This window comes from Podarcis muralis, chromosome 10, assembly GCF_964188315.1.
Source record: "Podarcis muralis chromosome 10, rPodMur119.hap1.1, whole genome shotgun sequence".
Taxonomy (NCBI): Eukaryota; Metazoa; Chordata; class Lepidosauria; order Squamata; family Lacertidae; genus Podarcis; species Podarcis muralis.
In genome coordinates this window covers 24,580,267-24,652,355 of record NC_135664.1, presented here as the reverse complement: position 1 = coordinate 24,652,355, position 72,089 = coordinate 24,580,267, and the positions used below count along the sequence as shown (strand labels likewise).

The window sequence follows — 72,089 nt, the reverse complement described above, 5'->3', positions numbered from 1 at the left end:
ATTTCCTTTGGAGGCCATTGTTTCCAAATTCTGGGGCACCGAGCTCTGGATTGCCTGAACTTGTTTATGGAAAATCCTTCCCATCCTTTTGCAACCTGTGATTGTTGATCACAGACACAGAGAACGGCAGTACTGTCCTAAGCCTAAGATGGCTGCCTAAACTTGATCCACATTTACGTTCTCCCCAGGCTCCACTGACAGACCATGTGCAGCCTAAGTGCCATGTCAAGATTCTGGGGGTAAGGAAAGATTTGGAGTGAGAGAAGGTTCACAGCAAGATTCAAAAGCCCCATATCCGCTATCTTTGCCTAAGAGTTAAACTTGCTTAAGCACATTGAAATCAATGGACTCAAGTGTGCCTAACTCTGTGTTGGATTTTCTCCATTCAGAATTCAGTTGCAAAAAAAAGCAGTGTGTTTCAAGCATGTAGTTATTTTTCTATACCTTCAAATAACTTGGGTTTGTAAAGTCCGAAACAAATCCATTAGAGCCAGTGGAGCACTGCCACACAAATTTGCCTGCCTTAAAAAAAACCCATTAACTTATTGACAACAACAAAGTGTAAACATAGCGAAAAGAAAAGAAACGGCCTGTTTTCTTATTTACAACATGTCAGGAGCTGGTTCTGCCTCTCATACTATTGGTCCCCCTGCCTTCTGATTTGCCAACAGGCACCAGCCACCACAGGGTTTGTGGGGGTATCTCCTTCCTGTTCTCACCCAAGGTCACCTCTGATATAGAGCCATGGAAGATCAGATGACTTCCTGAGACTGCAATCCCACTAAGCTGTGTGAGTAAGCTCCACCGAGCTCTATTGGACATCAATTCTGTGTCAACAAGTATAGACAGGACGGCGTGTTGTAATGTTGTTAGTATCACAATACAATTAGTACCAATGGGCTTTAAGAACATACAAAGAGCCATGTTGGATCAGTCCCACATTTGGCTCATCACAGTGGCCAAGGAGATACTCTTGAGAAGCCCACAGGCAAGACGTGAACACAATAGTTGTCTTTGCTGTTGTCCCCCAGCAAGTGGCTTACAGAGGAGTGCTGCAGCTGATTCTAGAAGTAGCGTATATTGTAGCAGTAGCAGCTGGTGGGGCACTGTCCTAGCACCTCAACACAATACGATACACTACGATAATCTTTATTGTCATTGTCCCATACAAAACAACAACATTGAAAAAAAAATCTACATCAGACATTCGAAAACCAACAAGCCTGCTATCCCAGCTATCCCAGTCTGGTTAGCCCCCTAAAAACTCTGATACCCCATAATTAAATACAATATATTCCCATAGAGACTACCTTACACTGCATTTAAAACCAAAATCGCATTTGGGTAGAAACTGTTTCTCAGGCGGCTAGTCCTAGTCTTTATAACCCTGTACTTTCTTCCAGAAGGCAGAAGCTGAAAGAGATCATTTCCGGGGTGCCTACTATCCAGCACTATCTCTGCCGCTTTCTTATGGCACCTGGAAGCAGAGATTTGATCCAAGGTGGGAAGAGTGCACCCAATTATTCTCTCCGCAGTCTTTACAACCCTGGACAGCATTGTTTTTCCCCTGACCATGCAGCTCCCAAACCACACACACAGACCATAAGTTAATACACTCTCAACAGTACAATGGTAAAATGCCATCAACAGGTCCTTTGAAATATTATTTTTCCGGAGGATTCTCAGAAAATATAACCTCTGCTGGTGCCAGAGGCAGTTTTAGTATAGTGGGTGGTGCTGTGGTCTAAACCACTGAGCCTTTTGGGCTTGCCGATCAGAAGATTGGTGGTTCAAAACCCTGCGACAGGGTGAGCTCCCATTGCTCTGTCCCAGCTCTTGTCAACCTAGCAGTTCGAAAGCACACCAGTGCAAGTAGATAAATAGGTACAGCTGCAGTGGGAAGGTAAGCGGCATTTCTGTGCACTCTGGCTTCCATCATGGTGTCCCATTGCATGAGAAGTGGTTTAGTCATGCTGGCCACATGACCCGGAAAGCTGTCTGTGGACAAACACTGGCTCTCTCGGTCTGAAAGCGAGATGAGTGCCGCAACCCCATAGTCGCCTTTGACTGGACTTAACTGTCCAGGGGTCCTTTATCTCTTTTTTTTAGTATAGTGTGACCGGTTTAACTGCACTGGGCACCAGCACCGCAGGGGACACCACAACACTGATTTAAAATGGATCATGAGAGGAGGGAGGGGGCACCAAATTTTAGCATGACACAGGGTACTGCTGAAATTTGAGAACCCAAAACCCACCACTGCTGTCGCTTACCAAGAAGGGAGGGGAGCTTGGCCTAGTGTGGGACATGGCGGTGGGGGTGTCAGACTGGGTCCACCACCATGCACCTCACTGGGCCAAGCTCTCTGTTTCTCTCCTCGCTCCTCTGCCTCTCAGAAAGCACCAGTAACGTGCTGTGTTGGGAAGCCGGAAGAACAACAGTCTCTCACCTGTGCAACCTCACCAGCTGCTACAGTATAGTATCCATTGTTAACCTTATCCCTTATCCTCCATTAATTTTATTGCTAGGTATAAATTGTTGTCAAAATGGCACACCCAGGTGGTACTACTGGCCACATTTGTTATGTTACTTTTGACGTGACTGGGGTTTGGTAATCCCCCAAAACTTTCTGTTTGGCATCTATAAGGGATTACTTTCTCAGGCTGTGGTTTGTCAATTCTGAGTGCCCTTCTTAATCCTCCTCAAGAAAGATTTTAGAGTTAAGGTAGCCCAAGACAATTTTTTTAAAAAATAAAAAGTAGGTGTTGAAGAAGATTGGAATGGATTTTTAAAATGGTGCAATATGCTGTTTCTTTTCCCATTCTTGACTGTCAGCTAAAGCCAGCTTATCAGTTTTCTGTTTCATAATAGTAAATTCATACATATTTTTAATTTATAAAATACCTCAGAAACTCTGAGGCTATCTAAGCTCCTAGTGCAACTTGGAAAATGTTCCTGTATCAAAATATACGGCATGTCAATCAACACAATCTACATGAAATGCTAAACAAAAACTTGTGTCATTTAATTTTACTGGGAAGGAAACCAAGCTGTTTAATGCTGTTACTGCCCTTACTGGATGGATAATCCTGTTTATGCTAAAAACACTCCATCCTAAATACCTGCCACACACACGGCTGACATAAAACTGATAAGACCTTTCAAGATGTCACTACAAAGAGCAGTAGGAATTTCTGTCACACAAAAAACGAAAAAGAAAACCTGAGGGTTCCAGATACTTTTAAGCAAACTACTGAATAAATAATATAGCACACTTTGTAAAGAAGTTGGTGAGGGCTGCTTTAAGTATCTGTCTTGATAAGGTCTTCATCTTACAATGAGCCACTAGATGGCACCTTATATTTGGCAAGCATATCTGTTTAGAAGGTTACATTCTTCAGCTTATTATAGCAGCTGATTGTCTCTGACTGATCCAAATTAATGTCACTTCATACTTTCCTCAGTCAGGTATCCTCGCTTATCATTAACAATTATTTCTAGCAAATTTAATTGCACCGAGAGGCCATGGTAATTGGACTCTGTTACCTCAGGTCACTGTTGTCGCTGGTACTTTCAGGAGTCTCCCCGGTGTACAAGGGTCTCACCTTTCTGGTTCTATAGGTTTCTACACTCCCTTGCCTATGCATTACTTCTCTATAAATGCAGATGGGTGCTGATACATTTGGGTAGGTGGACCCACCTTTCTGGATTGTGCTCACTTAGGCAGCCAGGTGAAAAAGAAGACAGGTCTCCAGCATCTTTTAATAGTTGTGTAGAAGAGGGGATTTCAGCAAGTGTTGCTATCAAAGGTGTATGCGCTCTGCCACCCTGTTTGTATCTGGCCAACCTACCTGCTTCGGGGTTCCCAAGAGTTATGCAGTTGGCGAATGGATAGAACAGAACAATAGGCCTAGGGTCTGATCTAGGGAAACTCCTCTTAGTACCTCACTAGGGCTATATGGCGGCAGAATGTAGAGTTGCTTACCAGGGCTGTTAATTCCAACAGATTTCTCTGCTTTTTTTTCAGGCTGGGTCTGCCCTTCATTTTGCTTGTGGTCATTCCACAGTTTAGAGGGCCTGCCCCAGATGCCCATGGACAATAGACAAATAAACTTGTTCCATCCTTTATATGATTCTAAAGCTCTCCCATTAGTTTTATGATTTTTTTTAAGCCTGAACTCAGGAAGTCTTAGCAGCAAACTTGTAGACCATTAGGGCATATATGGCTTGGCAGAATCTGTACGGCCCAATGTGACTATTCTCAAAATGCAATTTTATTGGACTGAAAACATTCCTTGGCTAAATGCATTGTTTCATATGTACTCCAAAAGGGCAGTCCAAAATAAGGAGCAGAATTAAATCAAAGTTCTCTCCCATTCCATCGCCACCACACATTAATAGCTTACCTTGGATCAAAATTAATAAATCCAACCTGCCCTGCAGTTTGATCTGAAATGTGAACCCAGATGAGCACCATCCATATTGGAAACCAACTTATATGTGACCAGACAATGGGTCAATCTGTCCTAGTATTTTCCTCTTGGGTTGGCAGCAGTTCTTAGGCAGACACTGATGCTGGGAAAGATGGAGGGCACAAGGAGAAGGGGGCGACAGAGGACGAGATGGTTGGATAGTGTTTTCGAGGTTACCAGCATGAGTTTGACCAAACTGCGGGAGGTAGTGGAGGACAGAGGTGCCTGGCGTGCTCTGGTCCATGGGGTCACGAAGAGTCGGACACGACTAAGCGACTAAACAACAACAACTTAGGCAGAGGGTCTTTCCCATCATCTGTTGCTACCAGATCCTTTTTATTGAGATGCCAGGAATGTTTTCCTTTCACCAACTTTTTAGCTAAATGTATACCTAGATTCCATGTCCTCACCCCCAAATCCCTGCTGTGCACCTGGCTTTGCCCACATGTCTGCAATGGGCTCTGCTGCCTCAGCCCAGAACGGTGCTCCCCCAAACCCCACCTAGCTACTAAAATACTTCCTTTCACAAGCTGGCAGCCCTAGCGATGATACCCTTTGTGTTTAGCTGAGCAAGCCTCCTGCTGCCACCTCCATGATTGCTCCCACATTCCTCACAGGAACATATCAAAACTTTTACTTGTGTATTTCAGTTTCTTTGCATATTTTCAAAACATGGTGATAACAAGCAAGAAAGATTTAATGAACCCCTCTCTCGAAATGAGTCAATTTTTTTAGCCTGTTCCTTCCTCTGAAACCACGTGGTTTGGTTTCTCCTGCCCAACTTAGTGGAAGCAGGCAGAGGGCAGAGAGTGCAAATTGCTTCCCACTGAAGTCACCTGCAGAGGAGCCATTGACTTTAATGAAATCAGATTGCATCCAGACTATGCCGATGCCTTTGTTTGCCTGCTAGGAGTCGATCAACAGGTTCTGTAGGCATTAAACCAAGTCCCTCCACATATTGCTCATGAACTTGATAATGTATCTTGTGTATTAAACTTGTTTATTGTTTAATGCGCCTCTCTAGCTGCCTTTTAGCTAGTTTTGGGCTTTTGTGTGTAGCGAAACCACCTATCGCAAAACAAATGATTGATTTCATGCACTCAGATGCAGAAGTTGGTAGCATAGGGCTCCTTTCACAAGTGACACTGTAAGTACCTTTTTTTTTTTTTTTTACTGTTCCAGTGTGTTTTCTGAAACTGAATAAGATTAATGTGATACTTTATGTATGAAAGGACCATTAATTGAAACATCATTTCCTATGGGGGCATTAAAACATCCTTAATTAAAGTAGTCCATTAAACTGCTACAAGGACACTTCCCTTGACACACACATTGCTATTAACAGTTTCCCACCCTTTCCCAAAGGGGTTCAAGAAATCACCAAAAGTTGGCATTTCCCCTACTTGTGAGAATATTGACACCATATGTAACACTTCATCCCTCATTTTGGTTTACCTTTTTCTTCTCCTTTGCCTTGTTGACTCTTCAAGTTTCCCCTGTCCCTCGCAAACAATGGACCCCACTGTCAAAGTTGGCAGTTAAACCCATCTCATGGGCAGCTCTGTGCACACAGCCGCCTGTCAACCAGCCTACATGTGTATCTCTTGTCTGCCTTGTATTTGCACTGCCTGTGGCCTGTTAACACAAGGCAACAGACTGGATGGCCAGACCAAAGGCCCATCTAGTCGAGCATTCTGCTTCTCACGATGCCTCTGAGAAGTCCACAAGCAGGACATGAGACCAGCATCCTTCTCCTGCTGTTGTTCCTGCCTTTGTGTAAAGGTAAAGGGACCCCTGACCATTAGGTCCAGTCGCGGACAACTCTGGGGTTGCGGTGCTCATCTCGCTTTATTGGCCGAGGGAGCCGGCATACAGCTTCCGGGTCATGTGGCCAGCATGACTAAGCCGCTTCTGGCAAACCAACGCACAGAAACGCCATTTACCTTCCCGCCGGAGTGGTACCTATTTATCTACTTGAACTTCGTGCTTTCGAACTGCTAGGTTGGCAGGAGCAGGGACCGAGCAACAGGAGCTCACCCCGTCATGGGGATTCGAACCGCCGACCTTCTGATTGGCAAGCCCTAGGCTCTGTGGTTTAGACCACAGCACCACCCATGAGTTTTATTTATTATTATTATTTATAAATGATAAATGGGAAAGAGGTAAATGGTAGCTCAAGGATTAGGTGGAGGCATTCGCTGTCTCATTATACATGAAAGCATTTGATGAAATTAAGGCATTTGGAACAGCAATAATAAAGCAATTAATTCCTGCAACTCTTTGAGGTTGGATATTACTGAAGCAAATAGTTCTTGGCATGATTCAGACCAGTACTGCTGACTTAAGGAATAATGGAGGGTTAGGGAGGATACCAATTACGGGGACTATCAATATTCATGCTTGAGGGTGAAAGCTGGTAATGGGTAAAGGGCAGGAAGAAAGGGCTTTCCATGGGTCTAATATTGCAGAACTGTCTAGCCATTGAGTGGAACTGCTTCTTCTTCTGAAGCATTTAATTTAGCCCATTGTCAAAATACCCACTAGCTAGATAATTGGCTGTTTTCAGTGTGACAGTAACTATATTCCTATAGCAAAACTTCATTGCAAAGTGAGACCTGCAATTGAGATATGATTAGCTTGTTTGTACAGATTTTTGGAAATCCATTTTTTATAGGTGACTTAGCTCTCTACCTCCTCTCCAATGTCATCTCCAGTCTGAACCATATTAAGAATGGATTTGACTCCCATCGTTAACAACCTATGGGAACTACATTTCAGACCTTCTTTTTTTCTTTTCTTAACATGGTTTCTCAGTCTCTGGATTTATTCTAGATGAGTGCATAGTTTGCATTACTTAATCTTTTAAATTTTCAAATACACACACAAACGCAAACAAACACATATTGAAGAGCAGCTGGGGCACAATCTCGCCAGACCCATCACTTATGATGAGGCAATTAAGCAAGCACCTTAGATTAGTGGGGCATGTTTCTGACAAAGAGGCCACAAGGAAAAGGAAAATGCAATGTGTATTTTATTCCTTAGCTTCTTCCACAGCCCCTTGCCTTTCTTCTGCCTTGTCTTTTGTTTCAATTTTCTTTTCCTGTCTTTCCCATAAGCTATAAGAAAGGTGCAATCATTGGAGTCAAATTTTAGAAAATCAATATCAAGGGATAAACTTTCAAATTAAGAGAGAGAAAGAAGGGAGAGAGAGAGAGAGAGAGAGAATGAGAATGAATATGATGGTGCTACTGCAACACAATGGGTTTTTAAGAAAATATTTTTAAGAAATCTTTTTTAGGGAAAGACTTGTGAGTAGGAATCAGCCGAAATTTAATGTATGGTTAGGGAATGTTTCCATAGAACTTCATGTTGGCAACTGGTTCCAACAAGTCTTCTGCATGGATCACTCAAGAAGCACACATCTCTGAATCCACCATTTTGAGCAAAAACAATCATACGGTCCATTGTGTGACACTGTCCAAGCAGCAAGAATTTTCAGAGTTATTCAGGTTTTCGTTCCTGTCGGGCGAGAGTACACTTTTGATTCACGATGTCATTGAAAGAGTTTATTTAAAAATAAACAAGTATCACATGTGTTGGCAGCTGATCTTTCCACAGAAAGACCCATGCACAGTCAAGATACTTCCAGCATTCAGCTATCTCTCAGCTCTCTGTCCAATTCTGTTCCAACTGGCAATGGGATTTCTTTCACACACACCTTTCTTAGCAGTCTATAACCTTTTTCAAAGCCACTGATTTCTGAACATGCCAAACACCTCCTGTCCCTGCTGTGGCAAAGTTAACAAAACAGTTAATTCAAACAACAACAACAACAACGCCAACCCCACAGTTTCCTTGATAAATCATGCTTTGTGGTTTTGTCACATACCCTGGGATCAAATGGCTTTACAGTCAAAACAAGAGAAATCATTGGGTATGAGGACATAATTGCCCATGAAGGAGCCATGAACGCTGAGGGATTATTCTGGGCCATTAACAAGCAATCTCCCCAACAAATGATAGGTGGTCCAGTCATAAATAGCATGAAGCTAGCATACAATCTTTCCCTCTCCCAATGACAATGGCTGCAGGTGGGTCCTTTGCAAGTTATTCTGGACAATAGCACTCTAGGAACATAAGGCAGTGCCTTATATCAAGTTTGATAACCCAGGGTTGTCCACTTCTGCTCACCATAGTTCTCCAGAATCTCAGATGGAGTTATTTTAACAGGCTGTCCTTTTAACTGGCAACACCATCCATTGGCTTTACCCTTGGGAGAGGGTGTTCTTCTGAAAAAGCCTTTTTTTTAAAAAAAAAAAAAGCAAAGCTATAGAATGGACTTGTTTTCGTAAAAGAGGAGGAAACGTAGTGGATTTGTTCACTAGTCGGTGCCCTTGCCTCAGAGTTCACCTCAAGTTGTTGTCAGATGTTCTCGGATGTCACACATTACTTATTTATGCTTTCACCCCTCCTCCCCAAAAAGAGACCCCTCTGAGAATAATTGGTTCTTAATTGATACTGGCTGTATACAACCCTTTACGACAGCTAGCAACAAGACACCGCTAAATGGGAGGATCATTAATACGGGTATATGTTGTGGATCTTCAGGGACAGGGCTGGATATAAGCAAAGTCATTAGTAGTTTATTTGCAACAGTGTATTTATGAAAAGCTCTGCGGAAAGTGTGTCAACAGCCAGTGTGTAGCAGAGCAATTAACACTGTACTTTTGTACAGTTGGGCTGTTAGCATGGGAGTAAACAGAAGCAGATGTGAAGTGCTTGTGATGTTAGTATTCACAGCCTCGTCTGACATATGCAAATAAAGCAGAGTGCTTACAGAGCTTGCCACCCCTATTGTACCATGACCTTCCTTGCCAAGCCCAGGACAGGAGTGTTACATTTGCACCAGCCACTTGTTAATTATTAACTATCAGATATAGCATTGATGTTCTTAAACCATTGCAGAGTGCAGGGGAAAGATCTCAGGGATGGGTGGGTTGGTACATTTAACAGGCTTTGTTTGGGGTGCTGCTGCTTCATGTATATGTAGCATAAACTGAAAGATGCACTGTTTACACGGAAAGTTATACAGCCCTTTGGATCCTGGCTTTGTTGAATTTTGTCAATTGCTGCTGCTTGGATGTACATCGTGTATTAGATTCACAACCAAAGCCCAGAATATGTGTCAGTGATGAATGTCACAAAAGGAACGTGAAACAATCTAAATACAGTCGTACCTTGGAAGCTGAACAGCTTAGTTCCCAAATGTTTTGGCTCCAGAATGTCACAAAGCCAGAAGTAACTGTTCTGGTTTGCAAACTATTTTTGGAAGCTGAACATCCAACGGGGCTTCCGCAGCTTCCTATTGGCTGCAGGAGCTTCCTACAGCCAATCAGAAGCTGTGCTTTGGTTTTCAAACGTTTTGGAAGTCAAACAGACTTCCGGAACGGATTCTGTTTGACTTCCAAGGTACAACTGTATTCCTTTACTAGCCTCACTGAAGAAAACAGAACTGGCATTCCAGCTGGATATTAGAACCTATAAGACTTTGCATTGTGTTCGGGGTTTCTGGGAGAGGAACTGCACAAATAAACCCAACCCAAGTTCTGTTGTTTGAAACCAAAATGGACATGTCACATAGCTGAGACCTATTATTTGAGCCAATAAGTTGGATGTCTAAATGTGCCCACATCTCTTACATAACAAGACTCTGTTGTTGTGGGGGCTGGGATTGAAAAGGAGTCCTGGTCTTGTAAGGAGGTGTGGCTCAGCTACTCAGAACCAAAAGCCAGTGAATAGAAATGTGATAGGGGGATTTAGGTGCATTTATCCTTCTGGGAATGGGAATTTTTGTGGACAAAGAGTGCTAAGTAGGGATAGCAAAGATGTGGTCAGTTGAAGCATTCAACTCTGGCCTGGATTCAGCAATTATTATTATTATTATTATTATTATTATTATTATTATTATTATTATTATTTACTTATACCCTACCCATCTGGCTGGGCCTCCCCAGCCATTCTGGGCGGCTTCCAACAGGATATTAAAAACACGATCAAACATCAAACATTAACTAAGTCGTTTCACTAGTGGAAAGCAGAGCAACAAGTCCCACTAATGCACTGGGACTTTCCCCCCTTCCCATGAAGTCCTACACTCTCCCCAAATCTGCTCAGCAGGGTTGGGGAAAACCCTAGAACAGCATGCTTGCACAGAAATGCTTGCACTTGTGGAATGACCTCCGTAGTACAACATTGAGTTCCAGCTTCTATGTGGAAGCGTTAATACTTCTAATTAACTTTGAAAGTGAACACAAACAGGAGCATTTAAGTTGGACTGCAGCCTACAGTGGATATGGTGCACTTAATAATCTTAAGCCAGGCCTACATTGAGCTTGAACTAAGATACCAGCTACTGTCTCATTTTTGGTTGTAGCTCAAACACTAGTTTTGAAAACCGTATTGGTCACAGAACTGGTAAACAGGGATCAGAGCTCCCAATCCCCTCTTTTATACAATATACCTACCTTCCTCAACCTGATGTCCTCCAGATGCTTTGGACTGAAACTCCCATCGTCCCCGACCATTGTTCACACTGACTGGGGATGATGGAACTTGTAGTTCAAAACATCTAGAAGGCACCAGGCTGAGGAAGTCTGCAATAAACAGTCATAAGTAAAGGTAAAGGTACCCCTGCCCGTACGGGCCAGTCTTGCCAGACTCTAGGGTTGTGCGCCCATCTCACTCAAGAGGCCGGGGGCCAGCGCTGTCCGGAGACACTTCCGGGTCACATGGCCAGCGTGACATTGCTGCTCTGGCGAGCCAGAGCCGCACACGGAAATGCCGTTTACCTTCCCGCTAGTAAGCGGTCCCTATTTATCTACTTGCACCTGGGGGTGCTTTCGGACTGCTAGGTTGGCAGGCGCTGGGACCGAGCAACGGGAGCGCACCCCGCCGCGGGGATTCGAACCGCCGACCTTTCGATCGGCAAGCCGTAGGCGCTGAGGCTTTTACCCACAGCGCCACCCGCGTCCCATAAACAGTCATACAGCACCCTTTATTCTAGCACCCTGTAGTCCAGCCTGACAAAAAAATCTTTACAAGCAAATGTGCCCAGTGAAGCTGGTGACGATTGTGACCTCTGGTCCAATAAGACTTCTCCGTTATCAAGGGAAGAGTTCTTTTTGTATGGTGGCACACACTGCAACCCCCTATGGGCAAAATTATTTCCAGACTCTTTTGAAGCTTTCGCTAACAATGTGCATTTACATACAGTTTAAAGACTGGTGTTTTCCCTGGGAAGGGAAATGGCATTTTAGGAACCTTTTCACCATAATTATTGACTCAGATATTTCTGACAGGGAAACAGAGATGGAGTTCAAAGGAGACTCAGAAAAATAGGTGAGAATTGTTTCAGTATGCATTCAGGAACAAAGGATAGACTAGTTTGCAAGGCACACCATTGACTCTGCGCAGAGTTTCAGTCACGAAGGATTACAATGTTTAATACAAAGCACATGCATGTTTGCTTTTACATATGAATGTTGTGTTTGTGTGTGTGTGTGTTTATTAATGCAAAGTATAAAATATGATCTCAGAAGATACTGTTATGGGTCTGTGTAAGTTTTTAGGTTGATAGACAGATATGTAAAATAGATGAATTCAAAATTAAGCGTAATCTTAAAATGCTCCATTAATGAAATCATACCATGGAGAGATTTGGTCTCTAGACTCCTTTTACTCTGTAACAATAATTTTAATGAGGGGAATATCTAGAAATAGCATGGCTATATGTGTAGCCCTACTCTGAAATTAATTTGGTGTAAAAAGATAGTGAGTATCCTGGTGAAAAATATCACATCATAAACATTTGGTTCAGAGATTCCAAGAAAAACAAATATTCAATAACAAACTGAGCCTGTGAGCTAGATTATCTCTTAGAAGGGGAGGCAAACACCTGCTCAGAAAGATAAAAACAGAATGTCAACTAACAAACGTGGAGATATCAAATCAGCTCCAAATGCAGCTATCAAGAGCTTTTCCTGGTAACTGAAAAACACACAGAGACCACATAATTGTCAACAGACACATATTTTTGTTAATTGCTAGATCAAAACAGCCCTCCTGAATTTAAGATCCACTTACTATTTATTTATTTTTGTCTCCCTTAGAACATATCACATTCAAACATTCAATTTTCTAATTAATTTCTGCTGAATGTAATCCTCGGGTGAGCCACCCCAAATACTAAGCCTCATTCCCACCAGATGATAGATATAGATATAGATATAGATATAGATATAGATATAGATATAGATATAGATATAGATATAGATATAGATATAGATATAGATTCCTGCCAACCTAGCAATTTGAAAGCACATCAAAGTGCAAGTAGATACCGCTACAGCGGGAAGGTAAACGGCATTTCCGTGCGCTGCTCTGGTTCATCAGAAGCGGCTTAGTCATGCTGGCCACATGATCCGGAAGCTGTCTGCGGACAAACGCCAGCTCCCTCGGCCAATAAAGCGAGGTGAGCTCCGCAACCCCAGAGTCGGTCACGACTGGGCCTAAAGGCCAGGGGTCCCTTTACCTATGCCTATAGATATAGATATAGATATAGATGATATAGGTATAGGTATAGATATAGATATCCTAGGGCACCAATCAATAGGGGGGTATGCAGGTGAGTAATGGGTACCCCCCACTTTTACAAATAGAACTGCAACATTTAGTCAACAGGTCTGGTACAGTGGTACCTCGGATTAAGAACTTAATTCATTCTGGAGGTCTGTTCTCAACCTGAAGCACCACTTTAGCTAATGGGGCCTCCTGCTGCCGCCGCACGGCCGGAGCACAATTTCTGTTCTCATCCTGAAGCAAAGTTCTTTACCCGAGGTAATATTTCTGGGTTAGGAGAGTCTGTAACCTGAAGCGTCTGTAACCCGAGGTACCACTGTACTTTAATTATTTAAATACATTCTAAAATGTGTGGGGGTTTTGTTTTTGTTTTTTTAAAATGTCCTCAATGCATCAGGCAGCTTAAATGAATACAAGAACATGCAAAAACTGCAAGCGGCAGTCAGTCAGGCACAGTCCTCTCCTCTCACACAAAGAAAAGAAAACCTGAGAGTTTGGAGCCAGGAAAGATCCCACTCTCTATGCAAACAGGGGATATTGCTATTTCCTATTTTGGAAGGGAAGGTTGTTAAAGCAGCACAACTTCCTCATATTTGAGGAGATCCTTGTGGAAGACCGCTCTGCACATCTAACACTGCTCAAGGGTGTTGGGGGCTATTTAAGAGTCTATCTTTGGACTCCTCGTCCAACTTAATTCGTTCTAGAAGTCTGTTCTCAACCTGAAGCACCACTTTAGCTAATGGGGCCTTTAGCTAATGTGAAGTATTAACCTGGAAGCCCCAGTTGCAGCAAAAGTGTTGAGGTTCCTACTGTCTTTATCAGTGAACCTCGAAGGCACAAAGGGCATCTGTCAAACAGCTGTAGAGGCTGCTTTTACACTTTCATGAACTCCAGAAATGCTGCTATACAACTACATGGAGGGAAAAAATCTGGGTGTAATTCAACATAGCACTAAGAAGATTCTTCCATCAGTGCAAGCATTTCTGCTTGTCTGGCAAAATGATCTTGCCTATCCCCCCTCTCCCCACCACCCGTGTTGTTCTGGAGGTTCTCACAACATGCCAGAATAGATTTGGAAAACACAGAGTGGTCATGCAAGGGGAAGAGAGAGGGTCCCTTCCTATTGCGCTAGTAGGATCCCTTGTGCTGATTCCCTGGCAGAACAGGTTAATTGAATTGGGGCCTTTGTCACATACAGTGGTACCTTGGTTCTCAAATGCCTTGGTACTCAAATGCCTTGGTTCCCAAACGCTGAAAACCTGGAAGTAAATGTTGCGGTTTTCAAACATTTTTCGGAAGCTGAACATCCGATGCGGCTGTCGGCTATTGTTTCTGTGGCGCCTGCACCTTGGTTTTCGAACATTTCGGAAGTCAAATGGGCTTCCAGAACCCAGTTCAGCTGCTGATTGATTGATTGATTGATTGTGTGACTGCAGAAATGGATAAAAGCTCCCCATCCAAACAATGACTATCATCAGTGCAGATAAGGGGGGGAAATTAATTTTAATTTTTATCATCTACAATATTGTCTTATTTATTTTATAGTACAATACATTGATTATTACTTTCATTTTATGGATCAATGGTCTCATTAGAGAGTAAAATTCATGTTAAATTGCTGTTTTAGGGGTTGTTTTTAAAAGTCTGGAACGGATTAATCCGTTTTGCACTGCTTTCTATGGGAAAGCCCACCTTGGTTTTGGAACGCTTTGGTTTTTGAACGGACTTCCGGAACGGATTAAGTTTGAGAACCAAGGTAACACTGTATTCCAAACAAGCTTATGTGTAACCCAGAGATGGGGAGCCTGTAGTCCTATAGACGTTGTTGGAATTCGATTCTGATTATCTTATTAGCCATAATGGCTAGGGTTCAGCCAAATGTGGAGTGGTGCATGTTACCCATTCCTGATGCAATATAAGCTCCTTTATGTGTACGGAGTAATAAGTCTCTATCCCCTTCCAAAGGGAGAGGTAGCTGTTACCAAAAACAAACCTGTAGTGCTTTGAAAGTCTAACAAATTTATGATGGCATACACTTTCGCAAACTATAGTTCATCTACTTCGGATAAGCAGATTACTGAAGCACAAATACAACTTGGCCTGGGAGACATTAGAACTAATTGGCTGCAATTAGATCCACTGCGCCATTTGCTTACTAACAGCTTTGTTAGAAAGCAGGCTCATCTTGTTACATCGTTGGAACAATTGGTTTTGGACTCAAGGGTAAAATACGTGATACGCTGTTAAATGTATCAACAGGAACACTGACAGGCTAAAAAAAAATAACTTGGGGGAAAGAAATAATTACACGCTGCTGAAATGCTATTTGGACTTCAGAAACTGCTAAGATCACTTCTCAGGTTTTATTAGGGGAAACACAATAAAATTATGGCTTTTTATCAAACGGCAGCCTAGATTTCACACTTAGTGGAAACAGTCACACCTGACACCGAGAGAGAATATGGTAGGTAGTAGATGGACTGCTGATTTTTGGTGGCTATATTTAAAGAAAGGTCAAGAAGGCTAAAATAAATTACTGGTTTTAAATTTCAGTTACTATTGTTGTTTGTTTGTTTGTTTGTTTGTTATTGTTGATGTTAATTAAATTTGTATACTGCCTTTCACTCGTGGATCTCAGGGTGCTTTACAACATAGGTACAACATACCGTTGTTGTTGTTGTTGTTTAGTCATTTAGTCGTGTCCGACTCTTCGTGACCCCATGGACCAGAGCACGCCAGGCACTCCTGTCTTCCACCGCCTCCCGCAGTTTGGTCAGGCTCATGTTTGTAGCTTCGAGAACACTATCCAACCATCTCATCCTCTGTCGTCCCCTTCTCCTTGTGCCCTCCATCTTTCCCAACATTAGGGTCTTTTCCAGGGAGTCTTCTCTTCTCATGAGGTGGCCAAAGTATTGGAGCCTCAGCTTCAGGATCTGTCCTTCCAGTGAGCACTCAGGTCTAATTTCCTTAAGAATGGATGCGTTTGATCTTCTTGCAGTCCATGGAACTCTCAAGAGTCTTCTCCAGCACCATAATTCAAAAGCATCAATTCTTCGGCGATCAGCCTTCTTTATGGAGAACAATGTAAAAAAATGGTTTATCTTCATGTTGACAGCAGCCAGCAATCATCTGTCACTACATGCCATATAAGAGAAGGGAATGTGGTCCATCAAGTGGGTGCCATCAAAGTAGATGCCCTCTTCCAAGTGGTAGACAAATTAATCTTGAGGGCTTGTGGCACCACCAGGAGGTCATTGTGAGATGGCCTCAGTGACCAAACAAAGCAGCATGGGAGAAGGTGGCTTCTCAAATAACCAGGTGCTAAATAGTTTAGGACTTTGTGCACTATCAAGAAAACTTTGAACTTGACGCAGCAACAATTGGCAGTTGGTGCAGATCCTTCAGCAGGGTGCTGCATCCTAATAGTAGGCTGCCTCATTCTACACTTGATTCCTGCACCAGTTGCAGCTTCCAAACCAACTCCAAGGGCAGCCCCCTAAGAGCCCATGGCAGTAATCCAGCGTTTGAGCACTGTGCTGCTGTTGCAAATGGACTGGAGATGGATTCACATACAGTATTATGACGCAGACATTTTAAAATAGATATCTAATTGTATTTATTCAGACATCAGCCAAGTCTTCTGGGTGATTTACAAAACTTTTAAAAATTTGTATAAAAAAATGCATTGAAAAATAAAACTCGTGTAGGGGGGGAAATGGCATGTTATGTTTAATCCCTTTGTTCCTACTTACTGGCTTTGTTCAAATCTCTTGGAGGAAGAGAGCCAAAGAATGTGTAGAGTAGACAGGATCCTTACCTTCTCTTAGCAGTCATCATTCCACATCACAAATCCATGGAACTCGTACTATACTGCTCATATCCCCTACCTCTCTCTGCCCCCGCTGCCTTATTCATCACCTATATCAGGCAGGCACATCCAACTTCCAAGAGACTCCCACTATAAAAAACTGGCAGTGATCTACCCATTGGAGTTGTTGAGCTTTTTGGGGGGAAGGTTGAGCCAAAATTGTTGAGCTTTTTGGAGGGACAATCAATCAGGAACCCAAGATCAACCAGGATCGACCAGGCACCCCACGATCGACCAGTAAATTGCGATCGACCTGTTGGGAAGGAGTTACTGCAGGACCCGTGACCTTCCATTTCTTTGCAGAAGGATCTCCTGGGATGAGTTCCTCATCAGATCAACTGTTCAACAGCCCTGGATGCCTGGTTCCCAGCCTGTATCCTTACCAGCTTGGCTTCCTAGTCTAGAGAGACCTACCATGCCATATAACATGGCTCCTCTTAGGGGCTCCTCTTCCACTGCCTTTCACCCTGCTTTCTTCAAACTGTGTCCACCTGACACATGTCAGTCCAACAATACAAAAAGATCCCATGTGTTTGTGTGTGTGTATATAGTATGAGCTGCTGAGCATTTTCTAGCTTTATGAGCTCCATCTGTGAGCATATCTCTGTACTCCTTCAGCTATCTGCTTCAAATATAAATGAAAAGGTCATTGCTAGCCCAAACCAGGATAGGTCAAGGGCATTTGCTATAGATCGCCTGCTTCAAATGCAATGTTCCAGAAGCAATCTGGCACTAGGCATAAATAGCAACAACAGGGAGTCTCAGATTTCAGATTCACGATAGACTTTATAGGGGAGAGCGGTTGGGACGAGGCAACATTTAAATCTCAGCCAGCAGCAGAGTGGCATTGGAGACAGGAAGATGCCCTGGTTCCTTTTGGAGGAAGAAAGTAGTTTGGTTGCATTAGGGGAGAGTAGAGCTGTGATATATTGTCTCTTAGAAGGAAAATGAAATTTTCTTTCTTTTTAAATATAATAATATTTTATTCTTTTTTTCCATGTAGAAAATAACACTTGTTACTCAACAATTACGGTATATTCCAATTTGACAAAACGGATGACTCCCCACTCTCCCAACATTGATGTTAATAGCCTAATTTACAATGTACAATTGCATTTTAAGGTTCTGTCTTATCTAATTTCATTCTCTCCAACATTCTTCTTAATGTATTCTGTTGTTTTCGTACACTTCAAACCCTGCTGTGGTCTTTGCATATGGGAAATAATTGAGAGAGAGACCTGAAATGGTTTCCAGTCTTCTCTAAAAACTTTTAAATTTGTACCTTTTATCAGTGCCGTCAATGTTGCCATCTCTGCATATTCAAAGATATATTCATCCACCATTCTTCTTAGGGGTTTGCCTGCACCAGCAACCTTTGACTATTGGCCACACTGGCAGGAAATTATGTGAGTTGTAGTCTAACAATATCAGTAGGGTGCTACATTGGCTACCTCTGCTTTAAGCTGTTAGAGTCTCAAGGAACCAATGTGAGGAAAAAGAAGGCACCTTTTATCTAATAATAATAGTAATAAAATAAAAATTTTATTTATACACCCTCCCCAGCTAGAACCGGGCTCAGGGTGGCTAACACCAATAAAATTACAATAAAATATAATGGGGGGGGGGGGACATTTAATTAAAATACAGGTTAAAATACAATTTAAAATGCAGCCTCATTTTAATAGTAGCCCATAAATCAAAACCATAAGGGGAGGGAAACATAAGGGTCGGACTGAGTCCAAACCAAAGGCCAGGCAGAACAGCTCTGTCTTGCAGGACCTGCGGGAAGATGTCAAGTCCCGCAGGGCCCTAGTCCCTTGTGACAGAGTGTTCCACCAAGTCGGGGCCAGTACTGAAAAGGCCCTGGCCCCAGTTGAGACCAATCTAACCACCTTGCGGCTTGGGACCTCCAAAGTGTTGTTATTTGTAGACCTTAAGGTCCTCCGCGGGGCATATCAGGAGAGGCGGTCCTGTAGGTACGAGGGTCCTAGGCCACATAGGGCTTTAAAGGTCAAAACCAGCACCTTAAACCTGACCCTGTACTCCACCGGGAGCCAGTGCAGCTGGTATAGCACTGGGTGAATGTGATCCCATGGCAAGGATTCTGTAAGGAGCCTCGCCGCAGCATTCTGCACTTGTGGATCGAGGGCCCGACCCCCGCTATGTGAAATAAATACACAAGGACACGTGATATAAGGTTAATGGGCAAGGAAAGGCCACAACTTTATTGATTACAGCAGTGAAAAGGTATTGGCTTAGGCATTGGATGACTATAGGAGGTGGGTTTATTCAACAGTAGGTGGAGCCTGTTGATGCCAATCCAACTATAGGCTCACCCCCTGATGTCACCGAGGGTCGTGCCATGGCCTCCCGCCAAGCAGGCATCGGACGGAATACACGACCGCCAGATTCCTTTAACGGAATAACCCACGGTAGATAGCATAGGCGATGGCCACACCTAGCCCTTGACACAGCACAACACATGAATCCAATGCCTAACCGCCACCCGAGCCGCAAAGGGGCTCGCCGCCAATACCCTCACAGCTGCAACCAATCCCTAATGCTACTAATGACGCTGTCCAACCAGATGTCATTCCCAATGTCTGTTAGATGAACTCCGTCATTCCGGTACAAGGCTTGGTCGCCAATCCGGATACGGTCATGAGAGATGACTCGGCCATACCAAAAGTGCACCCAACGGGCTATTGCACGATTCAAGAGTTTCCTGGATTTTTCAATGGCCATACAGTTCTGCACACCGTGCCACACAACTCTCTTCAGGAAGGAGGACCAGAACACCGTTGTTCCGGGACACAAGGCAGCAATCTCATCCAAATCTCTTTTTATGTGCCACGACAAGTCCACACTTCTTCTGCTAACAAGGTCATTTTCCCCTAATTGAAGGATAAGGATGTCAGGAGGGCCAAACGCGGCAACTCTCCCTCTCAGCAATGGCATAAGCAATGCCTCGTCTCGAAAACCAGGAAACTCGCACTCAGCAATGGCATAAGCGAGGGACGACGACGAATGAGGAGGAGGCGGAGCTGGCGCCACAGCATTAAGCTGCTACACACGCCCCCCTGGAGGCACCTGGTTGGCTGCCTCCGGTGGGCGTGGGCGCCAGCCAGGTAAGGAGGGGAGGGGGCTAAGGCCCCCTACCAGGGGCGGAGCTCGGTCTCCCGCCCACAATCACTCCCCTCTCTTCCAGGGAGGAGAGTCTCTGCTGGAGTTTCTGGGTCAGCTTCAAGGGCAGCCCCGTTTAGAGCGAATTACAGTAGTCAAGCCTGGGGGTGACCGTCACATGGATCACTGTGGCCAGATCCGGGAGAGAAAGGTATGTGGTGGAAATGTAAGGTACTAAAAGAATTTTGGGAAATGATATCTAATGAGTTGGGGAAAAAATGTTTAAAAGAACTTTTTCTATAAAAAAAACAAACCCGAAGCCTTTTTTTCGGAATTCTAGGTGCCGAAATCCCAAGGGAGCAGAAAAGGCTGTTTATGTATATGACCACGGCTGTGTGGATGTTATTGGCACCAGAGAAGAACGGAACACGCCAGGGGGGCACCCACAGCCCCTGGACTCTCTGGGCGTAATAATAATCATAGGAACAATTCAGCAATGAAAAGTGTGCATGCTCTATCCTCACTAAACCTTCTTTTTCCCCCCCAGAGAGGTTCTTTTATATTTCTTACAAGCTTACCTACATCGGCTAATGGGATAGTCCCCTGAGGATGTAGAAACCACCACGTAACTTATACGTGGAGCCATTTTGCTTCAAATGGATAGGCTGTTGGTAGCCAACATTGTGCCCTCAAAATATATTTGGACCACAACCCCCATCATGGGTGTGTGTGTGTGTTTATGTATATATATACACAACTACACGCATATAGGGCTGAAAAGTATGTATTTATGGAATCCAGCAATCCAGCAATCCCATTCTCTCCCCGCCCCAACAACATGGTTCCTGTTTAATATTTATAGATTCCATCCGACTGACAACAAGACTCTGAGCCATCTTTGCATTTTATATCGGGAATGACGATACACAAAGTGAGGATTGCAAGGATAAAGATTCAACATCCCACATCAAAGTTCTGTTAGCCATAAATCTTCTTGAGGCTGATGCTATAGAAAAGAACACAGTAAATATAAGCCATTTTTTGCTTGCTTGGTTATGCAACTGCAGCAAATAATCTGACAACACAAACACCAAGCCTTTTAAAGGTTTCAAGTGCCCTGATTACAACCGCATTAAATCTGTGTCCTTTTGCATAGAAACTCTGGGCTTGACAGAGAGTAAAATGACTCTAAACCTCATCTGCTTTTCTCCCTCAGTTGGTATTTTATAGTCCCTGCTGTGTGGCATCCGCTACTAAGCTGACATGCCCGAACAGTGGCTGAACAAAGCAGAACCCATTGAAACTGCATTTATTTTCTAAATCTGCATAAAATGACTATTGCGGGGAGGCACTGCTCAAAACTGCCGACTTCAAAGTTGTTGTTGTTTTCATTTTTCTTTTCTTTTAACCCAATAATCAGCTTGAAACGCAGCATACAATATAATCTCTAAATGCAGGAAATTTAGTTTACATTTTGTAATGTAAAAATGGCTAAGGGCTCAATATAAGGAAGCTGGAGCAGGGAGGGGGCGATTTTACAAAAAAATAAATAAATCCCTATTGAGACAAGATAACAAATATAAGTAGTTTTTCCAGGGGAAATTAGGGTTCCTTAGGGAAAAAAATCACCCCCATCTGCTGTTTTTGAAAACAGTGTTTTGTGGCACCCTCTCCTACTTAGTCATGCTAAAACAGTGCAAGAACAAAGACCAGCCCCGGTACATGCATACATTTCCCTCAAAAATTTACATAAAATTAGAATTTCCAGAACACATAATGCACCAGCCACCATACGGCATTCTTCCTTGAACTTACAGGGGCTCTCGGTTTGCACAGTAAATACAAACTCTTCCCCTACAGTAAATGCTGCAATTCTAAAAGCATCTTTCATGTTTGTTTATTTACAGTGTGTTTGTTCTCTCCGGCATTCAATTACATTCAGGATGCATTGCTTCGAAACTAAGGATTAATTTCTTCGCGAAGGTTTTTCTCCCCTGAAAAAGCCAAGCCTTAGCTTAAAAGAAGATGTCTGCTTTTCTGACACGTGTAACTGAGCTGTCCGTCTGTCTGACCAAGAAGCCTCTCCTCCATCCCTCCTCACATCTAGATCGATGGCAGGGGCTTAATCACATTGCCTTGCTCCCTCTTCAATTCCTCTGGTTTTGGGGCATTTCAGACATAAATAGCATAATGCTATTGTGAATGTTAGGGACACGGGTGGCGCTGTGGGTAAAACCACAGTGCCTAGGACTTGCCGATTGTATGGTCGGCGCTACGAATCCCCGCGGTGGGGTGAGCTCCCGTCGTTCGGTCCCAGCTCCTGCCCACCTAGCAGTTCGAAAGCACCCTTAAGTGCAAGTAGATAAATAGGTACCGCGTTATAGCGGGAAGGTAAACAGCGTTCCGTGTGCTGCGCTGGTGCAGGCTCGCCAGAGCAGCGATGTCACACTGGCCATGTGACCCGGAAGTGTCTGCGGACGGCGCCGGCTCCCGGCCTCTAGAGTGTGATGAGCGCACAACCCTAGAGTCTGTCAAGACTGGCCCGTATGGGCAGGGGTACCTTTAGCTTTACCTTTATTGTGAATGTTATTTTAGTGTCAGAATTGGAGAGTGTTTCAGAATGGAACTTACAATGTGTGTGTTTTAGTGGTGGTGAGAATCTGGCCTAATGAGTGCTCTTGGCAAGCCGTATCTTCATTGTTCTGCTTTTCCTTTTTTTTAAGAGAGACAGGCAGGAAATCAGGATCAGCCATCGAAAACAGTTCTGTGCACATTTCATAATCTAAAAATAAATTATGCTCCAAACTTGGTGGCATAAACAAACTGGCTCGCCTGCGTCGTTGTTTAAAGTGATATGGATGAGCAGGCCAGGGCAGGGAAAGCTCAGCTGATGTAACAGACGCTTGAGGTGCTATTTGGTAGGGCCATATTCTTTGAGTGTCTCCGGACATGACTTCCAAGGCCTTTTGCGCTCTCTGAATTCAAGTACCGCTTTGATGGGCTGCTGCTGCAGCTCCCAAGGTGAGCACAGAATTCTCACATAGCACCCGGCTCCAGAGGTTTGCAGATGCCACCAGTGGACATTGCCAGTCAACTTGCAAGATTTTCTTTAATGGCATCCTTGCCTGAGGCAATTGAATGAACAAACAAACAAAAAGATCTAGCTGCCGACATAAACCCAAAATGAACAAAAAGGCTAACAGGAAAAAGTATGCAAAAAGAACACATAGTTTAATGAATACACATGGGGGAATTAAATAAATAACATTGATCTCATATAGATATAGATCTGCATATACCATGCTTACGTAGATTTTTAGGTTGACCTTGTATTATTTAGTTTATTAAACTGCATGATATTTTTTGCATATTTTCCCCAGTGAGAGCCTGTCTTGGGAGGACTTTGGCAGCACCTCTAATCCCGTGGAAGCTACAGATGCCCAGAGCCTTGGCAGCTCCTTCCTTTCAGAACAATATTGCTTGGCAGATAGCCCCAAATGAGATCCCATTTTGAAAGTAGCGCTTTTGATGGGAACAGAAACATTGCCCCTACAAACCACTTAGCTGTGAGAATATTCACTCTTGTTTATTCCTTTAAGACGAAATGGGAGATCCCTTCACATCCAAAGTCCTTCATTCTTCAACAGCATTTTCAGGGTCTGACAAAGTATTTGATTCTTAGACTGTGTACACATTTGCCATTTACTCAGGCTCCTGTGCATTCCCACCTCTGTTTTTTTAATCTTTTGACACATGACATTACCCATGACCTCATGCATCTCAAAGTTTCCTCTGAAATACTGCATTTTGATCCCATTTCCCCCAAGCCAGTTTCATTCTGACTTGAGAACTAATAGTGAAACATATGTTGTAGATATTTATTATGCTATTTTTGTGATATACAAATGACATCAGAAAACTTGGTATGCTTGTTTGTATAACATTACTCTTGTTTATAAAACCCAATTAAAAAAGGAGAACTGTAGGCTTACTCAATGCACAAGTGAATTCTAGGTGTGTACAACTGAAACAAAGCAGATTTCGGGGTACAGAGATGGAGTGGGGAAACCAGCCAGGTAATGCAGGGTAATGCACACCCCCACATCCCATTTCCGCTCACTGGTGTGGACATATAGCAGGAGACTTTGATACACATTGAAGTGAGCTGTTGTGTACAGCAGAATACAAATTCAATTTGAAATACCCAGAGAAAAAACAAGCTTGCTGGTTTCTTAAGCCAGTAATATCCGTACAGTTAAAGCTATGGTTTTCCCAGTAGAGATGTATGGAAGTGAGAGCTGGACCATAAAGAAGGCTGATCGCCGAAGAATGAGTGCTTTTGAATTCTGGTGCTGGAGGAGACTCTTGAGAGTCCCATGGACTGCAAGAAGATCAAACCTATCCATTCTGAAGGAAATCAGCCCTGAGTGCTCACTGGAAGGACAGATCGTGAAGCTGAGGCTCCAATACTTTCGCCACCTCATGAGAAGAGAAGACTCCCTGGAAAAGACCCTGATGTTGGGAGAGATGGAGGGCACAAGGAGAAGGGGACGACAGAGGACAAGATGGTTGGATAGTGTTCTCGAAGCTACCAGCATGAGTTTGACCAAACTGCGGGAGGCAGTGGAAGACAGGAGTGCCTGGCGTGCTCTGGTCCATGGGATCACGAAGAGTCAGACATGACTAAACGACTAAACAACAACAAATATGTACCTAACCTCAGATTGATCCACAACTGATTAGGATAATCCATGAGACCAGTTTGGGAAATACTGTATTGTTCTAAGTTGAAACAGGCCTCCTTTGTCATTGGTGACATCAACATATAACCTGTTCTGGTTGTCTATGTAGCATCATGACACCATCATGTCCAGTAGAGGATACCAGACTGGAAGACATTTTACGAAACAGAAAGCAAAAATAATGGTGAAGCCTTAGGAGAGAAACAATGACTGTAAATAGGTTCCAGAAAACATGGGATTAATGGTTTTCCTAAACTGCTATTTTTGGTGCAAAAAGTAAACAAAGGGACATTCAGCTGAGTTCTGTTCACTGCTAGTATATCCTCCATCTGCTTCAGTTTGGGTGCTGTTTGTTCAAATTACTGCTTCTACTTTGTTTTCGTCTACATCAGTGATGGCCAGACTTGGCCCTCCAACTGTTTTGGGACTACAATTCCCATCACCCCTGACCACTGGTCCTGTTAGCTAGGGACAATAGGAGTTGTAGTCCCAAAACAGCTGGAGGGCCAAGTTTGGCCATCACTGGTCTACATGGATTAGCCAAACAGGTGACCCCAGCCAATCAAGAATTAGGTAGTGCCTGGAATGACTTCTTGAGGCTACATAACCAATGCTATTTGGCCCTGTGATGACATCACTGAGTCAAATGAAGTTAATTTAAAGTGAGGGTGATGCTTCCTGAATTATACATGAGTTATTCGGGTCAAGCAAGGATCTTATAATAAATAGGACAGTACTGTGATGCTACGCAGCCAATCAGTTTTGGCCGTGTGATGATGTCCCTGAGTCAAATGAAGTCAATTCAGAGCAAAGGCACTATTTTCTGAATAGACAAACTTGTGTCAAAATCATTCAAAAATCACTATACAGGAATAGCAGTTTTTGAAAAGGTGCATTAGGGATAAACGGACTGTGCAACAAGAGGAACTGTAAATTATTATTGCGTTCATATGGAAACTTTTACAACTCATTAAGTCAGAGCTTTCCTTATGACTTGGTTAATGATATTTGATGAAAAGTGCTGTGCCTACTGTTTCAATGTATATTGCTATTTAACCTGTACATCTGTATTTACTTTTTGCATTTTAATTATGCAAAATTAAACCTAGCAGAGTTGGGGCAGAGCATGACTTATTTTGCACACAATGGCTGAGGATGTTATGGTATTGGACTCACTCACATGCCCCTCCACCCAGGTCACCTACAAACCTGTGCAAACCTGTGCAAACTGTCGGTCCTCCACAATGGAGGTGAGACTGTGAAGATGCAGAGACTATACTGATGCTCTGTTCAGCAACAGTAAAACCTGGGGTTCTGTGATCAGCCCTAAGCAATGTAAGTTTAGAAAATACGTTGACACGTTAGGAAGGATTTTGAAGAAAGCAACAAGGATATTCAGTCATATGGGGGAAACAGTTTTGCTTGACATACAGAAAAATTAGAAGGGACACATTAAAATATTTCCCTATAGGATGTCAGAAAGAAGAAAATGAACTGCCTTCACCTAACAGAATGAAATCCATTGGTTTTAAATTAGAGGGAAATATACCGTTAAAGATTAGGAGATACTTCTTATAAGCAACGTAACACTGGATAAATTGATGTGCGAGGGGAGTCTTCGATAGTTTTGTCTGCCTGGGATGCTATAGATATAGTATTTTCTGTCTGAGGACAGAAGCATGGATGGAAAATCCAGATGGCATTAGCCTCCAACTCCCATCATCCCTGACCACTGGCCACTCTGGCTGGGGCTGATGGGAGTTGGAGTCCAAAAATGTCTGAAGGGCCACAGTTTTCCCACCCCTTCCATCACCATCACCAGCAACAGCAACTCATTACACTTGACATTGTATTGGCACCAGAAAACCCAGGGGTAAGAGAGGTCCTGGATCAATCCACTCTGTGTAAAAATACACCGCAAGTATTTGAGCTTCAGGGATTATATCGAAGAGTGAAACTTTTGAAAAAGAAGCAAATCAAGAACAATAAGATGAAGGTTAGAGTTGGTCCTTCTGAATGACTATATATTGATTTTGATGATGAAATAAATAAGTGAATGATGGATAGTCCTGTTATCTCTTCATATCTGGCTCACTCCTTTGCTTTGGCTGACTAAAATGGATTGGAGCGAATAAATGTGACTGAGTGTGTGAAAGAAATAAAGCAAAAGTTAATAACTTTGCATTGAGCATCTGGGAATACCACATCTCCTTGCTAGATCATTTTTAAATGATCTAATGCTGTAGGCAAACTTGTGTATTACAGATTGTTATTGATGATACATTAATTTATGAAAACTGAAATAGCTGGAGACATTAAAATAAAAATTGCATTCTGTCTACAAGCCTGGAACAAATTATTGCAGGATTTATTCAACTGTTAGTTTTAACATTTGGCATGAGGAATTTTCTCTTCTAATTAAGATCTCAGAATTAATTCTCTTCTTGTCTCTTGCAGTTCAAAGTTGCCAACAATAATGATGCGAAAAGAAATGAGAGTGGGTGTATTGATGTGCAATGTATAAAACAAAGATCAAAACATGCTAGACTGCTGGCTTGGGCTCTGTTGACAGTCCAGAGCTGCCTGGAATCAAAGTCGGCACAGGTGTTGGGTGAGCAAGCAAGAAGGCAGCCCGGCCCCTGAATTCCAACTTTCCTACTGCCGTCACCATGCCCAATCCCCAATGCTCAGGAGAGGCTTTTCAAATGGGACAGTGAATTGCAGTAGGAGAAGGGTTGGCAGATCTCCATTATGGGAGATGGCTTACATTTGCATAACATTGAATGTGGCCCGCAGAGTGTTACATTATCAGAGGGAGCTGTGAAACAAACTTGCAGTGATTCAGGTAGGATGTGGCACACTAGCATCTTAATCAAGGCGGTTATACAAAGGTGTCAAGGATCAGGGAACACTATCCCTCCACCGGTGACAGCCCTCCCCCAAAAAGCAGATAACACGAAGAGTCCTTACTACATAATTTATTCAGTAGTCAGAGAGAAAGACAAAGGGATGTAGTCTCTATGCAATGATGGTGTTGCTCCAAGTAAAGTCCCGCCCCCCATTCGTCTCCCTTAATCTACATCAGTCCTGTGTCGGCTAATCTTAGCCTTCTGCCGCTGAGCTCTCTGTTCTACTACCCTCAATGCCCATCTGTCAGGAATGCTTTCCAAGGACACTGAGTCTGTCAGCTGTCTCTCCCCTGGTGCTGCTTCTTCTTCCTGCTGATCCTTTTCCAATATTTCCCAGCTTCTGCCCTCTGCAGCCTCTGAACTATGGCCTTCTGCAAACCGCTGGTCTAAATCTATACTGTTCTCCTGTTCTCAGGAAGGTTTAGGAGAAGACGGGGGGTGGTCCCCACCATTCGTCCTCAGTCCAGCCCCTGACAAGAAGACAGACTTTGCATGATTTCTCTGTGATGTCTCCTTTAACTGCATGCACATGTTCTTGTTCTCCATATTGTAAGCAATATTATAAGCACCAGTAGATGTTAGAGCATCTACTTTGCATGAAGAAGGTCCCCATTTCAATCCCCAGCATCTCCAGGTTGGACTAAGAGAGACCCATTCCTGAAACCCTGGAGAGCCACTGCCAATATAGCCAATACTGAGCTTGATGGACCAATGGTCTGTCTCAGTGTAAGGCAGCTGTGTTCCTATGGGAGGCAACAAGAGGTGACACAGAAAAGAGTGAAACAGGATGCATGTTTATTTGTTCTAGACAGAGAGCACATCTTGCCATTAGAATATGTCATTTTAACATGGTCCCCTGCCTCTAAACACCATTGCATCATGTCCTGAAGAAGAGAACCTCAAAGCTTAGCTCCTGTTGTGCTATTGTTTCTTGCTTCTTTGGGTACCAATCCAAATGGTGCCAAATTATCATGTATAAGAATATTGTTACGACTGCCAAGTGTGAAGATAGTCTTGTATCGAGTCTTTTCTGTGGTGAATAGCTGAAGGCAGTTGATGAACATGAACCCGAAGTTTCAAAAAACTATTTATCAGGGAAGCATGGATAAAAGTGCATATATCTGTGAAGATTGCATTAAAAATGCATTATAAAGGTAAAGGGACCCCTGACCATTAGGTCCAGTCGTGACCGACTCTGGGGTTGCGGCGCTCATCTCGCTCTATAGGCCGAGGAGCCGGCATTTGTCCGCAGACAGCTTCCGGGTTATGTGGCCAGCATGACTAAGCCGCTTCTGGCGAACCAGAGCAGCGCACGGAAACGTCGTTTACCTTCCCGCCGGAGCGGTACCTATTTATCTACTTGCACTTTGATGTGCTTTCGAACTGCTAGGTGGGCAGGAGCAGGGACCAAGCAACAGGAGCTCACCCCGTCACGGGGATTCGAACCGCCGACCTTCTGATTGGCAAGTCCTAGGCCCTGTGGTTTAACCCACAGCACCACCCGTGTCCCTCTATAAAAATGCATTATATTAGGGGGAAATACTTGCAAAAAAATGGCATATTAGGTAAAACTGTATAGAAAAGAATGGTATATTGGGAGAAATGTGCACTCAAATGCCACTGAATTTTCATACAGACTTTTTAAAAATTGCAAATTGATGAGGAAATATAGTGAACTGAATTTAAGATGGGAAAAGTGAGAGAAACCAAAACTGACCGAATCCTCCATTCCTGGCTATATATTCCACCATAGAAAATCATGGGCATCTATTTGCTTTGCAAGCCATATGCCTGCACTAAGACTTGACATACAGCTGCAGGTGGTTGTCCGACCACATCATCTAATCTAAAATGTCATGGTAGGATTTGCTAGTGTTGAATTTCTTGCACTCTGCACCTTATGATGTTTGACAATTCTAAATTAACGAACCGTTTTGTCTAAACACTGCTTTTCCATGACACCTTGCACATTATCAAATGAGTGACACAGTGCCATGCTATTCTGGGGGGTTTACGGTGCATTTCGACATGTGATTTAAAGCAAAAGGTCAGAGCTGCAGCCCAGAAATGGCATGGTAGTTATGAGCTATCTATCACATGAAGAGGAGAAAGCGGTGGCCTTCCCTAAACTTGGCTTGCAGCACATATTCACATGCTGGTTGTTCCATGCAACCCCTTCCTGCTCTCTGTAGAAAACAGGATGTGTTCCCCTCTCCATCAGCTTCTCTTCAGATGTGACTCTTGGGGTTTGACGTTATTTATGTGTTTTAAAGTTCTATATCCAGCTCTTCCATAGATACCAAATAGTTTGCGAATGTTGAAAACTGCACATGCTTAAAAAATATATATAAATATGATTGGTTGAGGCCTGCAATTCTTGGAATTTCATAGAGATAAATATATGTATTTATATATTTATATATTATTTGTATATTTGTATATATATATATATTTTAAAAAGCTACCCCTTTAGCTTCAAAGGTGGGCAATGATGGTTTGAAATTAAAACCACATGCCTAAATATTTAACATGTTAATAAAATTGTTCTGCACAATAGCTGATGAGGTAAAAGAAGGCAATGAAAAAAATATTTTAGAAGAAATAAATAGAACACAACAACCTGAAAGTTTTGTGATTGTCAGTAAAAAGAGAAGTACAATTCTGCCTCTTGCATAAATATGTAGAATATGCATTTTATTTTTTTCTATTACTTTTTGTGGCAGATAGTTTATCTGAAATTTAGATATTTAGTTAATTCATCTTATCGCTCCTCTCCCCACTCCCCATTTGTCTGATTATTCAAGAACAGATTATTCAGATATATATTTGATTCACTTCAGCAGCCATGAAAATATATAGATATATATTTATCTGCAGGTCCCAGTGCATTTTACATATTTTAAAAGTCAAACAATTAGATAAGAAGCTAAGTAACCAAGCTGTCAACCTTTTGACCACCATTTTGGATCCACAACTTTTCATTTTCCATTTTAATATAAAGGATAAACTGAGAAAAGGTAATGGAGTGGTTAATCACCTAAACTCCCAGTCAACAAGTCTCTTACTCAAACCTCAGATTACTCTAAATGCACAAGGTGGCAAGGTACAATCAGCCTTAGCATACCCTCCCTCATCTGTTAAATGGGGACAATGTGCTCTACCGAGAAAATCTGTGTGAAACAGTTTGATCATATAAGAAAACAAGTATACAAATGTCAAGGCATGGATATGTAAGCATATTGCTCGGGGTGTGGGGAGTGGAGCCATAGGATTCTTGGGCAGTGCACAAGAATAGGTATATGGAGAAAGATAGGGATATGGGGAAATGCTGGATATTACTTAAAAAGGGTTTCAAAGTTACCAGTTATGGAGTCTGGAGTCTGTCGACTGATGCAAATCATTGTGGCAAGAGAAGGTAAATCTACCTGTCTTCCCACAAAAAGAAAGAAAGAATTTTCTTTCAAGATTGGCCCAATATGACCAAAGCAACTGATTTTCATGGATTCTTTCTTTATTAGCTTTTCCATAATTTTCACAAAGCCAAGGCTTGTCAACTGATCCAAACTTTTAGAGCATCAACCTTGCAGCAAGAAGGCTTAGGACTCGTTATTATCTTGCGGGGTTCCAAAGTAATCCACACACAATCCAACCATTCAAAATTTGTTTATTATTACTATTATTCAACACTTGTTGGGATTGCCTTTCTAAAGCAACATGGTTTAAACAACATCATTCAGAAAGTCCAACTGGAATAATGCTAAAATTAAGTGAAATTCTTCCCTTGCGTTACACAGTCTTCATTTACAAAAAAGTATGTATATATATATATATATAAACAATATCTAAAGACAACCAGGCTTTAATTTGTATCCTTCAGTCTACATCAGTCCATATCAGCTCTGTGGTGTGAACAAGAGCCTGTTTTCTGCATAGCACTTTTTTTTTTTTACACATACAAAGTTACATCACAATTGCACTGGAGTCTAGAGTTGTAACTGTGCAGACATTTATTAATTAATATCATCACATTGGGGGAAAAACAACAGCAGCCACCTATGCCTCCTTCAGGCATTATCAAGAAGTATTAAGTTAACATCAGAGCTGGGGGTATCTCTGCCCCCCACTTGTCACTATTTCTGTCACCCTCCGGTGTGTACAGGACAATCTTCTGAAGTGGGGGATCTCTTGTACTCATGGAATCTTTCTCTGTTCTTTAGAACGCTAGAAAATCAGGGTTCTAAAGGACACGTGAACCTTCATGAGGGCAGAAGGCTCTGCTTCAGAAGACTGACCTCCTCAATTTGGAGGGAGATGAGAATGGTGACAAAGGGCAGAGCTGGCATACTTGACCGCATGACCCTCCTCATATGTTTCCTTAATTCTGATTGGCAATGTCTGATGATGGCTCTACTTAAGCCATAAAGTTGAGTTTTTCTCCCAAAATATGCTTGCTAATTCTAGTTGTACATCATTAAATGCGTATGGGGCACATTCCTTGCACTCTTGCACAACTCCTATCAATTTCAGCGGTGCATGCAGAGTGACATCCCAGTGGATCGTGCCTATGGTCAGTATTAATATATTAAGGGCATGTCCACATTGCATAGTTTGAAAGAGAAGGAAGAGAAGGGCTCCAACTCGGTGCATCAGATCCCTGCAAATAATACTGCAGCTTTGGTTTTCCCATCTGTTCACCCAGCAAAACAGGAAAATCGTGGGATGAAGGGACATGATATAGTCCACACTGAGGAATGGTGTGCAAAATTCCCTGGCCACACAATACCTTATTTTGTGGGGCCTACTTCTCATCCTTCAATTTTAGTGCATAAGTATAAAATACAGGAAACTCCTAAGTGGACATGCCCTATTACTGTGTTAGTAATAATGCCATTCCCTCTTTACTTACTTGCTATATAAAACCATTTTTTAAAAAGCCTTTCAGAAAGAAAATAAAGCTTTACTACAAAACAAATGAGCGCGATAAAATTGTAAGAGACTCTGAAGAGACTCAAGCTTCACATCTTCCTAACCAGAAAAGGAGCAGCAGCTGTATTTAATTTCAACTTGATGTGCTTCAGAACTCATATTCATATAGGTATTTAATGATCCAAACTTAATGGTCCTATGCAGAATAATTACTTATATGAGGGAGCAAACTCCATGTACATTCCTTTAAGCATTGTTTCAAGGGAAGTGGGGGGGGGGATCTTGAGTTGGTTCTGTGTGGACATGGCTGTGCTTTGGGATATACTGATATTAAATGTTAAGTGCTTCATGTAGACATTTGGCAGCTTGATACTACTCTTTTTTTACCGATTCCTCGTCCCCCCTGCCCTCACAGTATAGCCAATACAATGAAAAGAAGTAGAGTGCAAAGCAAACAATTAAATCGTAGTGGTACAAAGTGACGCAAAACACAACGAACAAGAGGAAATAAAGTATTTTGTAACCAATGTGCTTTAAAACGAGACACTCAGATGGTAAGCTATAAACTTCACTTTGCTGGCCAGAAATTGCTGTGTGACCAAAAACAGACTGGTGGCCAAGCCCATCAGTGTTCAATGTTTCTTCAGTTATCAAACATTCAGACTCTGAGATTCTCTCTTCTCTTTCTTCTAGGGGTTCACTAATTAAAATGGTTGGCCCTAATAACTTCTCCTGTTTGAGCTCTGGCTGATGGGGAAACAGACCTGTGCTTCTTTCTCCTTTCTCACTAGAAGGCAGCACTGCTGAACTCTCAGGAAGTTCTTGGAGTTCAGTCTCCAAAGAAATATTTGGAATCATGGGAGCTGTTTCACCAGTTGAGGTGAAGCTGCATTCTGAGTCAGCTGCAATATCGACTGAAGCTTCTGTGTCTGGATGCAACACTTGCCCCCCCTCAGCAGGAAGAGCTCCCCTGGACTCTTCCGAAGATGTCACAGATGAACTTTCGCAATAGCTGCCAGCAACAATGACCTCAGAAGGGGAAATTTTGCTTTCTGCTTTAGCACTGTCGTGAGGAAGCATTCTCCAGACACTTGCCTCTTCAGCCTCTTTGTTGCATAGGCCTTGCGGTAGGCCCTGCAAAGCTTTCGGAGATGTTTCAGGATATAAATCCTGCTCTGAAATGGCTTTTCCTTCTGCAGCAGAAGTCCATAATATTTCATCTGGGGGTGAATCATTCCCAGTGCTATGTTCTGCTCCACCAAGCTTTCCGCTTGCACTGCGTACTGACATCATTTCTCCGTGCACTGTTTCATGTATGCGTGCATTATAAATATCTGAAACTGATTCCTCTTCAAATTTGGTGTCATATAATACACCCACTGTATTGCATTGACAAAGAGGATAATGTGAACCATCACTTCTCCCTTCATGTATATCAAACACTGTTTCCTTTTCCTCTGTGGACCTGTCACTTAGTGCGGTCTCTTGAGGTAGCTTAACAATTACTGCTTTTTCACCAGCAGACATTTTTTCTGGAGTGCTTTCTGATGTCATTTTAATTATATAAGAGGCTGTAACTGCCTCTGCTTCCCTTATACTATCATGCTCCACTACATAAGACTCTTCATATCTCACCGGGTCTTGGCAGGTAAACAATTCATCTGTGGGAGTTACATCCAAACATCTTGTATCGTCTTTAATTCCCCACATAGCTTCACCACCTGTTAGCTCTTCCACCTGCACTCCTTCACTGGCTTCGCTTTCCTTTTCTGCCAATTGACTTCCTAAGCCTCTCCAACTTTGATCCCCCCATGTGACCCTGCTGCTCTGATCATCATCAGTAAACCTGCCAGGATCACTTTGGCACAGCTCTGCCTGCAACATCTTTCTGTTTGCTAGGTCATAGCCCTGACTGTGCTTCCCTTCTTCTAAATTTCCTCCAGCATCAAAGACATCTTCTACATTTGTTGATGCAGAATATGTGGATATACTTGCATCAGTTGCCTGTACCAAATTTGGGTAGCTCAAGCAAATCCCACTTGTAGCCTGAATGTCTTCTGGGTAACTACTCTCTGCTCCCTTTAAATTTTGACTTAATTCACCTACAACAGAATTTGTGCTTTCCTGCTTATTTCTTTTGCCTGAGATTTCTCCAGCATTTAGCCATGATATATCTATGGATTCATGTAATTCCTCATCTTTTGCTACATCTAACACACCAGGACTCATCATTTCTCTTTGAGAAAACTTCTCTATTGTACTGCCTTCATTGTTACTGGGTGTGAACAACAATGGTTGTTGATTTTGTATTTCAGCGGAATCTTTTCCATGCCTATTGGTAGGGCATGCTTGTGCCTCTTCTGAAGATTGCTCTAAAATGCTCAACTTTATTTCTTTCGCCTTATCAAGATTATACTCAGACTTATATTTTTCTTCTACAATGTCATCTTTGGTATGCGAACTTGTGAAAGACCTTGCTGTGACATTAGCTTCAGCTAAGGTATTGGTATTAAATTCTCCTCTTAAATACACCTTTTTGTTCCCATATCTCTCAATTTTGAATTCCTTTTTGTCAATGTTTTCTAAAACTGATTCAAGAGTTTGAGAAGAGGTTTCTTGCATATGTTGCCCAAGAAATGGCTTGACCTTGTCATCCACTCTTTCCAATACTTCCTCTTTTAACTCGATGGCTTCATCATACTCTAAGGGTACTATTTGGGGCCTTGTTTCCCACCCCTTTCTGTGGTGATCACCATTATCCTCTCTGATTAACAAACTCTCCGTTGTTTTGCTTCCTGAGGCATCTTCAGATTCATGCTTTTGAACATCTGCCTGACACACCCCATGTTTACTTGAGATAACATCTGTAAAACGGTCGGTCTCTTTTTCTTTCGTTCCAGACCAGTGCTCCAGTGATGAAAGGGTTTCAATGGTACTAAAGCTTTCTGAAGACTGGGCCCTATTGTTTACCGAGTCCAGTGCAGTCAATTTTTCTGGGGGTATCATACAAAAATCATTTCCTGTGGAAGATGTTTGGTTATTGTGCAGACCTTTGTCTTGTAAAGCACGTTCAGATGAACTTATCGCCAGAGGTTGCCTAAGCAAGCCAGAGTCCGTCTTGCCCCCCTGTTCTTTTGGTTCACTTGGAAATCTAACTGGCTCGGTTGTGTATAAATTCCTTTCATCCTTGGCTCTAGTGAAGTGCTGACTTAGCTGAAAGAAGAGAATAAGAAAAAAAATGATCAGAATGCATGTGTGCATACACATAAACTTAGATATATAAAAGGAAGGATTTAATCAGGAAAGTTTTGTATTCAGTAAGACGAATTTGGAGAAAACAAATCAGTTACAGATTTTATGTTGCGTGTCCTCTTTAAAATAAAGGGTGTTAGAAGGTTGTGTAAAAGCAAGAAATGAAATAGCCCTGAGTCCCCTCTCTTTCTCACTTCCACCCCCACCCCCATCTCCCCACCCTCTTTATTCATGAGCTCAGTAAGCTGCAAGTCCATTTCATACAAATGAATCCAAAAGAGAATATTCTCTACAAGAGAAGCTAATTCATTCACAGAGCACATTCCCTCCCAGGCATGTTTTATTTTAAACTGACTGCATTGACACCGCATATCAAAGCTAGAGAATGAATGGTATTGTCCGGTAAAATAAAGATACATTTGCACACTGACAAATACTCTAAAGGTTCCCTTTTCTTCATTCCTCTCAGCACCCATTTTACAGGCTGCATACCGGAATGTTTTGAGAGTTCCAGAAAGTGTAAAAGGAGTTAGTAAAGGAAAGGCCAGGAACGAGTAAGTTTCTTCCCTCTCTCTCTCTCTCTCCCCTCCAAATATTGCATTATACAATTCAACAGCATTTCCTTGTCATGGCATTCTCTCCTTGCTTTCGAATACTCAGGCTGATGGTTTCATACCAATCAATTAGAGGATAGCTTCTTGGGGGCCACCTTGTTACATTTACACTTGCTGCAGATACCCCCATTACAGTGACTCTTATTAATATGTTTTCTGCAAAGCCTCTGCAAACTATTAATAGTAAAACGTCACTCAAAGAAAAGTGAAGGAACTAATGTTTCTGCAAATTCTGTTTTAATGACCCTCTGCCAACTGGCGCTCAAATGTATCTGAGCTCTTCAGTGATGCCAACTGTCAGGATTTAATAGTGAGATGCCTGGGTTTTCCCCCTCCTCTCTCTCCCTCCTCATAACTGACATTTGCATGATCTCAATAATTATATGCAAATCTTACGATTTTCCCTTCTTCTCACATAAGGCTCATGTTACTTGTCAACTGCCGAGCTGTCTTGTGAGCAATTGCCTTTGGGTTTCAAAGATTTGGTTGCATTTCCATTTATTATAGGCCTCCATTGTTTAATTCATTACGCAGCACATAAGGTAAATTAAAATCTGAATGACATACATATACACTCTTCATTTATTGTACAGATGATCACTTTGATTTTCCCTTCTTGTTAAAAACTGTTAAATTTTAGTGTATTCATTGTCTCAGGGAATGCTAAGAGTATCCTGTGATTTCCCCCACCCCAGCTTCTTATTTCTGTCTTTTTGTTAAAAAAAAAAAGTTTCAAAAAATAAATTTACAAAGATGCTGATTTTCAGACAGTGAATGCTCCTGCATTGGGTGACAACTCTTAACTACCCTAAAGTTAGAGAAAGGGAGTCTTCATGCTTATATGTGAAAAATTCATTTTCTTGCTCACTGTCCAAAAGGGCTGCAAGTCCTGTTGTGGGTTTCAGCTTTCCTGTGTTCTCAAACAAACAGTATTATATTCCATACTTATTTAGCTGTGTGCACACAAGCGATATGAGCTCCAGACTTGCTGTCATTTCTTCCCACAAAATGCAAGGCAGCCTATTTTGGACAACCCACACAGGTTAAATGCTTGTCGTTTAGAAGGGAATTGATATGAATCAGAGGAGCTGGGAATGCATATTTTATAGCTGGCAGGTGAGATTCATGACCAAGATGTGCACAAATATTGGTCTGAAAGAGGTTCATTAGCAGGAAGAAAGGAGGAAGCTGTCATACCAGGGATGTGGGGTACAGCATGATTCACCTTACCCATTGGCCGGATGCCAAGATAACTGACTCCCCACATCATTGCTGTTGCTCTGTGGTGAGCTTACAAGCAGCCACTGCAGGGCAAACAGCCATCTATATCCAGTCATAGTCTGTGTGAGGCAGCCTACATGTAGAACAAAGGAAGTCTACTGAACAAAAATTGTATACATGTGTACACTGATCACAGAGACCAGAGAGACAGGACTTTGAAATAGTCTTCTAGGGCTCTCAAATTGTCCCCTATCGCCTGTGATAAAAAGAAGAAAAGAGATAAGTTATTGAATTAAGGGCAGCAGAACATAATGGAATAGACTGAATCAAAGCACTTTTTACCACCAATCATGTTAAAGCTCTGATGTTGGCATAGCAAGGGCAGATCTCTGTGTACCTATCCGCACTGTTGAAGCTGGAGAAGAACTAACTTTCTTTGAGGAATAAATGGGTTCAAACCGTTAAGTGAATTATGCACAACACTTACCAACAACTCTAATTCTTTTTCATTATCTTCATTATCATCTTCGTTACGTTCCACATCTTTGCTGCTTACATTTTCCTTACGTTGTTGAATTTCATTATCATCCACATGCGAATAAAGAATTTTGGGGATGTCTGATTCTGAAGAGTTAACACAGAGAGAGACACACACACATATATATATCAGGGTGTTTTGTTACTTTTAAAAATTAAGATGTGCGGTAAGGAAGAACTAATTGAATGGAGTTTTATACCTGAACTCCTGGAATTATTCCATATGTCTTCATCAGCCGGTGGCAATATTTCTTCTTTACTGTTAAAAGAGAAAAGAAAGTCAGTGATGCTCCCCAGAATTTAAGTTCGAAATCTTTTTATCTGCAAAGCTAATGGCACCAAAATTAATGAGGCAGAATAAGCCATTAGCATTTCCCCATTAACATAACTTTAAATAACAGGGTTCCCATGTGGCTTGAAGTATCATCGTCTGAGGCCACCATAGGAAGACCCTGGCAGTTGCCAGAGGTAGCCTAACATCTTTGTGTCCTTTCCAAATGAGTTGGGCTGGAAGCAGAGGGCCAAAACATTTCCCCCCCCCCCCAAGACTGATTATCCCATTCCTTGTGTTGTTTTTTGGGCCATATCCACGAGGCAATTGTCCATTAATCACATTGTTTGCAATTCGTTGGGGTCCATTCTGTGTATGACATACAGATCACTGGCTGTGCATGCAGAAGCTCCCACGTTCAATCTCCAGACTGGGCTGGGAATGACTTCCTGCCTGAAACTGCACAGCTGCTGCCAGCCAGTGTAGGCAATACTGAACAAGATGGACCATTGGTCTGACTCCATATAAGGCACAACAAATGATATACTGACCTCCAGAGCTGAACTCAGAAACTGTGTTTACTGAAGACAAAAAATGATACTAAGTAATCCTAAGTAGTATAAGGAGAGTATACAAATTTAATCCCACATATAATATTAAAATGTACAGTGGTACCTCGGGTTACATACGCTTCAGGTTACATACGCTTCAGGTTACACACTCCGCTAACCCAGAAATAGTGCTTCAGGTTAAGAACTTTGCTTCAGGATGAGAACAGAAATCGTGCTCCGGCAGCGCAGCAGCAGCAGGAGGCCCCATTAGCTAAAGTGGTGCTTCAGGTTAAGAACAGTTTCAGGTTAAGAACGGACCTCCGGAACGAATTAAGTACTTAACCCGAGGTACCAACCACTGTAATAAGGATATAAATACAGTGGCGTAGTGTGGGGGGTGCAGGGGGGGCCCGGCCGCACTGGGCGCAACATCTGGGGTTAGGGCAAATCCACAGGTTAGGGGGCGCAAATCCACGGGTTAGGGGGCGCAAATCCACGGGTTAGGGGGCGCCTTGCCCCAGGTGCTGACAACCCACGCTACGCCACTGTATACATAACATTGCTAAAATGCAATAGTAAATGGACTCATCTATCCAGGCCTGATCAACAAACTAATGTGAAAAACAGGGCCATCTTATCCATAGGCGCTACGGGTGCGGGGCACCTGGGCGCTGGGCTCTCAGGGGCGCCAGGCCAAGAGTCCAGGGCCCAAGAGTTGAGTCTGGGGAAGAGCCCGCCCATCGGTCAAAGCGCTGCGGCGGGCTCTTCTGCTGCGGGTGGCTCTGCGCCATGAGTTCGGGGATGACCGAGCCAGCGAGACGCTGAGGCGGCTGACCAGCTCTGCCCTCCTGCACGCCTGGGACTAGGCAACCTGGGGGGGGGGATCTTTGCACCCTGGTGCCGCATATGCTTAAGACAGCCCTGGTGACAAATAGTGGTGTCTTAATCCTGAAGAGAGTCATATGGGGTCGCTCATGCCATTCTGTGCCCCTAAAGAAGATATACATGCATATGACTGCTAGATCTATTAAGATCCACATTTGTGAGCACAAACTATATCAAGAACCCCTTGCTCAGCACTTTCTACAACAGGGGCATGATTCTGTTTGAATTCTGACTGATTATAAGACATCTTCCAACAACACACTATGTTCCTTTGCTGTCAATAATTGTGTTGTCTCATGCATTCTCCATTCTCAGATTAATTTGCACGTTCCGTGGCTGAGGACAAGGAGAGGTAGGCCATCTGTTTTGTTCTCTTTTATTGTTATTTATACCCAGGCTCTTCAATAGCTTGTGCCTTGGGAAAGACTGCTTTGGCGCAGCTTGAGGAGAATTCTGATTTGAAATGCCAGTGTCTTTCCCTACATGAATGAAAGCGTTTTTAGAAATTGATAATACAAAGAATGTTTGTTGTGATGGTCAGAGAAGGAAGGAAGGAAGGAAGGAAGGAAGGAAGGAAGGAAGGAAGGAAGGAAACCCAAGTAGTTCCAGTGACACCTATCCTTACATCATTGCTGGTGTACAAAGCAAATGTTTTTTACAACTGACTCACAAGCTAGCTGTGTAGCTCACTAGCAAAGGCTTCAGTTGAAACAATCAAAGGTTTCATATTTTTTAGCCTAACCCTACTGATCTTCTCTTTTCCCCCTGATGTAGTATTATGTTGACTGGAAAGCACAAAGACATTTTTATTGTGAAGTAAGCCAATAAGTGGTGATGAGTAGGTAGACACAGTGCCAGGGTGGGAAAATTCATGTTGGTGCTCTGACTACCTTTGCCTATGGCCCCATGCACAAGTGGCATGCAGCCCTCAGGCCAAAGAAGGTTACCCACCCCTGGCCAAATGTGTCCCTAAAATCACTTGTTTATTTATCGCATCTCCTGGGAATTTTTTCACAAGTCAACTGGCACACAACTGATCACAGTGCACCCCCTTGCTAAAGCTAAGCAGGTGTCAGTCTGGTCAGTGCCTAAGTGGGAGACCTCCTGAGGACCCCAAGTCTGCTGCTTTGAGTGCCAGGATGGCAAAGAGGTGGGGTACAGATGGAAGTTGGAAGAAATGAAGAATATATTTTATTTTACTTTGAGAATATTTATAGGCTGCCTTTCTGGGTAGAACGCTCTCAAGGCAGCTTTCATGATGAACATTCAAAAATATAAAATATAAGATGATTTGTACGAAACACCCCAGCACTAAATGAATCAGCCATAGGAAAACACTGCTCAATCCCAAATAGGAAAACATTGTTTTCCCTTATTATTCCAGTTCAAAGAGCACTACAGCAATGAAAGATATAATTCATGTCTAGGTCACCTGAAACCAAGAGGTCCTCAGAGGCTCTCTACAGGGCTGGAGTGTGGTGAGCTGACAATGAATTCTAGAGACATGGAGCTACCACAGAAAAGGTCGCCTCGCTGTGTTCTTTTAATAGCACTATAAGCAGTGCTATTTTTCTAGAAGAAGAGGTGCCAGAACTCACCACAAACGCCTCCCTTGTTATTTTATAATGGCAATTGCGTCCACCTGAGAAGTGCCAGAACTGAGTTCTGGTTGAAAAAAGCCCTGACTATAAGGACTTACAGGTATTTCCACACACACACACACACACACACACACACACACACACACTATGCATGCACATGGCACCAGGAAATAATAAAATAATTTAATTACTATCCTGAAATGGCAGGACAGAGCTGGAGAGTCCTTGTGCCTTGCGACAAGACCCTTCCTGGAACCTGAAGAGGACATCAGTGAGGGTGGAGGAAGCCCCGAAGAGACAGAGGCACAGCAGGGCTTTGCTTACGCTGCTCAGCCTCCCCGTCTAACAGCTGGTGTGTGGGATAGAGCAGCAGCATCAGCAGTTTTCCTAGGCATCCTCCAGCCTCCTGCCAGCCCAAGAGCTTTGATTCCAGTTGTGGATAATTTTGGATGCAGTATTTTGGTATGGATTGAAGAGAGAGTGTCAGAGAGGGCGTTTAAAGGGTGTTTTCAGGGTGCTCCCCACTTTATGAAGTTTCACATAGATGTGTGGAGACCCAGAACATAACCCCTGCAAAAGTGATGGACAAAGGGTTTATAATGATCCCTGTTAAAAACAAACTCTTCCAAGACCTATTCCTACACTCCATCAGGAGCAAATAAATAAGATCAAGTACACTGCAAGTCACTTTGAACAGGGATTTGTCATTTTAGAATCATAGAATCATAGAATCATAGAGTTGGAAGAGACCACAAGAGCCATCGAGTCCAACCCCCTGCCAAGCAGGAAACACCATCAGAGCACTCCTGACATATGGTTGTCAAGCCTCTGCTTAAAGACCTCCAAAGACGGAGACTCCACCACACTCCTTGGCAGCAAATTCCACTGTCGAACAGCTCTTACTGTCAGGAAGTTCTTCCTAATGTTTAGGTGGAATCTTCTTTCTTGTAGTTTGGATCCATTGCTCCGTGTCTGCTTCTCTGGAGCAGCAGAAAACAACCTTTATCCCTCCTCTATGTGACATCCTTTTATATATTTGAACATGGCTATCATATCACCCCTTAACCTCCTCTTCTCCAGGCTAAACAATTGTTTTGGCTAACAATTTTGTTAATTTGCAAAAGCAGTGCATAGAATTGTGTAACAACAACGGCAAAAGCAGCAGTTACAGCATCGGCCACAATATTATAACAGAAATACCCTTTGGGACATTTGTTTTAAGATCAAGTATAAGTAAGGGGGCAGATATGTCAGTTCCTGGTCTCTTCGTTTCTCATTTTCTTCCTTTCTGCAGAAATTTGCAATTAAAAACAAAAAAAACCCTCATGAAAATTCATGAGCATTTTGGTGCAAATTTACCATATTAAACACTTTTTTGTACAGAGTTGTGACTGAAATATACACTTTTGCATGTTATTTTCCTTAACAGAATGCTATGTTCACTAGTATAATGTGTTTTTATGCATGACTCTCTGACATGTGCATTCTTAAGAGAACTGCATCATGAAATTCAGAGAAGAGTGAATTTCTTAGGATAGCTTTGTTTCAGTTTGTGGATTGGTTCAAAAATTGTGAACTAGGTACATTCTCATTAAAACGTAAACAAAACCAAATTTCTCCTCCACCCCTAAGTATACCTTTGAGGAGTCTGCTACAAAACTAAATCAGTAAACAGCTTACAGGTTCCTCTGTAGCAAGTGCTTATTTCACTTGAAATAGTTAGATGTACTTTCTAACTAAATATGGAGGCCTCTTGTATTTTTTCCCTGTTGCAACATTTACTACTGATGCTGCTACATGGCAATGGAGAGAAGCATGACTGCTAGCATGGCCAAAGACAAGGGATGATGGGAACTGTGGTTTGGCAGCATCTGGAAGGCTACAGATTCTGCATCCTTGCTTTAGGGGCGATTGCAATGACAACATCCTAACCTGGACTAGACGGCCTTCAGCTCCATTTCCAGCCTTACAGTTTTCCAGTTTTATTCCCCTCCCTCCTCCCAACTATAGGAACTTCTCCTGTAGGAGAGCTGTCTTGTAGATTCTGCCCTGTATAATTCCATTTGGGTAGGGGAGGCATTTATGTGTTGCCATTAGGGAAAATCCTGGAGTTATAATGAATTATACATCTTTTTCCATTCCATTTTATTCAAACATCTTGCAGGCAAGCTGAAATAATTCTCCAAAAATATTCAGCGGCAGGTTGCTAAATTTATACTTGGCTACAACAATCTACACATGACCTGTCACCACCTTTTTGAATTTATAATGTAGCCTTTACTTCTTTCCTTAGTTCACCAGTATCTTATTCGCAGTGGGAAAAGGTGTTTTGGACAAATAATGTTTTTATTTAATCAGTGTCTCTATCGTCAAGCAACACCCCTGCCCTGGATAAGTGCCCTGGGTATGTGAAAACCACAAAAGGAAATATATATTTCCAATTTCCTGGCACCAAATGGTCGCTTCCCACAGAAAATCCACTGAGTTGTATCCAATGGTTCTGTGAGTGGAAGACAACTTGCAAAGGGAAAAGGACAGAGTACACATGCACATTCAGCTGCCTAGCAGTGTCCACATCACACAGGAGATCGCAGCCACTGAGATTAGAAAATAAAAGTCATACCATTGTCTGGAGAGATCACTTCCTGGTTTGCATAGAGAAGCCGTTTTCAACGGACCCCATCAATGAAAGTGCAGTACGGAGAGTGAAATGATACAAAATTGGGCTAAGGGACCTTTCCCCAATAGAGCTCTGCTTGTGTAAGGTTCCTTTGTCTGGTTTAGGAGATTCCCACATCCTCATTCCCCCATCTTACATTGTGGCACAACCCACAATGATCAGTAGGTCCCCTTGAATAAGCTTTTCGGGGTTATTGGGGGCTGCAGGAAAGAGATGGGGAAGGTGAAGATTGGTTGGGCAAGCTGCCTTCTATTGACACAGCCACTGGACAAAAACCATTGCCTTGTGGACATTTGTAGATGCTTCCAATTACATTTTCATTCTATCGGTATTGTATCAATCCTTTGCTTTGATTCTACCTTCTAGTTTCATGTGCATTCATTTATGTTTGTGAGCCAACGTATGATAGAGGGAGTCTGCCTTTTACACATATCTTGCTCTACAACACATCACATCATGGGCTTTGCATAAGCTGTCCATTCTGAAACTGTGGATGATTCTAGATCTCAGTGATTCTGGTGAAAGGGAAGCCACTTTTAGGGAGGGTCAGCAGCCTGACGTCTAGTCTGAAAAAGAGCATTCAACAGACCACCCAAAACAAGAAAATCCAACACTTTCCTCTGGTGATGGGGATTTAGACTGCTAAACCAAGGCACCAGAATTCACCGTTCCCTCATATCTCCAGCTGCCCAGGACACCTCTTTCCCTGGGGTGCTGTGAGAGGCATTCTAGCTTTGGAGCACCACAGGCCACAGCACTGCCCTCTTTGAATTCTTGCTACCCTTAAGCTTTTAAGGGGTAAGCAGGGCTCCGTGTCAATGTTTAGGTGCCCAGGTGAACTCAGGCCTCTGCTAAGCAACTTACATTGCTTCTAGGCTTAGTCCCAGGTTCCTTTCTCAAGTCTAGCCTTCTCAGAGTCACCTTTACCCAGTCTAATTTATCTGGATCCTGGCTACCCAGTGTTTTCTGCTCATCTCAAACTGCCATCTCCAGCTGGCCTTGTTTTGCACTATGCAGGGTTATTGCAGATTTTTTGGAGCAGGGCAAGACATCAAGCAGCTGCAGCTTTCACATTTTCAGTAGGTCTCATGTAAATATTATGGGAGTGATAAGCAGAGATGGCTCACCACAAATGGAGCTTAAAAGCTAACAAGGCTACATATATTGTGAGAAATTGTAGGAATGACTAATGGTGGTAGCTAAGAACGGCACAACAAGAAAAAATTGCCAGTTCAGAGCTAAACATGTGAAATGGATTTTGGTATAATCAACATCCACAACCACAGGAACCTTAATATTTAATCCAAATTCTGTGTTTTATGAATTTCAGTGAAGTTTTGAATTTCATAAAAGGTGTAGCTGATAAGAAGGTAAAGAACTTATTGGCTCATGTGCAGGTTCTTACAGAGGCGAAGGAATGACTTTTAAAATACCTGTCATATTTAATTACAAGGTATTATTCTAGTGCTGTGCTGAATATGTCTCCCACATTTTTCTGTTAAGGGGTGGAGGGAGGTGTTGAAAAATATTTCAAGGGAAGAAAATATTTCTGTGAAATACTCGTGAGCAAGATGCAGGGTTTGGGTTTTGCTTCCCTTACATTTGAGGAGGGCATGGGTTGCTAGTGATGAATGTCCTTCTTTCATTCTAGGAATATTCTCTTTGGTGGTTTGTACTCTGCCGCATTCCCAGATGTCTGCTGCTTCAATGAAAGCCCAGAGAAAGACAAAATGAGGTTTTTCCACACATGGACTTTTTTTTTAAAGCTCAGGAAGCACAGACAACTGGTGTGGGGCCTGCAGAGTGCTGGATTTAGGACAAGAGAAGTATAGCTTTGGACAGACCCCACAAAAATAGAATAAGCAGTCAAAATTTTGTAATCGCATCTGTTCTGCTAATGACCCCGTAAACATACATAGCAGTAAACACAGCAGCTCTGAGTGCTGAGCAATGCCTCATATCTGTAGTGCAGGATGCAAGTATCATGTCACCAGTTCCCTGTTCCACTAAAACCCAAGGATCCTGTTTCCAGTTTTCACGAGCAAATGCTATATTTCTTCCTCACACCATGTACGTCAGACTTGTCTCACTTCCTCCATACTAAGTAGGTGCAAACCCAAACCTATACTATTTGCCACAGATGCAAAAGATGGCTTAAATCCTGTTCCTGTGAAATTAGATGTTATATTAGTTATGTAGCTGTACCCTTATGTGTAGTGTTTGTTTGTTTGTTTGTTTGTTTGTTTGTTTGTTTGTTTGTTTACACAAATTGCCAGTGTAGGGGTTCCATTCTGGATCAAAACCTTCGTGCCACTCTCTGGCACACTAGGTTTGGCTTTTCTTGAGAAATGTCAGCTTTCCACTGGACCACATTAAGTTTGGACAAGGGATTCGGTGTGGTTACAGTAGCAACTGGAGGCAAATTAAATCCTATGCTAGTCAGATAATTGCACAGATTGTTTTGCTGTTTTCAAGCTTCAGTCAGTATTCAGAGTTGACTGACTCATGCGATGAGGTGTAGAAACACTTCTCTTCTCATTCTCCAAAGAACAGAGCCACTAGTGCTTGTAGATATCATGGATTCATATAAGTTAACAAAGGTCAACATCTTCTCAGAGGAGGACGTACAAGTGGTAAGGCATTTTTGCTGCACTTCTCCTGGTTATTCCTAAAGTATCCCCAAGAGCAATATTTCTAAAGTATCACCAAGAGTGTTGCCTTCTAAAAAGGGGCAATCCTGCATTATTTGGCAGTGATCCTCCCATTGTAACAAACAGGCCCTCCACTTTCAGACTCTTCAACACTTCTTGAGATGCTTTTATGCTGACCGCTCTTTTAACTTCTTAGAATAAAGTGGATCTTAAGCCCTGCTCTTGTGAGCCACTAAACCACTCAATAAGTATTAAGATGCAGCAAAATAACCATTGGGCCTCAGCATGCTCTCTCGGCAAGGTGAGCGACTGCTACATTAGGGAAGAGCAACCACCCCCAAATGGGCAGAGATGGAAGCATATTAGAATCAACCCAGCAATGCACTATTCCAGAACCAGACATGGTGGCAGGAGAGTTCTGACCTCACATCATATAGGATACCATTGGCTTAGTGCTCCAGTCTGTGCCTTATCATATACCCAGGGTCAGAGTGCCAGAGGCATAAGGTAGGAATTGGAGGCTTCTTCATGCTGAGGAACATGACCTCATTCCTGGGTAGTCATTATGTTGTATCAAGTGACGGCTAGTTCTCATAACCTTTTTGGCATGTAGGTGCAGATGTCTTAGCCATGATTTTCCTGTTCATGACAAGGTCATCTAAAAGTTTCATCACAAGCTCCGATCGTCAGCAAGCTTGCGCTCACCTTCGTTACTCAGCTCAACACCCGTTTGCCTGAGTTCACAGGAGGAATGCTTTTTTTAAGGCAACTGTGCAAGATGTGTTTCTTTCCCTGTCAATATAGCCAGCATCGCATGGCCAAGAAGCCGGCATTATTCCATCTGGTAAGCAGGATTTGGCAGCAGCCCGGCTGTGCAGCCAGCACTGATCCTCTTAATCGGCTCGGACTAGCAGGGATTGGCACAATTCCAGTGTGGCTTTGCAGAAACTGGGCAAGAGACGGTTTCAGTTCACCCGACACTTGCAAATACTTCTGCCTGCGACAGCCCTGAGACTAAGCTGCCAGTTTGCAAATATTAAAACTTATCTCTGACAAAGAGGGGGCTCAACCATTCCACTTTTCCTCCTGATAACAGGACAAAAAGCACTGAGTTTAAACTGAAGAAGGATTGTCGTTAAGGGTCAACAACAAGGGGGAAATATTCTAATTGTTGAGATACTAACACGTTAAGCTCTTGGGGCCAAGTGGACCAAGGACGTTCTCCTGCATGAGCCCAATGAAATGTATGGAGCCTTGCAATGGGAGACTTGCAAAGCTCCCATTCATTTCAACAGAGTTTGGCAGGGGAAGTTCTCAGTGGATTGTGCCCTCGGGCTGTACACCGGAGTTTCTTGATGTTCTCTACAGTCCCATCAGATTGTCCCCATGGTAGGAGGTACCGAGTTCTTTGGAGCATTATTTCAGATGAGTCCATAATCGGTCACCCTGGGAATGCTTCAGTAGAGCAGTGGTAATGCAGACAGGGTATTCTTGTTCAAAGCCACCCAGAAGGTCCATACCCTGAGCTTAAAAGACAAGCATTGGACCTGGGAGACAAGGTGCCCCAAGTCCAACTCCAAGACCCATTTGGCTGAAATAAAGAGGCATTACACTCATTAATCCACATTGTTCACTATGATTCTTGCTTTGTAAATCCTAGCTTCAGTCTGCTGCATGAATGGCAGCAAACATGAAGACAAATGCTTTCACAAGGTTCTGCCACTGATTATCTCATTTTCAACTCATATGAGCAGCTGGCTCATGTGATCAGCACCCTGTTTGAAAAAGAGCAGCAGCACAGAATGTAGCACCTTCTTCTATGATACAGAGAGCTCCAAAACATTCCTAATAGACCACACATTACACACTCTTTACATCTATAAAGTACATGCCTGAAAGAGACAGGAAGTGTAGGACAGGGCATCTAAACCAGTAGTGTATTACATGGAAACCAGCTCTTGAGTGTCTCCAGAGATAAGTATGGGTCAGAATATTGGTCTATCTAGTCATATATTAGACTAACATTAAAGGCTTACATGCCTAAGGTCACTGCAGATTACCACCTTTGGAGATGATTAGCAGATGAGTATATTTGAGCATGATATTTGAGCTGTTTAGCATGCTGATCATGTTCAATATTTAGAGGGTAACTGACCAATGGGGAGGGGATTTAAAACGTGAGTCTGGAACGTTTTAGAAATTCATAAGAAAGCTCTTCATGGTGCTGTGACAATTGGCCTGTCTTGTACCATGGGCTTCTTTACAGTGACCAGATTGGTACACCACCAGATTGGTCTATTTTTCATCTGTGTCACTTTGCATGCATTCACTCATAAACATGTTCTGTTTCTGCACTAAACTAGGGGTTTGCATTTAAGTGTGTATTTAAATGTAATTGCCTGTGAAAGGGCATTTGTAGGTATATATGCTCTCATGGTGTACTTTTTTTTTAAAAAAAAAAAGTGCATTTATCTCAAAACAGTTGAGAGAGCTGGGTATGTTTAGGCTGGAAAAGAGGAGATATGATAGCCACCTTCAAATATCTAAAGGGCTGCCACATGGAAATGGAGCAAGCTTGTTTTCTCCTGCTCTGGAGGATAGAACTTGAACCAATGGCTTCAAGTTACAAGCAAGGAGATTCTGACTCAACACCAGGTAGAACTTTAGGACAATAAAAGCTTTTCAATAGTGGAATGGTCTCCCTCAGGAGGCTGTGGACTCTACTTTCTTGGAAGTTTTTAAGCAGAGGTTTGTTGGCCATCTGTCATGGATGCTATAGTTGAGATGCTTGCATTGCAGGGGGGTCAGACTAGATGACTCTCGGGGTCACTTCCAGCTCTTCAATTCTATGATACACGTTGGTCAAAATGCAGAGTCCCTTGAATTTCTGGCTCTTTCAACATGTCTGTGTCTGAGACCTGCTGCTTACATCCATTAGTTACAGGCAGCATCATTAGGCACACCAATTTGATGTCCAGCAAGGATTCATTGCCTGCAAAAAAAAAAAAGTATGCACTGCTAAAACTCCATTACGCAGTGCAAACTTTGCTTTTGCTTCCTAGCCTGGGAATAGAATGGAGAAACGGTGTGTTGGACTGGCCAATCCAGTCTGCTCACCATGGAGATGTGTATGATCAAACCAGATTCATTCTACTCCAGTTCCTGCTCTGTTTGTTCCCCACCCTTCAGTCTGACTAATAATTTCTCCAGATCTATTTATCCTATTGAAAGTTTCTAGAGATAAGGAACATTTATTAACACTCTAATGCAGGGGTCAGCAAACATTTTCAGAAGGGGGCAGTCCACTGTCCCTCAGACCTTGGAGGGGGGCCGGACTATATTTTGGGGGGGAAATGAATGAATTCCTATGCCCCACAAATAACCCAGAGATGCATTTTAAATAAAAGTATACATTCTACTCATGTAAAAACACTGATTCCCAGACCATCCGTGGGCTGGATTTAGAAGGCGATTGGGCTGGATCTGGCCCCCGGGCCTTAGTTTGCCTACCCATGCTCTAATGGCTTCTAAACTCATTACAGTTTCAGCACTACCTGCAGCGCACAAGAAGTGTGTATCTTCTCACAACACCTTTCAAATTGCAGCTTCTTTCCCATACCCATTACAAAGCAATAGAGCGTATTTGCTCCAATGGCATGTGCTGAAAAAGAGAAGGAATTACACACACACACACACACACACACACACACACACACACACTAGTGACATTAGCCAACATTTTGCTTTGCACCATGAGTACTAGAAATTTACTTCTGGCGGGGAGGCCAATTTTCTAAGCATGCTCACTAAGAAATCATATCATTGACGGCTTTGGGGAGCATGAGTTTCCATGTCAGAAAGACATAAAATGGCCAGCTGCAATACTGGCAGCTTGGTAAACGAAAAACGGAGCACATCACTGTTTATTGTGTGCTATGGTGCTTGTCTGACAAAGGCGCCAGGGCTCTCCCTCCCAGCTGTAGCCAATTACACACCGTTGGACGGCCAACAGAGCCAGCCTCTCTGATGGCTGCAACACGCCCACTCTTGAGCATTTGCCCTCCGCACACATTTAAATTTGCTTTTGTGCTTCTCTCTTGCTGTTTATTTCAGTGCCTGATCATTGTTCTCATGTGCAAGAGAAAGTGGAGGAGAGGCTCTTTGTAATGGAAATGAGCATCCCGGCCAAAGGCACATTTTACATTCACATTAGGAAGCTGATTGAAGCTTGGAGCCTGATGTTGGGGTGGGGGATGCTGTGTGTCTTGCTGCCGTGGTCCACAGTTCCTGTCACTATTCTCTATTAACTATGGTCAAGATTGGATGAGCAAAAGAGAAACACTTCCCTTTCGGGGGGGGGGGCTGATGGTATATGAGTCAGCATTTTTAAAGACATAGCAGGGTTTTTTGCAACTGTTATATAAATATGATGTTTTAAATGCCGGCAGATCTACATAGTTTAACAATTTTCTTGAGTAGCCATTCGTTTTAATGATTGCTTTTAAAAGTTTTTGCATTGCTGTATAAATATTTTAATAAGTTAATAAATAACTGCATTTACCAAAAATCTTACCCTTTTACATCACAGTGACTGCATAAATACCATGCCTGTACCTACCTTCACACATACACACACACACACACACACACACACACACACACACACATATATATATATATATATATATATATATATATATATATATATATTCTGTATGTTTGGTATTGGGTTTATGTCCTTTTCCCCTTACAGTTGTTTCATTTACTGACACACTTTAGATTTAGGGTGTAGTCAAGTAAATTCTACTCAGAGTAGACCTGCTGAAGTTAATGGGCTCCTTTGGGAGAAGGGGTGGGATATAAATTAAAATGAACCTAGGTTAACCATCTCCATTAATTTCAATGGGTCTACTCTGAGTACGGCCAACACTTAATACAACCCACAGTATTGTAAATAAGAGGAACTGCTTATTGATGGTCAGTTAACCTCTCCATCCTTTCCCACACTCCCATGGTTGGCTGAGATGGTGAGAAAATGTTTCTGAACCTCTGAACAGCACATGCAGAATCTGATGGCAATTGAAAAAACATGATTAACTTGCACACAGAGACAGACACACAAATGGATGCAAATAAACAGGTAAGAGGCTTTTTGTGGTAGGCTAGGTGTGAGCTAGGAAGTCAAGGGTGAAGGGGCTCTCTTGATACTGAGCTCAGCCTTTGTTTCAACACACAAACCAACCTGGACACCACATTCAACCGCTCTGGTCCTTTCTCCATTTGCCTTTTCAGTGGTAGCTTCCTATTTGTGGAATACTCTTCTGAGGGAAGCGCAGCAGGTGCCTTTGTTGTCTGTTTCTAGGCACCAGGCAAAGGCATTTTTATTTACAGCGAGGCATTTGGTCCTCAATTGTAACTAGCTATATCTGTGGCCTCATCTTATGTGCATCATTTTAAGTGGGGTGAGTAGGATTGTATATATTTCTATTTTGATTGTGCATGCAGCTTTGATGCACTTCAGTGTGAAAGGCAAACAACAACAACAACAACAACAACAACAACAACAACAACAACGTTGTCAATTGCGTATTATTTATGTGTTGGGCCCAAAGAAGTTGCAAAAAGCAATATATTTCTTTTTGCAATTTCGCTGCCAGAAGTGCCCGAACATTCGAGACTTCCCTAGCTGCCCAAAAATTACCGTGAATTTCTTAGCAGTAGCTGCTGGTCCAGTGTAAAGAATATTAAAGAGGATCTGAGAACAGCGAGAGTGTTGTTTTCTCAGTTGTCACCCTGTAAATGCAAAGCCCACCCTCACAGTAGCAGGGAACAGCTGCTCTGCTGGATGTACTGGAAAAGACCGTGTACATCATCACTTCCTAATAATAGCAAAGGGCTTTAACCAAAGCCACAGGCTGATCGCAGGGTGCTCTTTCAATTTTGGGCTTGGAGCAAAAATCCCGAGCTATGCAAAGATGTGTACTCTTTTTAATACATGTCTTTCTTTTGTCGAGAAAAAGGTTATTAATTGCTGGAGAGCAATCATTTAAAGGAAAACACAAGGCAAACAAGTTTTCTTAAACAGAGAGAAGATCAGCAGCTGTCGGCATTATCAAGTGAAGGCTTTGACAAGACGTACCCAAAGGTCTGTTAAAAACAAAAACAAAACCCCAGCCTGCTTCTGCAAGATGAGCACCCCACGTTTCTGAATTATCCTAGCAAGGAAATTATATGCATTCGCCTGTTTTCCAGCATCTTAACGTGCATCTTTTGTTTAAAATCAGATATTTGAGATTTTGTAGTTGATGGTTTTTTTCATTTGGCAAGGAGCAGACTGACGGCAGGAGAAAAGTCAAAAGTCAAAAGTGAATTAATAGCAACAGGGGTGCATTCACATGATAACATGACTGGGTGCATTATTTTTTTTTCATTTGGTACAGCCCTGACAGGATTTTGCCACCTCTGAACACATGCAATCCTAGACACACTTACTTGGGAGCAATCAACATTTGACTCAATGGGTCTTATTCTTAGGAGATATGTATAGGTTGACTTGGTTGTTAACTCCCTGCATGTGAAACAAGTTGTTTCACAGGGAAAAGTCTGGCTCACATTATTTGTTCTGAAGGAGTGTCTCCACCCCCATTGTTCAGCCCGGACCCTGAGATCCAGCTTCAAGGGCTTTCTGGTGGTTCCCTCATTGCGAGAAGTGAGGTTACAGGGAACTAGACAGAGGGCCTTCTCGGTAGTGGCGCCCGCCCTGTGGAACGCCCTCCCTTCAGATGTGAAGGAAATAAGCAGCTATCTTATCTTTAAAAGACATCTGAAGGCAGCCCTGTTTAGGGAAGTTTTTCATATTTAATGCTGTATTGTTTATAACCCTCGATTGGAAGCCGCCCAGAGTGGCTGGGGAAACTCAGCCAGATGGGCGGGGTATAAATAATACTTTATTATTATTATTATTATTATTATTATTATTATTATTATTATTATTATTATTAATTTATTTAAACATTGGTGTCCTGCCCTCCTGGTACAAAAGCAGCACTCTGGGCACCTTGTGACATTTAAAATTACAATTTCATGAAAGCAACAATATAAAACAAGCAAACAAGGACAGAGGTACCAGTATAAACCAATCACAATGAGAATATCAGCTGCCAATTACACAAAAAAGCCTATTTTAATAAAACAGTCTTTAATAGCTAAACAACAAAAAATAAAACCCCAACACCAAACATTTCAGGGCAAGGTATTCCATGACAGGGTTCAGCCCTCTCTTGCCATCCTAGGTGGAACAAAGAGAGAGGAGCCTCTACTTCTGATGTTAGGAAACAGGCAGGTTGATAGGGAAGCAGAAGAATATGGAATATTGTAATCCTTAAACCTATACTTTAGGTCCAAAGGTATCCTGGATCTAAGTCACTTAAAGGCTTTAATCACAAATACTTTGAATTACAACCACAAACATATTTGCAACCAGTTCTTCTCCCTAAGTTGGCAGGAATGCCAACTTGAATAAAACATTGGGGGGCAGGTAAGCCCCATAATCAATCACATGACACGCCACACGCACACCATTTGATTGACAACGCCCATCAACTTGGGGGGGCAGTCCCCTCAAATACTTTATGGGGGAGGCTGAAGGGACCTTGGCCCCTAGGAGTTGGCTCCTAGGAATGACAGGTTTGCACATGCAAGCAGAATTCAATATGAGGTTTTATAGATGTAAGCTATTGGCAAGGTTGTATTATTTTCCTTTATTGTACAATTCCCAGTATTAGGTATCATCATCATTATCATCATCATCAGGTGATACACTCAGATTTGTGATCTCTCACACACATATATATAGTCATGCTGTAATCTTGGGATAATCTGTACCCCATACTTTTGCTAAATGTATGAATTAGTACTAAGGCTTTTACAGACACTGGGTTGTATCCATTGTTACAGTACATACTCAGAGTAGACACACTGAAATGAATGAGCATGGCGAACAGGGCAAGTAATTTCAATGGGTTTACTCCGAGTAGAATTTAGTTGGGTTAGAACCCATCACTTTAATATTTCTAAACATTTCCACAGCTCTTTGCACTAGAAATGAGTTAGGTTTTTTTTTTTTTCTTAAAAGAAAGCAGACAGTTTCAGCAAATCAAAATCCTACATAATTGTCCAGATTTATATAAGAAATTTTACCTACATTGGCAACAACCACTGTTACATGCATATTTTAGTTGTGGTTCCTTGTGATGGAACACTCCAATATTAAAATATTTGGTCTCTCGTTTATCATTTAGATTCCTTCCAATCGGGATTCAGGCCTCACCATGGGACTGAAACTGCCTTGGTCGCGCTGGTTGATGATCTCCAGCGAGCTAGGGACAAAGGTGAGAGTTGTTTCCTAGTTCTGCTGGATCTCTCAGCGGCCTTTGATACAATCGACCATAACATCCTTCTTGACCGTCTAGAGGAGCTGGGAGCTGGGGGCACTGTTATACAGTGGTTTCGCTCCTTCCTCCTGGGCCGTGTTCAGAAAGTGGTGGTGGGGGATGAGTGTTCAGACCCCTGGGCCCTCACTTGTGGGGTGCCTCAGGGTTCTGTCCTCTCCCCCATGCTTTTTAACATCTATATGAAGCCGCTGGGAGAGATCATCAGGGGGTTTGGACTGGGTGTCCATCAATATGCAGATGATCCAAGCTCCCAGGCACAGTGAGCTGCTTTATTATATATTTATATTATTAATATTTTCTAATCGTATAGTTAAAGCTATGATTTTCCCAGTAGCGATGTATGGAAGTGAGAGCTGGACCATAAAGCAGGCTGATCACCGAAGAATGAGTGCTTTTGAATTCTGGTGCTGGAGGAGACTCTTGAGAGTCCCATGGACTGCAAGAAGATCAAACCTATCCATTCTTAAGGAAATCAGCCCTGAGTGCTCACTGGAAGGACAGATCCTGAAGCTGAGGCTCCAATACTTTGGCCACCTCATGAGAAGAGAAGACTCCCTGGAAAAGACCCTGATGTTGGGAAAGATGGACGGCACAAGGAGAAGGGGACGACAGAGGACGAGATGGTTGGACAATGTTCTCGAAGCTACCAGCATGAGTTTGACCAAACTGCGGGAAGCAATGGAAGACACCTGGCGTGCTCTGGTCCATGGGGTCACGAAGAGTCGGACACCACTAAACGACTAAACAACAACAATCGTATTACTGGGGGGTGGCAGCAGCCTCAGGAAAACAATGTGTACAGAACACATTGCAATATTGTCTCATTTATGGACACTATTGGAGTGAGAAACATTAGTCTGAGAGAGACAGAATGACTTTCACAGCACCATCTAGATCAGGGATAGGCAACCTAGGGCCCATGGGCCACAAGCGGCCCATGGGGGTTATTTAACTGGCCCACAAGCCACCCCCGAACCGAGCCGCCCATTCAGCGAGTCTCCGCGCACTGCGCTAAATCAGATTACCAGAATGTTCATGCTCCACAAGCAGGAAGTTTGGGAGAGGGATATCTGGGTGCCATTGGCTTAATTGCTGTGACATCACCAATGGATAAAGCAAATTGGAGTCCAGGAGGTGACTTGTAAGTGTAATTGGGGAGATTTCAAAATTCTAATGTCAAGGTCTATTAATTACTTTTGTTACAGCAGGTATTTCTGTTCACTGCATATTTTTGAATGATACCTCATTGTTACAAGTGAAGCATTTTATTAAAAACAAAGAGACACATGATGCCTAGTCTATAAAAATATGAAGATTTCTCTTGCCCAAAATGTTGGGCCCTAATCTCTGTCTGGGAAAAAATTGTAAATTCTTCCAGGTAACGTTAGCAAACAATTTAAACTACATGGGGCAGGGAAGGAGAAAGAAAGGTAGTTTGAAGATACAGCCCAATAAACACTCTGTATTTTCTCTAAATGCATGAGTACATGTGACTATATATAAAAATCTGCAACAGATTACATTTTACAATTAATACATAAAAGGGGTTAACCAGGTTATCTGGAACTACAAATCATCATCATCATCATCATCCACCCATCTGACTGGGTTGCCCCAGCCACTCTGGGTGGCTTCCAGCAAAATATAAAAAACACAAATAATAATAATAATAAAAACCATGGTGATGGTGTCAGCCACACATCTCCCTTATTCCCATACAACCTGTGAGATGGGGCATTATTTTACGAGTAAAACCTTTGGATCGTGGACACCACACACACCCTGCAACAAAGCACACACCACAGACTATCCTATTGGCTCTAGTGGAGTGATTCTTTCAAGGTTAATTTCTGCAGGTGGTGCCAAGGTCTCTACAGATGCACGTACCCATGCCACACGGGCAACCTTCAAAAGTAATATATAAGAGCACAAAGGGGCATCTGGTGAGTTGGAGAGGTACTGAGTGGTCGCCCTCCCCAAAAGCAGCATTTTTCCCACGTACCAGGATGGGCCACCAGGTGATTGAGAGGTCGGGGCTGGATGGGCACACCAATGGGAACATTGCATGGATTCTGAGGTGTGGCTGGGCATTCCCAACCTCAGCACCAGTGTACACCTCTATTGCATCAGTAAGCACACCACCTGTTCCTGGGAGAGGGGCACTGCACCCCCTGACACATACACCCCCTGATCTCTCTTCACTCAGTTGCTCCAAGCATTTTTCTCACACCTTGGCTTTGATACTAGAAGTGAGCGAGGAATAGTGTCTAAGCCACAGACTGAGGGGAAAGGAGGCAGGAAAGAGGATTTAGCACATCTTTCCTATGCGCTTCTTTTAGTGCTCAGTCAGATCCAACCACTTCCAATTGTTAGATAGAGAGTTAGAGAGATTATAGTCTTTCACCATAAATTTGTGACATGTCCTCCCTAGTGAGGTGTGCTTTTTTCCTTGTTGTTAACTTTTAGGAAGAATTTGAAAATGCTTCGTGGCTGTTCCTGGCTACCTCGAGATCATTGGATAGAAATAGGTTTTTAATTGCAGTCCACAGTTTCTAACTGTGATTGTTTTTGGAATGTTTTAATCCATTTTAGCCTTTTTTTGTTTTGGGTTTTCAGATTATATATTTGTTGAATTGTATATCCTTGGGGAGGATGGGGAAGATATAAATTCAACTAATAATAATAATAATAATAGTAACAGATTAACCAGGGCAACAACATACATGTTATATCAGTTCCACAGAAGAAGCCATCCTAATTCAGCAAAATCAGATTAAGATGAATACATTTGCCCCCCATCTGTGAACAAGGCAGGCAGGCATGTGGGGGAGAAAACCCTGCCGCTGTCCTGCATAGTTCAACCCTTAAGACTAATTCAGTGGTGTCACAAATTGCCAGCCTTATATTTGAGTCCTTAAAATCATGACCAACTATATACAAATAGGTCATTGTTATCAAAATATCCCCTTAGGGTCAAAACTATTAAGGGAGCAGGTGCCCGAGCTTAGTTTAGAGCTTACAGAAAACTCGTGATCAAATGCAGGTCTAACAGATGATGAAAGGCAGCATAGGTGTTACGCTTTTGGAGGTCAGGGCCAGGATCCAACAGAACTGCACAACTAGTTCCCCACACCCTAAAGGGCTTTGGACTCGTGTTTCATGCACATCCTCCTCACACCATACAAGTTGTGAGTCTAAGGGGATGTCCGAAAGCACTGCTTTGAAGCAGGACTCTCAGTGGCACCTCTCTGTTGATATCCTGCTCATGGGCTTCCTGTAGGCATGTGGCTGGTGGTTGTGAGAATGGGATGCTAGACAAGATAGGTCAGGTCTGATCCAGCAAGGCTCTTCTTAATTGGGTCTAATCTTAGAAATCCAATCTGCACAATCCCACCACCAGCCCTTGGCACCTCGGGTAATCGCTGAGCATCCCCGCTTGTGGATGCCTTCTGCCAATCGGGCCTGCCTACCCAACTGTGCTCCCTTGGGCCCATTTTACCTCGTGAAACGGAGCAGCAGCCAAAACGATCACAGGGCATTGAACGACATTTGAAATTGTAGTTCCTTGTTACAGATCATGGTGCAACTGCTGCCCACTGCCACTAACATGCAGCAGCCCATTAGGCAAATGGTTTGCGGCTCAGATATAGAGCCAGCTCTGATTGTGACCACAACAGGGCTAATGGATCATTGTGCAAAAGAAAGCATCTCCGTGCATTATTTTATGCCATGGCAACGAAGCAAATCATCTATGTAACCAGAGCAGGTGCCATTACAGGCTGCTTGTTTTAAACCTGCAAAAAGATAGCTGAAATCTCTGAGATAATGAAGATTGTTAGATTTCATCTGCAATATACATTTAATAATAATAATAATAATAATAATAATAATAATAATAATAATAATAATAATAAATTTTATTTATATCCCGCCCTCCCCAGCCGAAGCCAGGCTCAGGGCGGCTAACAACAATAAAACAGTACAAAAGTACAGCATAAACAACATCATTTCTACACTTGTAGACTTCTGGTCAAAACATACACCGGTAACAGATAGGAAACAGCAGAATCTAGATCAGGGGTACAGAACCTGTGGCCTTCCAGATGCTGTTGGACTACAACTCCCAGCATGCTTAGCTATTGAGCCTACTTGTTGGGGCTGATAGGAGTCGGAGTCCAACAACTTTCAGAGGGCCACAGGTTTCCCATCCTTGGTCTAGATGTTGGTTAATAACAAAACAAAACAAAATTGATTATTGCTTTTCTCAGAGCAACCAAAACATAGATCTTTACATTGTGTGTTTTCTTTATGACTGAAATATAACAAAATCCTAAATACATTCAACTATATTCCTCTCATGCATGAGTCAACAGCTGCAGACCTCTGAAGCAAACCTGGACCCCTAAGGATGCTGCTACCTGCCCCTTCACAAGTTACCAATCTAAAGGTGAAAGATAAGCTGGTCTCTGTGGCATCAGAACTTGGTGGTCTTCCCACCTCTTCTTCTCCCATCTCAAATTGCCCCCTGGACAGACAAATTCTTTACCAGAGCTCTGTTATGACCAATATAATTGTTTTTAAAGGATTATGGGCCTTTAAAAACCACATCAAACATTTCCCAAATATCTTCAAAAGCAATTTAAACTCTCAGGAGTATACAACAACTATGCAGGTTTATTGCTAAATTTCTACATTGAAATTAAATAGGAAGTGATCAAAGTCTAATTATGCTCGACATTTTAGGCATCAGGAATGAGCTGTTTCACCTGTAATGAACTGCTTCACCTATACTTAGTAGTTATGACTTTCATACTATTTTGGTAATACACTTAGTATGTAAGACTACGGTAATTACATTTCCCTCAAGTTAACCTCTCTGGAAAAAAAATATATATATAATTATATACATTTTATTTAAAGTAGTATGGAAGCACAAAATTAACCACAGGGACAGATTTTGAAATGTTATTAACAGCATCTCCTTCTTTGAAGAGATAGGAACATCGTTTGGGGAAACTATCATTGAAAGAGGTTTTACAATACTTTTTTTAAAAGGAAAGAAGTGTAAGATGCAACCTCACCTGCTTGGTATTGTCTTTAAGCAGCCTTTGATATATTTGTCTGTAACACCTTCCTGGACTTTATCTGTAACTTCTCCCTGGGCTTTATTCTCTTCCGCTGGTGGCGCAGTTTCCTTTTTGTGGCAGATCAAAATATAATTACGATTGTCATTGTTTGCCCAAAATATTCCCACCGATGTCTCATAACGGATGCAAAATTCAACCTTAGCGTCCTCTCTCTGATAAGGAGGAACCAATGAAATCTTGAACAAGAACTGGTCAGTCTCGCCATCACAAGAATTAGGCACATAATCTCCTAAGATGTCATAATAAGTCTGCCAGTTGTCCAAAGACATTCGGACATAGACCAGCTTTTCGAAGGATACATTCAGAACACGGATGATGCCCTTCATACATGTTATCCCTGGCAGGAACTCGACAGACTCTAGCCATACTTTCTGTGCACGCACTTTTTGCAAAAGCTCTTCTTGTGTGGCAGGCAGTATAAACAGTGGAGATAAATAAAATTCCTCCACAGGCACAACTTCGTCTTCTAAGTCGTCATTTGGTAATGTAATTGGAACATCCCAGGTATCAAACTCCTTAACGGATACAAGGTCAAAACCAAATGCATCAGCAAATGAAACTTTTCTTGCAATGGTGGATGGGGTTTCTGCTTCCATTTCTTCAGAAGAATCTGAATTCCGCCTCCGGGGGCTGGGGGAGAAGCGGTGCTGCAGTGTAGCTTTAACATCTTCATCTTCTGAGAGAGAATCGCTTAAAGTGGGAACTTCTAATAAGTTCTCCCTACTAACCTGACCAGGTTCTTCAAAAGACTCCATTGGGTTCTCTGATATAAACCGAAAGAGACCCGTCTGAGTAGTGGCAGCTGATATTTGAGACCTGTGATTTGAAACAAGGATTAATATTACAGTTGACATTGCAGAAGGGACTCTGCTCTATTAATAGAAGCAATGGCTTTTTAACTATGCTTGCCTGTTCTCCAAAGGCCTTCAGTCTGATAGCATTACTGTGAAAACATCCATTTTGAAACAGATGTCAACCAGCCAACAACTTAAAACCTGAAAACACTTTCATCATGAAAGCAAACATAAAAGCATACGTATTTATAATATACTAAGTTGACATTCCAAGTGGTAGAAAGCAACCATAGATTCCTGATCTGGGATGTTTATTTTGTCATCTTGAGGATTCCTATATTGTATGAGATTTCTATGTTATGCACAAAATAGGCAGTTTGACTTAACTTGCCTTGCATACGTGTATTTTTTTAAGGGCAGGGAGCCAGTATCTGCCCTCTGTGAACCATGTTAATCAACACTTTGCAGACAGATCCTAGGGTTGTAATCAGTTAATTTGGTTTAATTTGGCATTGATGCCACTCCTTGTCTCTGTCATTCCTATAGCTGCCTTAAGTTTCATTTAATATCCTTTCTATATAGTTTTTCCCCTGTGGTTTAATGCACAGTGTCCTAAAAATCCACAATACTTTCAGCTTAAATGCTTTTCAAAAGGTAAGATTCTAACAAACGCATTTTTTTCAGCAGGAACTCAATGGAACTCAGTTCCGGCACCTCTCAGGTGGGTTCCATTGCCGTTCTAAGAGAACAACAGTGGTGTTCATTTTCTTTTTTCTAGAAAAACAGCACTGATTCTAACCCTTACACTTGAAGCAAAGGATGAAACTGCCTCGTGTCAAAACACATGAAGCATTGTGGGGAAGATGGAAGGAGGGAGAGAGGGCCAGCGGGGAATGTTGTAGGATTTTAATAAAAGGTTATGATCGGTGCCAGCTAGCAACTGCAAAACAGATGTGTCCTATGTGGCGCAAGTGTGGCAAATCTGCCCTGCTATGGGGCCTGTCAGATATAATCCCATTATAACTGAATACTACATTGTATCAGGTAGCTCTCGGCATTGCATGAGTCATCTTTTGACCAGTCCCTACAATAGTCTTTCTCCGCCCATCTATATATATATGGAATCACTTTGCGTCAGCATTAGAAAGCACCTGCACATTGTGCTAAAGAGATAAAGCCTACCCTGAATAGATTACAGATAGGGAATAAATTTGGTTCGGTTAGGATTTTATTGTGAACCTACCTAAATTGCACTTAACTGAAACTATATATGAGCCAAAACTCATCTGTCCTCTGAAATTTCTCCACTCAGATGCGTGCAAAGATTTGTGTCTTAGGGGACTGTTTGCAAAAAATACATATATTAAAGAAAATTGCATATGCATTGTATTGGGGGAAATTGCCTGCAAAAATGTGTGTATTAGGAGAAATGCTGATTTTTTTTTTATGTTGTGAACTGCCCTGAAATTTAACAATAACAATAATAACAACAATAACAATAATTTACATGAGGACTTTTAAAAAAACAGTCCATTAACTGATACAGAAATGTAGCAGTTCAGGGAATGTGAATACACTGATGTCAGTTACATCTGAATAACAAGGAACTGCATATGGTGCAATTCCGTGTTTATTGAACAATCAGGCTCCATATTGGTATTCAGAATCAATTCTCAATTAAACTGAAGTCCCATCTAGTCTGGCATCCTGTTACCCACCATAGCCAAGTAGATATTTCTGGGGAGCGCAAAAACAAGGCATGAATACAACAAGCCCCAGCTGATATGCCTCTGCAGCAAATGGCATACAGAGGCATGCAGGTTTCATATAGCCACCATTATTAGCAGCCGCTGCTACCCTTACCCCATGTGACTTTGTCTAATCCTTTTTGAAGTCATCTAACCCAGAGGCTATCCCTATGTCTTTTGCCACAAAAATCCCATAAATTACAAATTATTTTGTCTGTTCAGAATCTCCAACAAATCAGCTGGATTATTGGATGACCCCAGATTCTTCTATTATGGGACAAGGAGTAAGAATACCTTTTCTCTATGTGCTTTCTTCACGCCATGCCTAATTTTATTAAAATGCTTAGCATTTATCCACCCCCAGCCACATTTTTTAAAAGTAAAAAAGCCCCAAATGCTTTAGCTTTCTTTTCCAAATAGACACTACTTCAAACCTCTTAGAATTTTGATTGCACCTTTTTGCACCCCTTCCAGCTCAACGTATCCTTGTGCAGATGGGGTGAGCAGAACTGTATACCGTATTGCACTTGTGATCCACACTGCAGACTTGTATTAAGGGAATGATCATACAGATGGTTTTATTTTTAATCCATTTCCAAATTCCCTCGCATGGAATTTCCTTTTCCTTTCTTTTTCTTTGCAGTCGCCACACACTGCAAAAAAAAAAAAGTCTTACCCCTCTCTGAATTTCTTCACCATCTCAGCAAGAACAATTCAAGCAAGAAAAATTCGAAACAGGGGTGTTTTCTGTTGGAAGAACTCTCTGACTTGGTCTCACATGTGGCTCCACCAACATCCATGAATTTTCTGTCCAGTTTACTGTCACAACATATTGGTAGTCACAACATATTGACATTTAATGTCTCTGTTTTGCTTAGTATATTTTCAGGCTTCAATTCATGTACTTAGATGCATTACATTGGCAAGCGGAACGTAAAATGGTTTTGTAAGGGAGTTGGCCCTTTGTAAACTGGATTTTTTTTGTCTGTGTGGCTTTTTTATTTTGTAATGTTTAGTTGTTGTTGTTTTAATTGTTTAAAGTTGTTGTGGTTAGGATTGTTTTACATTCTTTAAATAAATAGTTGGGAAGTCCCTGGACCATAAGGGAAGGTAGAATCGGTCTTAATTAACTAATTGATTGATGCAATCTTTTGGATAAGCTTTTCCAGCTCGATGAAAAGGCCTCTGTCCTAGGTGTTCATTTTGTAATCTTCAGCTGTTTTTTATATGTATATAAAAGGTGGTTCATTATGCATGAGACATGTGTAAAAGGCAAATGTGTGTGTAGTCTTTCTGTACACCAAAATAGGTAATGAAAACTGCTAAAATATTAATCCAGTCTGATCTATCCCATGGGTGTGTTTAGATCAGATGTGCTGTGTATCAAACTGTATCTCACGGAGCCAAGGCAACCTCATTTGCAGCAAACAAATTCCTTGCCCTTTCCCACAAGAGAAATAGAAGCAGCCTGGTAAGAATAAAAACCAAGAAGCTATCAAAAATCATCCTGGTGTGGAGAAAGGGAGGGTTTCCAGATGTTGTTGAACTACATTCCCCATTATCTTGACCACTGGCCATGATGGCTGGGACTGATGGGAGTTGGCGTCCAACAAGTTCAGGAGGGGCCCCCTCCAGATATTCAAGCCATCCCTGCTTCAACAGTTCGCGTGTGCGTTATTAGCTAACCACCTCTTTTCTTCAGTATCTCCAGCTCCAAAAGCCAGCTGTGGGTTTTCTGAAGATTTCACAATTGGTGCACAGCACATGGAAGATAGAAGGATTTCGTACCAGCAACTAGGACCAGCGCTGGCCCACCCATGAGGCAAGGCTGCCTTAGATGGCAGATCTGGCTTCCAAGAAATGCATTGCTCATTGTTGCTGCCACTGCACTCCACTGTTGTGCCTCATGTAGATCTTCACTACCCTTGTGCCTGGTAGAGATATTTTTAGTCCCCTCTTGTTCCCTGGTGGATGGGCGAGCACCATTTTGTGGTTTCCCTCAGGTGCCAAAATGTACTGGGCTGGTCCTGGCTAGCACCACATGTTCCAGGACCACACTGCAGAATCACTTGATACGTTGGTAGTGGTCAGCTTATTACCTGCTAAGCTTGCATTCCATGGACTGGTGTGTTTGCATGATAAATAAAAATAGCACTATACACTTTATCAGTGGCAGCTTTTTCATACATTTCTGTTATCTTGAGGTTAAGGTATTGAGGTGCTATTGAAGCTGTGTTTTTAATAAAGGTTTCCTTCAACAAACAACTTATGAAGTTTTTAACAGTATTATTGTACATTCAGATCCATTCTCTCTATAGAATATTAATCCCAATGCCCTTTTTCCATTTTTGCATGTAATTAGATTCTGGTATCTGAATCTGATGAAAAATATCATTTCCCAGCTAAACCTTTTGAGTTAACTGATGCAATTAATGTTTCAGATTCTGTCTTTTCCCAAACTGAGGTAATTTTTCATTCCTCTTAATGATACTCTTTATCTGGAAATATTGAAGAAGTCTATTTGCACCCATTTTATTAAGAACTTTATCATTACCACCCGTTTTATTAAGTTCTTGAAGAGATAGCAGATGCCTACCACATGTTAGTTTGGTTGTTTAAATACATGCTATAATCATACCAAAAAAGACACCTCCTAAGACATTGAGTAAAGTGAAGTTTTCTTTGCAGAAATCCATGTAAAAGGAGAAGGATCTGGCTCACCCAGAGAAGTGAAGTCTTCTCTCTGGTCTGAGCCAAGGCCTGTCTCCAAACAATATTTTGGTCCCAATGAACCAATTGTGAGCACTGTTCATAATTATTCAGAGGCCAGCTGGCAGGCTCCTTTCCACGCACTTGTGCATTCTGCTGAGGGCAATATGCATGCCTTTCAGTCGCATGGGGGAAACATGATTGTTTTGCTTCAGCAGGAACCTTCCAAATTCCCTCTGTAATTCACTCTAGTTTAAATTTGTTGGCAACTCTGTTTTTGCAGATATTTTTTTTTTACAGATCATTGCTCTGGGATCAAGTTGTGACCAGCATCATGAGTAAGGGCTACCAAGAAGAAAGGTTTGAACACACAGACTGTGCTTGTCCTCGACCACCTGGTGTGTGTGTGTGTGTGTGTGTGTGTGTGTGTGAGAGAGAGAGAGAGAGAGAGAGAGAGAGAGAGAGAGAGAACTGACTCCCCCAGGAGAGCCTACAAGGACCTGTTGGACCAGCAGATCAAAACATAGAGCTGGCTGTTCCATCTATTCTTGGCTCTCTGCTGGATCCCACTCTGAACACATGCCTACATGAGCATCCCTCATCTTTTAAACAGGACTATAGGTAGGCGGACCTTATGCAGCTAACGGGGTGCTTCATTGTTCATTCTAATCTTTCTCATCATAACCTTTGCTCCAGGAGGGCCTAGAATGATCAGGGGTGGTGGTATCTCGAACTGGATCAGCCAGGCAGATGGTGTGGGGCCTTCTTGTGCTACTGATGGCGTGTCCTTGGAATGGCAGGCTCCAACTGCTCTTCAGAGACCCTGGAAGTGCTGTGGGTCCTGCTGTTCCTCAGGAGTCTTCTTGGACCGAACCTGGTCAGGCACTAACAAAAGTTTAGGCCAGGCATCCCCAACCTGCAGCCCTCCAGATGTTTTGGCCTACAACTCCCATGATCCCTAGCTAACAGGACCAGTGGTCAGGGATGATGGGAACTGTAGTCCAAAACACCTGGAGGGCCGAAGGTTGGGGATGCCTTGTTTAGGCTATCAGTAATGAAGGGCTTCAGAGATGAAAGCTTCTGTTTTGATTTTGTGCAATAGACTGGAAATAATTACAGCCAAGTCCGCAACAAATTTCACTTCGATTTGTATTTTCTATCAGGCAAGCATGTGTTCTGTCAAATGCAAACATGTTTGACTAGGTGTCACGCACAGGAGCCAAGCAGTGATATTAGTTTGTTCTGCATATCAGTGAAGGATCTAATCCAGAGGTCAGCAAACTTTTTCAGCAGATGGCTGGTCCACTGTCCCTCAGACCTTGTGGGGGGCCGGACTATATTTTTTTTGGGGGGGATGAATGAATTCCTATGCCCCACAAATAACCCAGAGATGCATTTTAAATAAAAGGACACATTCCACTCATGTAAAAACACACTGATTGCCGGACCGTCCGTGGGCCGGATTTAGAAGGTGATTGGGCTGGATCTGGCCCCCGGGCCTTAGTTTGCCTACCCATGGTCTAACCCTTTCACAATGCTATCAAACTGCGATCTTTTTTTTCTTCAGTCCTTGGCTTTCAGTGGGGAACACTGAAGGGTGTTTTCCCAGATTATGCAGAAGGGAATGGCAGTCTGTTTATCTTCATGCTTTTCTTGCTATAATTGTTTCATTTCCCCTCCCCTATTCAGTTAGCATTTGCACCTTGATTTCTTGTAAATATCAGTAGCTAACCCAGTATAAAAAAGAGAGCAGAATATGAGCTGGAGCTGAACACCCATTTAGGTTGCATGTACCTCATTTACTTTGGCTGCAAGCGGCTGTATCAAATGAATACTTTTATCAAAAATCTTCCCATAAAATACTGTAAAACCTAAGCAGTAACCCAGGAATTCAGGACTACTGCAATGATTGGCACCTTTGAGAGCAGCACAGACATTCCAAACACCTGTGGAACCTACCAAGAAAAGGTAGACGCATCCAATGGAATTTCTCCCAGACTAGCCATTGGTGTGCTATATGCCGAAAGAAGTCTATCAAAACGCATAACCGAAGATGCTACGGAGAAGCCGCCACTATCTTACATCACTTTGATTGCTAATGCAATTCTTTCCTCATCTATAAGGAAGCTCACTTTAGCTGCTATTTACAAATATATTGAAGAAAATATTTATTTTTACAGGAGGAGAGGCCAAAGCTGGAAAAACAGTGTCAGGCATAATCTTTCACTAAATGATTGCTTTATTAAAGTGGGAAGGTGTGAAGACAGCAAAGGAAATTACTGGAGCATCCGGCAAATGTAAACGATTTTGTGCATGGTGACTTTCGGCAACACCACAGACTGCACCAACAAGGACGCCAAAGGGAATATGACCCACATCACAGCACATCTTACCGTGCACCGTCGGGAAACTGCTCTTGTTTGATACTCGTTTTGCCTTTTCAAATGAATCCCTACTTTTGGGATCCCTTCTGGGAAACGCTGATTGTGAAAATGCTTTCCAAGGGCTGGAAGTTAACTTTGGTTTTTCCCATGGAAAGTTTTCATCTGTGATACAATTCAGTGAAGCAAAATGGAACTCCGTGGATGTGTTTTATGGGTTACGTTCTTCAACTGTACAGCAGAACATTTTCCTGAATGTTCAACAGATGTTCCCTGCTTCCTTATGCATCTGCCCTTTCAATCAACAGAGTAGAGATGCATTCAGCTATATCTTTCAGAACCTGAGAGGATGCTACTTGCACTTGGACTGGACCAATTCAGCTGGACATTTCATCCCTGATGACCAATTCATACTTTAATAAATACAACATGATAAAAGTATTTGCTGTAAAAGACAGTGGTGCAATACTGGGACTTTGTTGGAAATGAGTCTCATTTATTTTAATGGAAATTGGTTTCGCATTAAGAGTGCTTAGGGTCAGACTTGACTGAGATTGTACTGCAAATCAGTGAACCGATGTCTTTTATTGTCACAGCTGTTGCTTGGGGGAGTCTCTCGCTTTTGGTTTTTACACTGTCAATATTATATTCCACAGTTGCAAATGATGCTTCAGAGAATACAGTCAACATCGCTGCATGGAAATCACAAACCATTTCATCTAAGTGATTGTTCAGGAATTGTTTAGCAAACCTCACAGCATTTTCTTTAACAATAATGATTGCAAATAGCTACTCTTCAGAAAGCTTTAAGCTGTTACTGCCATACATTCTTCTTTATTCAATAAGATAGCAAGAGTTGCTGACTTTTACAAAACTGCAGTTACTGCTGATATAATCTGAAACGATGATATGACTGTCAACACATTGTATAGTCCTATTTCAGTGTGAAGTTCATTGCATTGTTTACATTTATTAACAATGAACTTACCATTGTAATGGGGATAGTCTGATCTCATATCTTCTGCTTCAACAGGAATAAACCAGAAGCATTGGCTATTATACCATACAGTTAATGTATTCTTTAGGCATACTCATGTGGAACTATGGACTGGGAAGCCAATGACATAAATGTTTATTCATAATGTGGGGTCTTTATGCCTTTTCTAGAAGTCATTCTTGCTAGTATTATTGGAACACTGCATCCAGTTATAGGTGCCACAATTTAGGAAGGATGTTGAGAAGCTGGGACGTGTGCAGAGAGAACTCAGCTAATAAATTTAGATTTAACTTGATGAAAGATTAGAAATGTTAGTGGGAGATTAGCGATGGAAGAGAACATGCTTATACAGATAACTACTGATACCTGAGATGAAACCATTTAGAGACAATTGCCATAATTGAAAATACAAATTATACTAGTAAAGCACAATGTCTGAGAGACCTCTTTTCAGATCTCACATTGCCATCTATTTCCCTCCTGAAAACTTAGAACAGCATTCAAAATGTGTACACAAACTTTAATTCCAACATCTCAGCGTTGAATGCAAATGTTGTATTGCATTGTCTTTTGCATTTTCCCTCACATTAAAATGAGGTGGGGGTTTCGTGGATACCTGAAACTTCAGGTATGGAACTCTGTCTTGAACATATGAGCAAAGTTTAGTTCCATTGTCTTGGTGTTTACTTGAGTTATCACACAACAAACAAACAGTATGCCAAATGGACCCATTGAACCAAAGACCTTATTCTTCATGGTCAATAAAAAGTTTTTGTTTTTAAAAGGCACAAATATGTTTTAATTCAAGTATGTGTCTCGAATAAACAAGGCAGGAGGCTATCCTTTTCTCTGCACAGCTACTTTTGGAGTGTACATATTAAATGCCAAGTGACTGACATAAATAGCTTAGGCTGAAGTCATGCGGACTCCTATAAATAAGCCCCACTGGCTCAGTTTTTCTTATACCGGCAGACAGTCCCCAACACACTGCTTGAAGTAAAGGTTGATTTGTATATTCAGGGGAAAGCGCATTATTCCCAGCTTCTTGTGACTGTGGGAGAATCATTTGACTGAATGTTCAGCTGCGTCAGTTCAAAAAACCCACCTGTGACCAAATGGGCCTCTTAGGATGAATGCTTTCTGCTGTAGCCCTACCAGAGTATTCTGTGTTCAGGGCATTTGCCACAGAGGAGATTATTTGAATATGCAACCGGTCACTGCATTTCTAAGTCATACCATTCCAAGAGGGCTTTATAAAATGATCTTCCTGAATGTGTTGATCAGATCTCAGCCCCATTGGTTTTATATTTCGTATTTCAGGACTGAAAACAAGCAAAAGCAGAAGTAAAAGAACTTGGTTGAAATGTTATTTTATCCTGCATTTAGGAAATAATTAATTCTGTGACAGTCCTGGCTTAATCTTAAATTGAAGGTTTATCTCCCCCACCCCACCCCCCGCAAAAAAATGCTATTTGTTTTATTTAGTGTGTGCTGATTATTGTGCATTTTCTATCTATATGAACTAGCTGTTCTTGCCTTAGGCTGTGTGCCAATGGTACCACTAGGCACCACAAACCAGCCCCTGCTACAAAAGAACAGTGTTGCACCTCTGGCAGTGACTACAATGTCTTCCCTACCCATTTATTTACTTTTCACAGGCTGCTACTGCTGTGGAGCAAAGACCGCTTCAAGCAGTTGGGCCTACCAGGTTCATTTCCCAGAGTGCTGTGCCTCTGGGCTCATGTGAAAAGAAAAACAATCAATTGATGGATGGAGAGCAAAAAACAGCACAAATCAACCGAGTTGGAATTTGTCTGCTTCTGTGCATCCTGTGATTGGGGGGTGGGGGTGGGGGGGTGGACCTGCCCATTTCAGTTCTACCTGTTTCTAACTTTCCCCATCAAATTCAGTTTTCTGCATTTCTGCATCCATTTGTGATTTCTTTTAAATAATAATTAAAAATCCTCATGCAGATTCATCAGCTTTTTAGTGCAAATTTCTCCTAGTGAACACAAAACTTTGTATGCAGCTTGAAGTAATGCACAAATTTTTGCAAGCAATTTATCCTAACTTAATGATTTTTGTGTGTTCTTTCCACCAATATATGCATTTTTATGTGCCCTTTAATATACACACTTTTTTTGCTAACTAACTGCATTGCAAAGTTCAGATAAGTGCAAATTGTGAACGACGGATGCGTGTTAGCTCTCATATTGTTTCAGGGAGTTCAAATTCAATAGATTCGCCTTTAAGCGCAAAAAGGAACTGCATTTCTCCCCCATCCTGCCTGTGGGGATGTGTGTGCATGTCAGTTGAGAGCCAGTGTGGTGTAGTGGTTAAGAGCGGTAGTCTCGTAATCTGGGGAACCGGGCTGGTGTCTCCGCTCCTCCACATGCAGCTGCTGGGTGACCTTGGGCCAGTCACACTTCTTTGAAGTCTCTCAGCCCCACTCACCTCACAGAGTGTTTGTTGTGGGGGAGGAAGGGAAAGGAGAATGTGAGCCGCTTTGAGACTCCAGAAGGGGAGTGAAAGGCGGGATATCAAATCCAAACTCTTCTTCTTCTTCTTCTTCTTCTTCAGTGTGTATGTGAGAGAGTGTGGGATAGCCACATCCATTGTTGCCCCCCCCCCCCCGAGGCTTGGTCCAGGGTGAATGTGTCCCTTGGGTCATAATGGGTTAACTGCCCTGATTTAGAGCTACTTCACTGCACAAGAGCAGCACCCTCTGCTGTGAGAAGAAAGCGGGAGATGAAGGCTGTTGCAGTGACTGCTGCTGTCACCGCCAACACCTGGTAAGGTGAGAAGAGAGAAGGCCAACCGGGCAGAGGGGAGGGAACAACCATGTCCCCCTTTCTGTCTTTTTCTTTTCATAGAATCATAGAATTTTAGAATTGGAATAGTCCAACCCCTTGCAATG

The 72,089-nt window shown here is 42.3% G+C and overlaps 1 protein-coding gene across 1 annotated transcript; it reads right to left on the bottom strand.

Moving 5' to 3' along the window:
- Window positions 1–31,401: 31,401 nt before the first annotated feature.
- On the bottom strand, window positions 31,402–61,332 carry PPP1R3A (protein phosphatase 1 regulatory subunit 3A). Its single transcript, XM_028746979.2, has 4 exons — window positions 60,478–61,332; window positions 38,505–38,563; window positions 38,255–38,391; window positions 31,402–35,893 (listed from the first exon to the last, which is right to left on the bottom strand). The coding sequence occupies exons 1-4, from the start codon at window positions 61,296–61,298 to the stop codon at window positions 33,053–33,055; spliced, it is 3,858 nt and encodes a 1,285-aa protein (XP_028602812.2). The 5' UTR covers window positions 61,299–61,332; the 3' UTR covers window positions 31,402–33,052.
- Between the last annotated feature and the right edge of the window lie 10,757 nt (window positions 61,333–72,089).

What these genes read in the sequence shown, in the direction of transcription:
- PPP1R3A (XM_028746979.2), bottom strand. Translation starts at nt 61,298, where the DNA reads ATGGAGTCTTTTGAAGAACCTGGTCAGGTTAGTAGGGAGAACTTATTA. An exon ending in GAATAATTCCAGGAGTTCAG is followed by an intron (nt 38,392 to 38,504) that starts GTATAAAACTCC and finishes TTAACTCTTCAG; the next exon opens with AATCAGACATCCCCAAAATT. An exon ending in AAAAAGAATTAGAGTTGTTG is followed by an intron (nt 35,894 to 38,254) that starts GTAAGTGTTGTG and finishes CTCTTCTTTCAG; the next exon opens with CTAAGTCAGCACTTCACTAG.